Here is a 72,089-nt window from a genome sequence, read left to right as displayed (position 1 = left end):
GTAATTGTTTAATACAAACCATAAAAAAATGCACGGAAGTATGTTTTTTAACACAAACCTACGTTTTTTGTAATGGAACCCCGTTAGTTGTGTTAGCACATCTGAACATATAAACAAATACGTAATCAGTGCCGTTTGTTGCATTGTAAAATGTTAATTACATCCGGATATATTGTAACCTAAAGTTGATGCTTGAAACCTGCCGGCCGCGGTGAGCTAGTGGTTCTAGGCGCTCAGTCCGGAACCGCACGACTGCTAAGGTCGCAGGTTCGAATCCAGCCTCGGGCATGGATGTGTGTGATGTCCTTAGGTTAGTTAGGTTTAAGTAGTTCTAAGTTCTAGGGGACTGATGACCACAGATGTTAAGTCCCATAGTGCTCAGAGCCATTTGAACCATTTTGCTTGAAACCTCCGACGTTCAGTTGCGTGTTGTAACAAACACGGGCCACGGTCGACGAGCAGCATCTGCAGGGACATGTTTACGATGACGACCGTGTTTACGAGTGTGGCTGTAGTGCACTGTTGTGGTTTGGTCTAGCTGTCGCAGTGTCCGCATGTAGCGCTTGCTGCTATTGTTATTCTGCATTCGTCTCCGCACGCAGACTAACTGTAGTACAACGTGTTACCAGACGTCTGTGATAGCGTAGTGTTGTAGGAACTGTGACCATGATGTATTCGAACTCTGGAAAGGCGGAGATGATACTCATATATGGCGAGTGTCGACGAAATGCAGCTGAAGCCTGCAGGGTGTATGCAGAACGGTACCCGGACAGAGAGCATCCAACGTGCCGCACATTGCAAAACATCTACCGCCAACTGTATGCAACAGGTATGGTCGTAGCACGCAAACGGGTCCGTAACAGGCCCGTCACAGGAGAAGCGGGTACAGTTGGTGTGTTAGCTGCTGTTGCCATGAACCCACACATGAGTACACGGGACATTGCGAGAGCCGTTGGACTGAGTCAAAGTAGTGTCATGCGCATACTGCATCGTCACCGCTTTCACCCGTTTCATGTGTCGCTACATCAGCAATTACATAGTGATGACTTTACTCATCGAGTGCAATTCCGTCAGTGGGCATTAACAGAGATTGCGTTGCAGTTCTACCTGTTTACCGATGAAGCGGGTTTCACAAACCACGGGGCAGTGAATCTACGGAACATGCATTACTGGTCCGTGGACAATGCTCGCTGGCTCAGACAGGTAGAGCGACAGCGACCGTGGACTGTAAATGTATGGTGCGGAATCATTGGCGACCACCTCATTGGTCCTCACCTCACTGCAGGGGACCAAACAGCTGCAACATACATCGCGTTTCTGCAAAATGATCTGCCAACGTTGCTCGAAAATGTGCCACTGGAAACGCGTCGACGTATGTGGTATCAGCATGATGGTGCACCTGCACATTCCGCAATTAACACTAGGCTGACCCTTGACAGGATGTTCGACGGGCGTTTCATAGGACGTGGAGGACGCATAAATTGGCCAGCCCGTTCTCCTGATCTTACACCTCTGGACTTCTTTCTGTGGGTACGTTAAAGGAGAATGTGTGCCATGATGTGCCTACAACCCCAGAGCATATGAAACAACGTATTGTGGCAGCCTGCGGCGACATTACACCAGATGTACTGCGGCGTGGACGACATTCATTACGCCAGAGATTGCAATTGTGTGCAGCAAATGATGGCCACCACATTGAACATCTATTGGCCTGAACACACTCTATTCCACTCCGTAATTGAAACGGAAACCACGTGTGTACGTGTACCTCACCCCTCATACATGTGCGTCAGTGAAAAAGACCAATAAAAAGGTGTTAGCATGTGGACGTAATGTGCTGTTCCAGTCTCTTCTGTAGCTAAGGTCCATCACCGTTCCCTTTGGATCCCTACGTAATTCGGTGCTCTTCGATACACACGATCGAACAGCGGAGGAGTGGTGCTCAAGCGTCAACTTTAGGTTACGATATCTTCGGATGTAATTAACATTTTACAATGCAACAAACGGCACTGATTACGTATTTGTTTATATGTTCAGATGTGCTAACAAAACTAACGGGGTTCCATTTTAAAAAAACGTAGGTTTGTGTTAAAAAACATTCTTGCGTGCATTTTTTTATGGTTTGTATTACCCATTACACTATCCCCTCTCCTCACGTTCGATCTGTGGAATCGATCCGTCAGTATTTGATGTGGTTTACGAAATATATCCAGCTTTAATGTTAGGTGACTCACCCTGTATAACGGACTATAAGATGTACCTTAATTTTTAGTCAATTTCTTAAATGAATAATTTTTTTACCATTTTTATTATTGTATTGCAAAGCAGTGCTGAGAAAGATTCTTAGTGTATAAAACCGAACCGACTTTTAATATACCGGAAAATCGTCATCTGATCTTTCTTCTTCTTCCTCTTCATCGTCATCGTTCTCCTCTTCATATATAAGACGGTCTTCACTGCCAGAGACTGTTTCTTATGTCGCACTTCTTGGAAGATTTAACAATAATGTCTTCTCTCACTCTAGACCATGCCTGTTTTATCCACTGGCACACTTGTTTGATTGTAGGTCGCTTTAAACCTCCCTTGGGCGTGAATTCATGTTGGATTTCATCCAATATCCATTTGTTCCACTCCTCTCTCATATACAGTTTAAATGAATTTGTCGTTCTAGAGGACTGATGAGCTCAGATGTTAAGTCCCATAGTGCTTAGAGCCATTTGAGCCATCTGAACCCTGCCACAGAATCTTTCAAATGACTAGTAAACTGTCCTAGCACAAGAAAAGAACACTTCTTCAAAAAAGCATATTTCCTAGTCTCCCACACTCTGTTAATCCATAAATTCCAGTGATTCCCATATTGGTTCCCGAAGCATGTCCGCAACACTTGCGTGTTGTGCGAACCTAGCAGTAACAAATATAGCTGCCCACGTCTGAAGTGCTTCGATGTCTTCCTTCAGTCCGACCTGGTATCGATCCCAAACACTCGAGCAGTACTCGAGAATAGGTCATACCAGTGTTCTACAAGCGGTCTCCTTCACAGGTGAACCACTCTTTCCGGAAATTCCGCCAGTAAACCGAAGCCGACCATTCGCCTTCCCTACCACAGTTCTCACATGCTCGTTCTACCTCACACGGCTTTGCGACGCTACGCCCAGACATTTAAACGACTTGACTGTGCCAAGCAGGACACTAGTAATGCTGTATCCCAACATTACGGGTTTTCTTCTTCCCACTCATCCGCATTAACTTACATTTAGGGCTAGCTGCCATTGATCACACCAACTGGAAATTTTGTCCAAGTCGTCTTCTACCTTCCTACAGTAACTCAACTTCGACACCTTACCGTACACCACAGCATCATCACTAAACGACCGAGGACTGCTGCCCACCCCGTCCGCCAAGTCATTTACGTATCCAGGGAACGGCAGCGCTCCCGTCACACTCCCCTGGGGCACTCCTGACGATAGCCTCGTCTCTGGCGAACACTCGCCGTCGAGGACGATGCAGAGGACTGTGCTATGTGAGAAGCGCTCAAGCCCCTCACATATCTGTGAACCTGTTCTGTGTGTCTATACCTTTCTTAACCCTGCAATAGGCCACCGTGCCAAACGCATTCCGGAAATCTAGAAACATGGAATCTGCCCAGTGCAGGTCATCCGCAGTTCGCAGCATATCATGTGAGAAAAGGGCAAGCTCAGTTTCACACGAGCGATGCTACCCAAAACTGTGCTGATTCGTGAACATAAGCTTCTCAGTCGCAAGAAAATTTGTTATATTCGAACTGACAATATGTTCAAGGATTCATTATGTAGCAAACCGATGTTAGGGATATAGGTCTGTAATTTTGCGGATCCGTTCTTTTACCCTTCTTACATACAGCAGTCACCTTGTGACACCATAACTCTACTGCTCTACTGATTTATTTTGCTTTTGTTTCATTTAATGTTACATCATTGAGTATCTGTAAATGTGTTTGAAACGATAACATAAAATTGTATACTCCTTTCTTTCTTAAAACTTTGATGTCGTGATTTGATTCTACGTAATGTAGTATATCTGTCATTTAAATTCTTTGTCCCATTTGCAGGGAATAAAACTTACTCTATATAATTGTACCCCCCCATGAACCATGGACCTTGCCATTGGTGGGGAGGCTTGCGTGCCTCAGCGATACAGATGACCGTACCGTAGGTACAACCACAACGGAGGGGTATCTGTTGAGAGGCCAGACAAATGTGTGGTTCCTGAAGAGGGGCAGCAGCCTTTTCAGTAGTTGCAAGGGCAACAGTCTGGATGATTGACTGATCTGGCCTTGTAACAATAACCAAAACGGCCTTGCTGTGCTGGTACTGCGAACGGCTGAAAGCAAGGGGAAACTACGCCCGTAATTTTTCCCGAGGGCATGCAGCTTTACTGTATGATTAAATGATGATGGCGTCCTCTTGGGTAAAATATTCCGGAGGTAAAATAGTCCCCCATTCGGATCTCCGGGCGGGGACTACTCAAGAGGATGTCGTTATCACAAGAAACAAAACTGGCGTCCTACAGATTGGAGCGTGGAAAGTCAGATCCCTTAATCGGGCCGGTAGGTTAGAAAATTTAAAAAGGGAAATGGATAGGTTAAAGTTAGATATAGTGGGAATTAGTGAAGTTCGGTGGCAGGAGGAACAAGACTTCTGGTCAGGTGACTACAGGGTTATAAACACAAAGTCAAATAGGGGTAATGCAGGAGTAGGTTTAATAATGAATAGGAAAATAGGAATGCTGGTAAGCTACTACAAACAGCATAGTGAACGCATTATTGTGGCCAAGATAGACACGAAGTCCACGCCTACTACAGTAGTACAAGTTTATATGCCAACTAGCTCTGTAGATGACGAAGAAATTGAAGAAATGTATGATTATGTAAAAGAAATTATTCAGATAGTGTGAAACGTCCCCTTAGAACAATTATACACGACTGTGCTTAAACTGACACACAATATTTTTAGCACAACGCAATCTGACTATCAAAGATCCCTGCAAAAGAATGGCCCTGAGTAACATTAAACTATACCTTTCAGAAATCACTTACCTCACAAAAATCTTCATTACTCGAACTACTGCAATGCAGCGAGCGCCACTACTGCCAGCTAAATAAAAGATTCAAACTACTGAAGGCATTAACTACTGATAGGGATAGTTAGCCAATGAAAGATTTTAATAGAGAACAAACAATGTATTTACCTTAATAGTCATAATATATATAGCAGTTCATGACTAATTACAAAACTCCGCCATCTCTCTCCCCACATCCACCACTGCTGGCGGCTCACCTCCCACTGCCCAACGCTATGCGCTGTTAACATCCAGCTGCCCAACAATACAATGGCAGACAACAATGCAAACTAGCCACAGACTGCACACAGCACAGCCAGTGATTTTCATACAGAGCGCTACGTAACGTTGCCAATAAGAAAACATAAACAGCCTACTTACATAAAGAAAACATAAACAGCCTACTTACAAGTGAAGGGAGACAAAAATTTAATAGTCATGGGTGACTGGAATTCGAGTGTAGGCAAAGGGAGAGAAGGAAACGTAGTAGGTGAATATGGATTGGGGCTAAGAAATGAAAGAGGAAGCCGCCTGGTAGAGTTTTGCACGGAGCACAACTTAATTATAGCGAACACTTGGTTTAAGAATCATGATAGAAGGTTGTATACATGGAAGAACCCTGGAGATACTAAAAGGTATCAGATAGATTATATAATGGTAAGACAGAGATTTAGGAACCAGGTTTTAAATTGTAAGACATTTCCAGGGGCAGATGTGGACACTGACCACAATCTATTGGTTATGACCTGTAGATTAAAGCTGAAGAAACTGCAGAAAGCTGGGAATTTAAGGAGATGGGACCTGGATAAACTGAAAGAACCAGAGGTTGTACAGAGTTTTAGGGAGAGCATAAGGGAACAATTGACAGGAATGGGGGAAAGTAATACAGTAGAAGAAGAATGGGTAGCTTTGAGGGATGAAGTAGTGAAGGCAGCAGAGGATCAAGTTGGTAAAAAGACCAGGGCGCTTAGAAATCCTTGGGTAACAGAAGAAATATTGAATTTAATTGATGAAAGGAGAAAATATAAAAATGCAGTTAATGAAGCAGGCAAAAAGGAATACAAACGTCTCAGAAATTAGATCGACAGGAAGTGCAAAATGGCTAAGCAGGGATGGCTAGAGGACGAATGTAAGGATGTAGAGGCTTATCTCACTAGGAGTAAGATAGATACTGCCTACAGGAAAATTAAAGAGACCTTTGGAGATAAGAGAACCACTTGTATGAACATCAAGAGCTCAGATGGAAACCCAGTTCTAAGCAAAGAAGGGAAAGCAGAAAGGTGGAAGGAGTATATAGAGGGTCTATACAAGGGCGATGTACTTGAGGACAATATTATGGAAATGGAAGAGGATGTAGATGAAGATGAAATGGAAGATACGATACTGCGTGAAGAGTTTGACAGAGCACTGAAAGACCTGAGTCGAAACAAGGCCCCCGGAGTAGACAACATTCCAGTAGAACTACTGACGGCCTTGGGAGAGCCAATCCTGACAAAACTCTACCATCTGGTGAGCATGATGTATGAAGCAGGCGAAATACCCTCAGACTTCAAGAAGAATATAATAATTCCAATCCCAAAGAAAGCAGGTGTTGACACATGTGAAAATTACCGAACAATCAGTTTAATAAGCCACAGCTGCAAAATACTAACACGAATTCTTTACAGACGAATGGAAAAACTAGTAGAAGCCGACCTCGGGGAAGATCAGTTTGGATTCCGTAGAAATACTGGAACACGTGAGGCAATGCTGACCTTACGACTTATCTTAGAAGAAAGATTAAGGAAAGGCAAACTTACGTTTCTAGCATTTGTAGACTTAGAGAAAGCTTTTGACAATGTTGACTGGAATACTCTCTTTCAAATTCTAAAGGTGGCAGGGGTAAAACACAGGGAGCGAAAGGCTATTTACAATTTGTACAGAAACCAGATGGCGGTTATAAGAGTCGAGGGGCATGAGAGGGAAGCAGCGGTTGGGAAGGGAGTGAGACAGGGTTGCAACCTCTCCCCAATGTTATTCAATCTGTATATTGAGCAAGCAGTAAAGGAAACAAAAGAAAAATTCGGAGTAGGTATTAAAATCCATGGAGAAGAAATAAAAACTTTGAGGTTCGCCGATGACATTGTAATTCTGTCAGAGACAGCAAAGGACTTGGAAGAGCAGTTAAACGGAATGGATGGTGTCTTGAAGGGAGGGTATAAGATGAACATCAACAAAAGCAAAACGAGGATTGTGGAATGTAGTCGAATTAAGTCGGGTGATATTGAGGGCATTAGATTAGGAAATGAGACACTTAAAGTAGTAAAGGAGTTTTGCTATTTGGGGAGCAAAATCACTGATGATGGTCGAAGTAGAGCGGATATAAAATGTAGACTGCCAATGGCAAGGAAAGTGTTTCTGAAGAAGAGAAATTTGTTAACATCGAGTATAGATTTAAGTGTCAGGAAGTCATTTCTGAAGGTATTTGTATGGAGTGTAGCCATGTATGGAAGTGAAACATGGGCAATAAATAGTTTGGACAAGAAGAGAATAGAAGCTTTCGAAATGTGGTGCTACAGAAGAATGCTGAAGATTAGATGGGTAGATCACATAACTAATGAGGAAGTATTGAATAGAATTGGGGAGAAGAATAGTTTGTGGCACTACTTGAACAGAAGAAGGGATCGGTTGGTAGGACATGTTCTGAGGCATCAAGGGATCACCAGTTTAGTATTGGAGGGCAGCGTGGAGTGTAAAAATCGTAGAGGGAGACCAAGAGATGAGTACACTAAACAGATTCAGAAGGATGTAGGTTGCAGTAGGTACTGGGAGATGAAGAAGCTTGCACAGGATAAAGTAGCATGGAGAGCTGCATCAAACCAGTCTCGGGACTGAAGACCACAACAACAACAACCTATTGGCGGTTGGCCGCAGCTGTCTACGGCGCGCCACTCTCGAGGCTATTCTCGCTTACAATGCAGAGTTGTCGTCCATGAAGGCATTTACGGTCACACTTTATGTGAACGTTGCATCTTTAAGAGGTTCATCATTTTAAAAGTAGAAAAAGACATTTGCAGATTCAGGTGCAGAGTTAGCTATTTGCTGTATGTGTCATTTTTTCTTGTCTACACTGTTTCATTCATGAAATATTAAATAACTGTTATCAACACAATTTTTAAGAAAGTAAGTAAAGTTGATCTGGTAACTGTTTACCTTGCGATTAAATGACAATAGAGGTGAGAAAAAAATACACTTTTCATTCTAGTACAGCGCGAAATGTTCTTACAATGAAGATAGTTCGCTTCGTAGCCGCGAGGAGGCCAAGTAAATAGACTGAGTTGTTCTCTCCTTCTTTTTTTTAAGCTGGTAGCCGCGATGGATGCTCGACACTGTGCAGTAGTAGCATACGTAGGGTTAAAATACTGAAAAAGAGAAAAATACACCGAAAGTACTGGGTGCATCCAGAGGTGAGTAGTCGTTTGTTGCAAAAAATGGTTCAAATGGCTCTGAGCACTATAGGACTTAACATCTATGGTCATCAGTCCCTTAGAACTTAGAACTACTTAAACCTAACTAACCTAAGGACATCACACAACACTCAGTCATCACGAGGCTGAGAAAATCCCTGACCCCGCCGGTAATCGAACCCGGGCGCAGGAAGTGAGAACGCTACCGTACGACCACGAGATGCGGACGGTTGTTGCAAGGAGCGTTTTACGTTATATTTAACGAGCTACGAGAGGATGAAATGAAAATTTTCAACTATTTCCGAATGTCTTTCTCAAGCTTCGATGAATTACATCACACGCTTTACAGAAGCAAGACACGAACATGAGACTCGCTATACCTTTAATGGAAATGCTGGCTATAACTTTAAGGTAAGTGAATCCTAATGTGTAAGTATCCTGTCTCAGCCAAAAATTATCTCAGCTAAAATTAAAGAAACCCAGTAGTGTGTATCACTAGTTTTAACACTTTCATTTCAATTAACAAAAAAGATAATGATTAGGTCAATAAACGAACAAGTTCAATTCTCTTTTCTTTATTGATATTGAATGAAATGTTACATGTAAATCTGTCTTTTGAGGATAAGAAACATCAATTAACAGTAAATGAAATTAACAGAATGGACATGCAAAAAAGGAAAGTAACTCCTTTTAATTCACTTTTCTGCGAAAACCCTCTACTTAAGAGTCAAAATCAATAAACTCTGGTGAAATAGAAGGCGATTGTTCTCTAGACATCAGAATTCTTTCAGCTCGATACTGTTGGGACTGCATCTGCACTAATTGAGGAGCTGCACGCTGGTTGTACATGTATGTATGTAATGTTTGGAAATGTCCTGGGCTTACTGCCATCGTTGGTTCATGTTGCATAGGTTGCTGACACGCTGCATAACAGCCATGAAATGGTTGCGATTTTGCGTTTCGGATGCGCTGAAGTAGGCGTAAAACTTCCATACGGAATTCTAGTTTTTGATCTAAATCAAACTTACGCAGTGTGAGCAACAAGGAATCAAAAAAGATTTGTCTTCGTCCTCAGCGAACGGAGAACGAATTTGAGGACTATCCAGAAATTTGCATAATTTAGCTTCCAGATCTGTTGTCACTCTTCTCACTTTCGTTTTCTTTTATGGAACTGATGAGCCTACTGAAATCTGCTCAGGTGTTGAGGCGTCAGCTGATGTTACTGGATTGCCGGTGTCGTCTTCTGCCAGGGAAAATTCCAAAGAATGTTCCAAATGCTGAATTTCATCTTCCTGTAGACTTGAAACTGAATCCCTTGTTTCTAAAGCAGGTGCCAAGAACCCCAGCTGGTCAGCGTACACGTATTTTAATATTCTTACTGCTTCTGAACCAGATTTCTTCACTTTCCTTACATATTTCCGATGTTGTTGTTGTTGTCTTCAGTCCTGAGACTGGTTTGATGCAGCTCTCCATGCTACTCTATCCTGTGCAAGCTTCATCTCCCAGTACCTACTGCAACCTACATCCTTCTGAATCTGCTTAGTGTATTCATCTCTTGGTCTCCCCCTACAATTTTTACCCTCCACACTGCCTTCCAATACTAAATTGGTGATCCCTTGATGCCTCAGAACATGTCCTGCCAACCGATCCCTTCTTCTGGTCAAGTTGTGCCACAAACTCCTCTTCTCCCCAATCCTATTCAATACTTCCTCATTAGTTATGTGATCTACCCATCTAATCTTCAGCATTCTTCTGTAGCACCACATTTCAAAAGCTTCTATTCTCTTCTTGTCCAAACTATTTACCGTCCATGTTTCACTTCCATACATGGCTACACTCCATACAAATACTTTCAGAAATGACTTCCTGACACTTAAATCTATACTCGATGTTAACAAATTTCTCTTCTTCAGAAACACTTTCCTTGCCATTGGCAGTCTACATTTTATATCCGCTCTACTTCGACCATCATCAGTGATTTTGCTCCCCAAATAGCAAAACTCCTTTACTACTTTAAGTGTCTCATTTCCTAATCTAATGCCCTCAATATCACCCGACTTAATTCGACTACATTCCACAATCCTCGTTTTGCTTTTGTTGATGTTCATCTTATACCCTCCCTTCAAGACACCATCCATTCCGTTTAACTGCTCTTCCAAGTCCTTTGCTGTCTCTGACAGAATTACAATGTCATCGGCGAACCTCAAAGTTTTTATTTCTTCTCCATGGATTTTAATACCTACTCCGAATTTTTCTTTTGTTTCCTTTACTGCTTGCTCAATATACAGATTGAATAACATTGGGGAGAGGTTGCAACCCTGTCTCACTCCCTTCCCAACCGCTGCTTCCCTCTCATGCCCCTCGACTCTTATAACCGCCATCTGGTTTCTGTACAAATTGTAAATAGCCTTTCGCTCCCTGTGTTTTACCCCTGCCACCTTTAGAATTTGAAAGAGAGTATTCCAGTCAACATTGTCAAAAGCTTTCTCTAAGTCTACAAATGCTAGAAACGTAAGTTTGCCTTTCCTTAATCTTTCTTCTAAGATAAGTCGTAAGGTCAGTATTGCCTCACGTGTTCCAGTATTTCTACGGAATCCAAACTGATCTTCCCCGAGGTCGGCTTCTACTAGTTTTTCCATTCGTCTGTAAAGAATTCGTGTTAGTATTTTGCAGCTGTGGCTTATTAAACTGATTGTTCGGTAATTTTCACATGTGTCAACACCTGCTTTCTTTGGGATTGGAATTATTATATTCTTCTTGAAGTCAGAGGGTATTTCGCCTGTTTCATACATCTTGCTCACCAGATGGTAGAGTTTTGTCAGTACTGGCTCTCCCAAGGCCGTCAGTAGTTCTACTGGAATGTTGTCTACTCCGGGGGCCTTGTTTCGACTCAGGTCTTTCAGTGCTCTGTCAAACTGTTCACGCAGTATCGTATCTCCCATTTCATCTTCATCTACATCCTCTTCCATTTCCATAATATTGTCCTCAAGTACATCACCGTTATATAGACCCTCTATATACTCGTTCCACCTTTCTGCTTTCCCTTCTTTGCTTAGAACTGGGTTTCCATCTGAGCTCTTGATGTTCATACAAGTGGGTCTCTTATCTCCAAAGGTCTCTTTAATTTTCCTGTAGGCAGTATCTATCTTACCCCTAGTGAGATAAGCCTCTACATCCTTACATTTGTCCTTTAGCCATCCCTGTTTAGCCATTCTGCACTTCCTGTCGATCTCATTTTTGAGACGTTTGTATTCCTTTTTGCCTGCTTCATTTACTGCATTTTTATATTTTCTCCTTTCATCAGTTAAATTCAATATTTCTTCTGTTACCCAAGGATTTCTACTAGCCCTCGTCTTTTTACCAACTTGATCCTCTGCTGCCTTCACTACTTCACCCCTCAAAGCTACCCATTCTTCTTCTACTGTATTACTTTCCCCCATTCCTGTCAATTGTTCCCTTATGCTGTCCCTGAAACTCTGTACAACCTCTGGTTCTTTCAGTTTATCCAGGTCCCATCTCCTTAAATTCCCACCTTTTTGCAGTTTCTTCAGTTTTAATCTACAGGTCATAACCAATAGATTGTGGTCAGAGTCCACATCTGCCCCTGGAAATGTCTTACAATTTAAACCTGGTTCCTAAATCTCTGTCTTACCATTATATAATCTATCTGATACCTTTTAGTATCTCCAGGGTTCTTCCATGTATACAACCTTCTACCATGATTCTTAAACCAAGTGTTAGTTATGATTAAGTTGTGCTCTGTGCAAAATTCTACCAGGCGGCTTCCTCTTTCATTTCTTAGCCCCAATCCATATTCACCTACTACGTTTCCTTCTCTCGCTTTTCCTACACTCGAATTCCAGTCGCCCATGACTATTAAATTTTCGTCTCCATTCACATATTTTCGATAATAGTCCCTAATGTTACGCCACTTTTGTTGTGCCTTCTGGCCTACAAAGGAGAAAAAAAGAAACGGAAATTTAACGTAACTTTAAAATCTTTAACATCATTAATTAATGACTAAATATTGAACGTAATTTTTGTACATTTATATCTTTGGTTTTAGATATTTGGCTACTGGTTGTCACTTAGTTGATCTGCACTATACATACAGAATAGGCAAGTCAACAGCCAGTGACATAGTGAGGAAAGTGTGCTGTGCGATTTGGGGCTGCCTGCGTGACAAGTGTCTGCCTCAGCCGACAGAGGAGGAGTAGAAGAATATTGCCAATGGATTCCAAATCCGTGCAAATTTCCCAAATTGCATAGGGGCAATCGATGGTAAACACATTCGGTTGGTCAAACCAAAGACGAGTGGTTCACTGTTTTATAAGGACTTCTTTTCCATTGTTCTTTTAGCAGTGGCAGACTCAGATTATAGATTCGTTTTGGTTGACATTGGTTCGTTTGGAAAAGATTCAGACGGCATAATTTAAAAAACAAAAAATCTACCCTGTCGAAACGTCTGAACGGAAATACATTCTGTATACCAGAGCCCCCTGGCTTACCAAATGCCACTGGGATAGTATGTGTTTGTTGGTAACGAAGCATTTGGACTCTCAGAACACGTACTACGACCATATGATGGTAAAATGTTGACATGTGAGAAGAGAATTTTCAACTACCGTTTGTCACGGGCTCGTAGGTACGTTGAATGTTCCTTCGGCATATTGTCGAACAAATGGCGCGTCTTCCAGCGAGCCATGAATGTGAAACTGGATTATGCTCTTGACATAACAAAAGCATGTTGTGTTCTGCATAATTGTGTGTGCGAGAGAGATGGGCACCGAATTGAAGACACATTTATTGTGAATGGATTTGAGACTGCAATGAACTTCGATGAAAGAAGAAGAAGTGTGTTAGCAATAAGAAACAGAGACGTAATGGCAAATTATTTTGTAAGTGAGGCTGGTAAAGTGCCTTGGCAGGACAGCAAAATCTGAGGTGTTACATAGAGCAGAAAATGAACTTTTTCATGCATTTTCCTTAATACCTACAGTTTTATTAATTTTATTGTTCTAGCTTGTTATTATCAGTAATTTCACCTGTAAATTGACCTGAGACTTAATAAAACTAAGTAATCAGCTATTGTTGACTCTTTCATACACTATCCAGAAACTCGTTTGAGAGCAGTGCTTACTGAACCTGGTTTGTTTAATGTTCTGTTTTTAGTGATTTATCACTCTATCCAATATTGTAATTGTCCAAGGCGATCATGTGGGTTAATTCGTGAGATGCAAAACAATCGATACCATTATTCCCAATTCTTACATATTATTGTCCAAATATGCTGTTCTTTTTTATTGTTATATTTGTGCATTTTTGTTACATTATCAATGTGTAACATGTCAACAATAATAGAAATGCAGGACTTTCTCAACACTTATCATTGTTCAGCAATCTCTAAACAAAAATACTTAACGAGTTCCAGAAATCTAATTCGCTAACTATGCCGCAATTCAGATTGATCTTTAAACCAATTGTATTATTCTAATAGTGGACGAAACACTTACCAACGGATTTTTTCTCTGTGCTCGAATGATCTGCGAAATCATCGAATAATGCACAGCAGATTTCATGCCATGCTGCATCCTTCTTATTTCTGTCATTGTATTCCTCGGTCCTTACATCCCAAATACAAGGCCTTTTTCCCACTTCCATTATCAGAATGTCCATATCTATTTTCTCAATGTCTAGTGGGCACATCGTGGAAGTCACTTTGTAGTCACACGGAACGGAGCACGCAACCGCCTGCTGCAAATGGCCCTCTAATCCGCTCCCACACTGACTACTGTCAGCTGGCCCTTCTCTGGACACCTGCCCGTGTGAAACGCCCATTTGATTCTCGTGACCCACAGCGCTGCGAGTACCGCAGCGGGTTTTCCGCCTCGCTATGGGCGATGCGGCTGGCAAGCGGCAGAATTCCGCAGCCGCAGACGTTCCGCCCCTTGTGGACTGCTGCGTCTGCCTCATGCGCCATAGCGGTGCGGTCATTTACCGCACGTCTGACGTTCCGCAGCTATTCCGCTCGTGTGGCCCCGGCCTTAGCTGTTACCCGGGAAACGGCGTCTCGTCCCCACCGCTGAGCCAAACGTCAAAAGTCGCAACTAATTTTAAACGCACTATCGTCTCACCTGTTATTATGATTACTTCCATTTACGTGGGCAGTAAAACGTTGCGCACACGTGGACGGCGCAGTTGTCCCATCGATTATTAATCTCCACCCGTCCAAACCACGCCCGAGCAAAGCCCAGTACTGCACCATAATCTATAAAAACATAAAAGTCAACAAACATCGTTGCAATCGCCCCATCAATCGTTTAAAGAGTGGTTCATAAAACCAATGATGATAGCAAACATAGTTTATTTTACGAGGCTTACATTCACTTTTGAAACATCAGAAAAAGCACGCCGAAATGTGTTCTTTATTTTAAAGAATCCCAGCAGAAGAACGCAAGTTGTGTGTGGTCAGAGATAAACACGAACAACCGGAAATAGATACCTATTTCTTCACAAATCTACCCACATTTCTAACGTTAAGTTACTCTTCGCGCAATGATACCTACCGATGTGACTGATGATCAACTACCTTTACATAAATCAAACAACGAAACTAAATGAAATAAATCTTCCTAAGAAAATGAATTTTTTGTCGTCTAACCTATTTCTTTGTATTTAACCATTTTAGTACGGAATTTAGGAAAAGAAGCTTGAATAATCTAGTCCCTAGCAGTCTGTGTCTTCCCTAATCTCCGACAACAAACAGTACATCTGTGAAGGAGACCACGTATAATACGCTGCTGCGACCTATTCTTCAGTAACGCTGGAGTGTTCGGGATACACAATAGGTCCGTTTAAACGAAGACATCGAAACAATTCAGAGCACGGCTATTAGGTTTGTTGGGGGTAGATTTGAACAACACGTAAGTTTTATGGAGCTGCTTCAGGAACTCAAATGGCAATACCTGGAGGAAGGTGTCGTTCTTTTCGAGAAATACTATTGAAAAATTTAGAGAACTGGGATTTGAAGCTGGCTGCCGAACGGTTTTACTGCCGCCGACATACATTGCAGTGGGAGGGGGGAAGGAGGGGGGGGGACGAGATGGAGGCAGGAAGGTGATCCAGGAGAAATTAGGGCTCATACGGGGGCATGTAGACAGTTTTTTTCCCACTCTGTGTTTGCGAGTGGAGCAGGAAAGGAAATGACTAGCAGTGCTACTGGGTACCCTTCGCTAATCGCCCTAAGTGGCTTGCGAAGGATCTATTTCTACGTGATTACTCTGCTGTTCACAAAAAAGTGCTTGGCAGAGGGTTCAATTAACAACCTTCAAGTTGTCTCTCAACCGTTCCACTCTCCAACGGCTCGCGGCAAAAACGAGCACTTACATTTTCTCTGCGAGCATGATTCCTCTTATCTTACCGTGATGATCACTTCTCCCTATGTAGGTAGGTGACAACAACATGTTTTCGCGATCGGAGTAGAAAACTGGTGACTGAAATTTCACAAGAAGGTCCCGTCGCAACGGAAAACGCCTTTGTTTTAATTATTGCCACTTCAACTCACGTATCGTGTCTGTGGCTCTATCTCCCCTACTTCGCGACAATACAAAACGGGCTGCCCTTCTTTGAACTTTTTCGATGTCATCCGTCAGTCCCACCTGATGCGGATCCCACACCGCACAGCAGTACTCCAGAATAGGGCGGACAAGCGTGGTGTAAGCAGTCTCTTTAGTAGACCTGTTGATGCTTCTAAGTGTTCTGCCAACGAATCACAGTCTTTGGTATGCTCTACACACAAAATTATCTATGTGATCGTCCAGTTTAGGTTATTTGTACTTGTAATCCCTAAGCATTTAGTTGAATTTACTGCCTTCAGATTTGTATGACTTATCGCCTAGTCGAAATTTAGCGGATATCTTTTAGTACTCATGTCAATAACATCGCACTTTTCTTTATTCAGGGTCAATTGCTGCTTTTCCCACTATACAGATATCTAAATCATTTTGCAAGTCGTTTTGATCATCTGATGACTTTACAAGACAGGTAAATTACAGCATCATCTGCAAACAATCTAAGACGGCTACTCAGATTGTCTCCTATGTCGTTAATATAGATCAGGAACAATAGAGGGCCTATTACACTTCCTTGGGGAGCGCCGGATAATTACTTCTGTTTTACTCGATGACTTTCCGTCTGTTACTACGAACTGTGACCTCTCTGACAGAAAATCACGAATCCAGTCGTACAACTGAGGTGATATTCCGTAGGCAGGCAGTTTGGTTAGAAGGCGCTTGTGAGGAACGGTGTATAAAGCCCGCTAGAAATCCACAAATATGGAACCAGTTTGACATCCCCTGTCTATAACACTCATTACTTCGTGAGTACAAGGAGTTAATTGTGTTTCACAAGACCGATATTTTCTGAATTCGTGCTGACTATGTGTCAATAAATCGTTTCCTTCGAGGTAGTCTCGCGTGACTTATAATCATATGAAATATTTTTCTCTTTCTTTTTACATGAATGTCGTTATTACGCGGTGGGCTTTTCTCAAAATTAATTGCTAATTTGGTTATTAGTTTAATGTTGATTTTTTCTTTGATTTGAATTAAATTGCTTTTTGTAAGACGGTTTGTTCAATGAAAGTTAATCCTTAGCAAAATCATTAATCACGTTAATAATTGTAAGACACACTGATGTTGTAAAACGTTAAATATAAGTTAAAAAATAATATAAACCTTTTTAGGTTCTTGCCTCGGCTTAACGTTTCTACTCAAACATGAGACCTCTAATTATTATTTGCATTTGCCCACACACACGAGAGAGAATAATTTCTTACCATTTTGATTCGTAATGCATTGTAGTCTGAGCCGTGGCTCTGGATCTCGGCTGTTATACTGAAAATAAAAATCTTAAAGCTATGTCGTCCGTTGCAGTGGCTGTCGGCTGTGGAAAAAATTTGTATTGTAATTGAAGCGTGCGAATAATTCGCTTCCGCTGATTTCATTAATTAAAAGTGCCACGTAATGACGGCTGTGGCTGCAATTGTTGCGCTGAAAATAACTTGAATTACTGATATTCAAAGGAAGCGGACATGAGATAGGCCTCACCTCTTACAATTAAAACTGAGTAACAGCGTGAAACCGATATATTATGTGCTTACAAGTACAATAATGCTTACACGCGACAGCACTCGCCACGATGTCCGACTACTCGCATCGAAGACAAAAGAGAGAGTGATAACGGACAAAATATGACAAAACATGGTTCCTTTTCCATCTACGTGGTCCATTATTGTCAGAGTGTATCTTTTTTATTCTTTGCACTCGAAAATGACGCACGGAATTTTATATCGTTATAATAATAATAATACACATGAGGGAACATTACATACTGCTTGAGCGGTTAACGTTCACGTATAATTCAATATTAAACGTTTTTTTGAAATTCCTCTTTCACTTTTTTGTAATATTTCTACTAGGGACAGTACAATGCCCCCCCCCCCCAAAGTTTACGACACAAAATGTACGTATTAGTTCTTTTTTCTCATTAACATTTCCTACTTTACGTCCACAGTGTCCACACACACAGTTTTTACAGGTTTCATTTCACGTGGGTCGCATTTTATCATAATGGCCACCATGTTGTTTCACATTAGATTGATACAACAAATAACACAAATTGAGTTATTTACACCAAAGGATTTCGTATACAATTGTTTACAATGTAGTCATGAACTAAATGAAAATAATATACAATCAAGTTGCCATTCATCATATAATATTTTAAACATTTTCTAGATTGGGTTTTCATCCCAAGGTCGTACTGTCGTTGTGGCTGCTTGTTTTGGCTGTTGCAGCTTATGCAGCGTTCGTTGGCACACGAGTTAGTCTGATATTTATACAGTCCCAGGAGTGTTAACTGTTCGCTCCCCATTCGGCGCGGCTTGAGGAAAACCCTAGGGAAAACGTCGGCGGAGCGACAGACTAACCTGCTTTGGCTGTTGTCAATTAATTATTTATACGATGTCAGTTCAGAATTTTGAATGAGCATATGTTAATGAGTACCTATTTGTGACAGTATGCAAAAGAAATGACATTATGACGACAATAGATACACCGTAAGAGAATTTTTGTACGAGGTTTGTCCGGAAAATACGTATAAAAGATGAATACTGTCTTTATGTTACAGGTTGCAGTCACGGCCAGGTGGGACGACTGCTGTAATCAATCCCATCAACGCTCAGTTCGAGTCAGAGCACTCTGCGTGGAGGTGGGAGTGTGCGGCAGCTTGTTGACAGTTACCCTTTTTCACCTGCCGTCGGCACGGATCTCTCTCTCTGATTGAGGAACAGCGCGTCAACTTCAAGTATCTTGCAAAGCTAGGCTAGAATGGCCGTGAGATTTTTGAAATAGGCTTAGGGAGACAATTCTCTGAAGGAACCGACCGTGAACAAGTGGTTAAAAAGGTTCCGGGATGGCCGAGAAGAAGTGAACGGTGACCCTCGCCCAGGACGCCCGTCGACATCGAGTTCCGATGCAAATGTTGAACGAATTCGGGCTCGTGTTCTTAAAGACCTTAGATTGACAGTCAGAATGATTGCTGACGAGCTGTCAGTCTCCAAAACAATCGTTCACGAAATCCCGACACAAAAACTTGAAATGAAGAAATTGTGTGCGAAAATCGTACCGAAGCTCTCGACGCCAGAATAGAAGGCAAAGAGGGTCGAGTGCTGTGAGGATTGGTTGGAAGCAGAGGAACGAGGGGACTTTCTCAACCGAGTCATCACTGGAGACGAGTCCTGGTTTTACCAATTCGATGTGGAGCTCAAATCTCAAAGCAAGGAATGGAAACTAGCAGGAGAACCGAGAACAAAAAAGTCAAGGTCCAATGTGAGGCCAATGTTGTTTGTTTTCTTTGATTCTAGGGGCATTGTTTACAAGGAATTTGTCCCTCCCAGCCAGAGAGTGAACGGAAATTTTTACGTTGAAGTTCTGATACGTCTCAGACTTCGTGTGGCCCGAGTTCGACCGGAGTTGGCAAAAGGGGGCAGGTGCATCCTTCATCACGACAATGCGCCCGCTCAGACGTCGCTCGTTGTGCGTGAATTTTTGGCCCGAAGCTCAATCACCGTGACAGACCACCCGCCTTATTCACTAGATTTAGCCCCGTGTGACTTCTTCATGTTCCCGAAATGCAGAATGGTGCTTCGGGGGCGGCACTTGGGAGATGTGGAAGCCATCAAGGCGGAAACGACACGGCAACTGAACAGCATCACAACTGAAGACTTTCAGCAATGTTATCAACAGTTGAAACGCCGTTGGCAGAAGTGTATCGCGTCTCAGGGCGAGTATTTTGAAGGAGACCGTGTTGTAATACCTGAATAATTGTAAAGTAAAGTTATTATTTAACTTTTATACGTATTTTCCGGACAAACCTCGTATATGAGACAGTATCACAGTGTCTGCAGCTATTTGTCGCGGTGTTGCTGGTGTTCTACTTCACGGCGTTCAGCTCGTCGCAGCGCCGGTAGGTGTGGTCTGCACTGTGGGTCCCTGCGGCGACGGAGAGGTCAGCGCCCGCTGGGCATAGGCGTGGCTCCCGCCGGCGTGCAACGTCACAGTCAGAGTCAGCTGATCGACCGCGCAGCTGGCGATGCGCGTCTGTCTGCGGCCGGGCGTGACGGGGTGGGACGAGGACCGCCTCCCCCTCCCACCTCAGCCCCCCCCCCCCCCCCCCACTCTTCGTGCTAGTCGACAGGATTCAGCTCAGCTACCCATCACCGGCGTTGTAAATGAAACACACACGCATACAACGTAATATTTCCTTCCCGCTGATGATGTTCGGGCTAGCGGGAGAGGAACGTTTATTAGTGCGGCAGTTGTTGTGAAGCTTTCACGTTTCCGAGCGTCAAGCTAGTAGCATTGTCTTGCAGAACAATATGACATTGATCTTTTTCCTAGAATGCCATTTAGATACGACACAGTTTTCGTTATAGAGGTAAAGGTGGAAAATGGCCCCCACTTTGTTTTTTTTTCATACAACACCTTTTATTTTTAGTATAATCACCTGAAATTAACATAAAGCATTTCTCTAGTATGTCCTGCAAATACTTACGACATGTTTTGGTTTAACTTTTTAATAGTTAAAACAAAATTTTATTTTTCCTGATAGTCTGCATTTTGTTGCGTCAAGAATTTGTGCTGGTAATATGGGCCCCAAGGTAGTTTGAAATAAAAAGAAACAAAAATTTGAAAAAATAATTTTATTTAATTTTTGTGTATAATGAAAGAAAGATTCACTCTGAACATTGTTAATTAGTCTACTGGTGCGATGATTTTCACAGCCTATGCCTAGTCTACTCACAATAGTCACACACATAAGCATCTTTTTACACGTTACAAGTGATCCTCTTTCAGCTGCAGACAATGCGCTGTTGTGGCGTAGCAAGACAGCCACGCCACGGAAGTAGCCGAAAGGCACGCGCTAAGCTCACGCAGATGGGCGTGAGGTCTGAAACAGAATACGTAATGAATGCTATAAAGAAAAGTACGTAGCTTCTGGAATACTTAACTTTAATCCATACTTGTGGTACATCGCTCTTGACGATACAAGTGAGACTCTGTAGATACATGCAATGTTACTAATGGCGCCTTGCTAGGTCGTAGCCATGGACTTAGCTGAAGGCTATTCTAACTATCTGCTCTGCAAATGAGCGAGGCTTCGACAGTGTGCATCGCTAGCTACGTCGTCCGTACAACTGGGGCGAGTGCTCGTCCGTATCTCGAGACCTGCCTTGTGGTGGCGCTCGGTCTGCGATCACAGTGGCGACACGCGGGTCCGACATGTACTAATGGACCGCGGCCGATTTAAAACTACCACCTAGCAAGCGTGGTGTCTGGCGGTGACACCACATTCCTCCCCCGCAAATCGGCGAACGGTCGTGTTATAAGGCTTCCGCCCGCTTTGGGGAGGACCCCATGTTGACGTATGCGATGAGGTGGGGAGCCTAACAACAGGCGAGGCTGTGCCACCCGCACCCGGCCATTCGGTAGCTAGGAAACGCCTGAAAACCTAGTCCAGGGTGCACGTCAACATGCGGTGTATGCGCCAGTAAAGAGACAGGAGGGGCTGAAGGGTCGACCTCCATTGCGTCGGAGCGGGCAAGAGTTCCATGGCGGAGGGCAGCTGGTCACGGGAAGCGATCGGCGGCGCGTGACCCAGGGAGGCGCTTGGCGGTTGCAGCGAAGCGTCCACTGCGGGCGGCGCCGGCGGGAGACCAAGCGGCGGCGGCGGCGGCGGCGGCGGCGGCGGCGGCGACGCGTCGCCATGGGGCAAAATGGAAGGCAGCGTCGGTAACACCTGGGGATGAGGCGAGCCAGTAGATGGGTCCCCAGGGCGCTGACCGGACGGCACCGTCGCTGAAAGCAGACGGGGAGCGGCAGAACCCGTGCGACGACAGAGGCGCAGCTAATTGAGATGCCGACGCACCTCACCAGAGGCCCCCAAAACCAAATACATCGCGCGGCCGAGGCAGCGAAGAATGCGCCCTGCGAGCCAACGCCGTGAACCCCTATAGTTGCGATAGAATACAACGTCGCCTGGAGCAAAAGCAGGAGTCTGCCGCTGCACAGGAACCTGATGCGGCGGATGCAACAAAGACATCAAGGTTCGATGAGGACGACCGTGGAGCAATTCAGCCGGCGAGCGACCATCTCGGGGCTGCGAGCGATACGATGACAAAAAGAGCACATATTCGTAATCGCAGCATCGATTCCGAACCAAGTACAGTGCTGACGAGCAAGTTGTTTCGTTCGCACCATACCCCAATGTCCTTGGTGGAGAAGCCGTAAAACAGAGGACTGTAACGAACGTGGTACCACGACTCTGGACTGACCATTATCAGAACGCAACAACAAAACACCACGTCGTAGAAAAAGACTCTCCTTGTGAGCAAAAAAATGATTCCTGAGCAAAGTCAAGCGTGTCTTGTCTATCCAAAATGTCTATCACTTGTTGAAGGGAGGGATTGACGAGTTTCAAAATCTGTGCCCGTATGCGAACATCAGAAACGTTCTGTGCTATTGCATCACGTACCATAGTATCTGAATAAGGGAGTCCACATTCACACTCAAAAGCACAATCCCTTGTAAGGCCTTGCAATGTTGCAACCCACTCCCGATTAGGTTGACCGGCCGTACGTTTTGTACGAAAGAACGTATACCTTTTAGCTACTACATTAACTGTTTCCTTGAAATAGGCATCTAAAGCAGACAAAATCTCGTCGTAGGACAGAGTTGCTACGTCGCGTCGGGGAAATAATTTCACTGTCACACGGTACGTTTGCACCCCTACACACGACAATAAATGAGGCTGCCGCTCGTTACCTTGAATTCTGTAGGCGGCGAGATGAAATCCAAACTGGCGTGACCACTCCGTCCATGTTTCCTTAGCTGGTTCATAGGGACGAAATGGGGGTGCAACTGCATGCTGTGGCTGCGGTAGCGATGAAGTGGCGGCGGCCGCATCGTTTTGCAGTGCACGTTGACCCTGGACGAGCTGTCCAAGGGCATCCAATAACGCCTGCGTCTGCTGATTCTGCAAGCGATAAAATTCGGACAGTACATCTGGCGAAGCCATGACACAAGTAAATATAAGCAGTTAGAAAGAACAAGACCCTTTTTGGACTCGTCGCCAACTGTTGTGTGGCGTAGCAAGACAGCCACGCCACGGAAGTAGCCGAAAGGCACGCGCTAAGCTCATGCAGATGGGCGTGACGTCTGAAACAGGATACGTAATGAATGTTATAAAGAAAAGTACGTAGCTTCTGGAATAATTAACTTTAATCCATACTTGTGGTACATCGCTCTTGACGATACAAGTGAGACTCTGTAGATACATGCAATGTTACTAATGGCGCCTTGCTAGGTCGTAGCCATGGACTTAGCTGAAGGCTATTCTAACTATCTGCTCCGGAAATGAGCGAGGCTTCGACAGTGTGCATCGCTAGCTACGTCGTCCGTACAACTGAGGCGAGTGCTAGTCCGTATCTCGAGACCTGCCTTGTGGTGGCGCTCGGTCTGCGATCACACAGTGGCGACACGCGGGTCCGACATGTACTAATAGACCGCGGCCGATTTAAAACTACCACCTAGCAAGTGTGGTGTCTGGCGGTGACACCACATGCGCCAACATGCCTTTTTCCCCTCAGACCGATGACACGAGAAATTTTTCTTTGAACGACGCTAAGATCTGACTCGTCTGCCGGCTGGGGTGGTCGAGCGGTTCTAGGCGCTACAGTCTGGAACCGCGCGACAGCTACTGTCGCAGGTTCGAATCCTGCCTCGGGCATGGATGTGTGTTATGTCCTTAGGTTAGTGAGGTTTAAGTAGTTCTAAGTTCTAGGGGACTGATGACCTCAGCAGTTAAGTCCAATAGTGCTCAGAGCCATTTTTTGACTCGTCTACATTAAAAACTCTGTCTGCAGGATATTTGTAGTTACTGAACGCAGCTTCAAGTAAACTGAAGAAATTGTCGACAGCTTGTTTATTAGACTCATTAGCACGTGAAATCGAAGTTGCGGATGGCTTCAAAATAGACAGAATATTTTTGTGCCTTGACATAAAATGGTCAAACCAACTTCGACCAGAAACTTCGCCCTTTACAAATGGATTTCTTGGGCAAAGCTGGTAGGCCATGCGCCTGACGTCATTTTTGGTAAGGCTGTAGAATTTGGATTCCATAATGAGAAGATATTTAACCAGTTCGTCCTCAAGTCCCTGTGGTAAAACCGGTGGACAGACCAGTTTAATGTTAACTATTTCTTCGACCGGTTTATCGATTCGTGAAAGCCTTTGGAGCGTAGAACGAGGGACAGAGTACACTTTAACCGCTTTTTTCAACCCCACTTTTTTCTCTTTAACAGCTACAATAGCATTTGACATATTTGCTTTGTCCCACGATTGCCGTATCGATTTTTTTGGTGGTACAAGATGTCTTCGAGGCATCTGAAACATAAAGAGTAGCAATATTTGTAAATCCATAAAATCTGATTGATTTTACGGGGCCCATATTACCAGCAGCAAAAGGGGCCCATATATCCACCCTCGACATCTTGGGAAAAACGATTTTGCCTACGGTTAGTTTGGTTCGCAACCGACGTTAATTAATGTGAAACGGCATCCCAACAACTAGCCAGATACGTACCTTACCTTAGTTTTAGTAATAACATGTTGGAAATTTGAGTTTTATTCAAATAAACACTAACCTTTCAAAGTTTTGATGACAGTGAAAAAATTTACAGCACAACTACTCACAAACCATGACAGCTACTACGTCTGCGCACTCTACAGTGAAGTTTGGAAACTAATTTTAGTAGTTCACGTGCTCTCCACTAGAATTCGTGGCCTGTACTTCCAAATATGTAGGGGGCCCATAATACCAGCAGGGGCCCTTTTTTCCACCTTTGCCTCTACCTCACTTTTGGTTTTGTTAAGATCATTTAATGTTTCCACTGCACTAGCAGGCACTTCTAGGCGCCCACATACGAGTTCAGCACAAAACATTCGTTACTTCTGCAGTTGTTTTTATATGGATGTTATATGGCAAGCTGGATAGAGGGATTGCAGAGGATCAGTTCGGATTTAGAAGAGGAAAAGGAACAAGAGATGCTATTGGCCTGTTGAGAACTATAGGGGAAAGATATATGGAAAAGGGTAGAGAAATCTTTGCTGTTTATATAGATTTAGAAAAGGCTTGTGACAGAGTTCAGTGGAAGAAGCTGATGGATATTTTGAAGAGGAAAGGAGTAGATTGGAAAGAGAGACGACTGATACAGCTTGCCGATGACCACAAACATATGTGAAAACAGTGAAGGGACGTCAGTTCTGACGAAAGACAGGCCGCAGAGGCGAGACTGTACAACAGTAACTTGTAGCAGCAAGGCGGTTATTGTCTTAGCGTTAACAATCTACAGAGGATGTCCAGGACTTGTTTACGTTTCAAGCGTGGGGGAAGCAGCGTCGCAGGTAGCGACGAAACCTTCTTGGGTAGCACGTCTGCAGTCGGCCGGTCCAGAAAGACGCGATGGAGAGTTCGCTCCGAATCTTGATTTGTTACTCAAATCTAACGCGGCAAAAACGGTGAAAGCCTTTGTCACAACAATATCGCCAGCTTTAACGGAATGTTTGGCACAGTGCTGTTTTCGTGGTGTTTTATAAATTCACGTTTTTATAATTGTACGTTTATGTATTGCTGAATAATTGAAAACCCTTAAACTAAGGATAAATGTAGTTACGATGGAGAGTTGACCAAATATTTAGCTTTTGGGAGTGAACGATTATGGAAATTATTGTCACTCATATCAGACACTACCAATTTGTAGTGACGAATGCGATTTGGTTTCCATGTCCATATAGTGCATACGAGTTTTAGCCTCTGTTTCACAACAATAAACCATTATCATGGCATGTGAACAAACCGGTTGTCAACGCTCACATAATGGTGACGTGATAATTAAGAAGCCAGAAGATGACGAGTTTTTATAACTCGTCCATGACAACTGCGAAAATAATGAACTGTTTTTATTTGCGGACAGATGGTTTAATAGAGCACACAACTGTTTGCTGTAGGAAGGTGGAAGTGTTATACAAACACGACGCCACAAGTGGCTAGTGGAAGTCAGTATCGTTTTTGAATAATGAAAACGGTACGTAATGTCAGTTGGGAAGAAGATAACTTTTGTGAGTTAGTCTGTGATGCCATAACTCTAAATGAGGCTTTATGTAGCCTAATCACAGATACGTGTGCCTCACGGACGTAATTTACCATTTGCTAAATGAGATTTTCACTCTCCAGCAGAGTGTGCGCTGATATGAAACTTCCTGTCATATTAAAACTGTGTGCCGGACCGAGACTCGAACTCGGGATCTTTGCCTTTCGCGGGCAAGTGCTCTACCATCTGAGCTACCCAAGAATGACTCACGCCCCGTCCTCACAGCTTTACTTCTGCCAGTACCTCGTCTCCTACCTTCCAAAATTCACAGAAACTCTCCTGCGAACCCTGCGTAACTAGTACTCCTGAAAGAAAGGATACTGTGGAGACATGGCTTAGCCACAGCCTGGGGGATGTTTCCAGAATGAGATTTTCACTCTGCAGCGGAGTGTGCGCTGATATGAAACTTCCTGGCAAAATAAAACTGTGTGCCGGACCGAGACTCGAACACGGGACCTTTGTCTTTCGCGGGCAACTGCTCTACCAACTGAGCTAAGCCATGTGTCCGCAACAGCTTTTCTTTCAGGAGTGCTAGTTCTGCAAGGTAGGCAGGAGAGCTTCTTTGAAGTTTGGAAGGTAGGAGGCGAGGTACCAGCAGAATTGAAGCCGTGAGGCCTACAGTCTGCGTTCGGCAGGGCAGCAGTGCGCACCGCGCTCGGCTGTCCACGCCGCTGCGCGCGCGGAGTGTTTTGTTTACTTCCTCGTCACCGCGCTTCTCAGTCGAACAAGCTCTAATGGCCAACTCTCACAGGAAGAACACTCTGAAGTTCACCTTCTCAAATGAATACGCACGACCCAAAGCACTGGCCGTCGAACGCTTCCTACGCGAAGACGTGAAGATCCCCCGTGACGAACTCATCGGCATACACCTATCGATCATTAGCAGCGTCGTTTATGTTAAGATGACTCGCGACGCTGCCTGCAACGAGATTATTCAAAGGACGCGTCACGGACTAAAATTTCGGCACTCCGACGGAAACGTCGGGCCTGTGGATGTCGACCATGCAGGACTTGGCCTTCGGACGATCCGTGTATTCGAACTGCCTTTCGAGGTGAATGAAGATGAAGTCATCGCGGCGCTAAGCCCGTTCGGAAAAGTCCAGAGCCACGTAGCCTAGACATGGGCGCAGTTTACGGCGTATCCGGTGCTTAATCGTGTGAGACAAGTGCGAATCGATCTCAAACGGCACGTTCCATCGTACATTTCTATCGGCGGCTGCCGTGCGGTGGTCATTTACGACGGACAACCTCGAACATGTTCCGGTTGTGGCAAAGAAGGCCACGTCCGTAATGAATGCCTGCAACGCCGCATCACACAACTAAGGCCCGACGATATGAACACCGACAGAACCACGACCACCCTTCCAGTCACCTATGCGGCGACACTGCACGTCCAGCCCTCACAAGGCGCCGTTCATGAGCGTCTCTCTGGTCCGATACACCCGGAGGCGTCCCAGCACCTTGACACCGGCGATGCCGCCCGTGAACATGTCCAACAGCCGGACACACCCACGATAGAAGATCACAAGGATACCAATGAGAGTGTTCTGGAGAATGAAGACCGCATCATAGCACCCGCGGCTTTTGTACCGGAACGACGTGAATCTCTTCCTTCCTCAGACACCGAAACTCATTGCCGAAAGCAGAAGTCGCCCAAACGACGAAAAAAACGCCGCAAGGCATCAGAATCGACCATTGAGCTCCCTCCACTGGACGAAGAGATGGCACACCACTCTGACGGAGAACAAGATAACACTTTCTCCTCCGCCACGGAGGCGCGTCATCCGCAAGACGGTGAACCGTCCAACAGATATCGTGCGCAAGTCCCGCTCCCAGAACCCATGGAACATATCACGCCTGTTGTCACCGACGCCATTGAGCCGACTCGGCCAGCGCTGCCACCTCTCGCCGATGTCAAAGCTGTCGGACATTTTTCATGGGCGGATGACACGGATTTCCCACCTCCATCTGTTCCGGAAATGAGATCTGTTTCTTCGTTAGACCAACACTAAAATGGGGGAAGTTTCTACGGCGACTCCTGCGACTTCTATGGACTTCCAGCATCCACCACAAGAATCTTCACCAGCTACGAACCTACCGGCAGCACGGATCTCCCACCAGGCGTACCGAATAGCTACTATCAATACTAATAACATCGGCTCCCACGCTAAACTTCAACTGCTCCGTGACACGCTAAGAGCAGCGGACTTCGACATCGCCCTGTTACAAGGAGGACAGCGACTTGGACTGGGTGTTATGGATATGAGACGTACGCCGGCCCTGCAGCTATGGAACACACAGGCGCAGCCATCCTCCTCCGAGAAGGAATTGCAGTTTCCGATGTCGCATACCTCCCAACAGCGCGAGGGGTGGCCATAACAGTAGAAGGACTCAAAATCATAAATCTCTACGCCCCATCGGGCACTGATAAACGGAGGGATCGCTCCCAGTTCTACGCAGAAGATATAACGCCTTTATTCCTCGGCCGATACGATCATCTCATCGTAGGTGGAGATTTCAACTGTGTTCTCGAGCGCACAGACCAATACCCCCATTTCACCACATGTCCCGAACTTCGCTTCCTCGTCCGCCGCCTTCGTCTCCCCGACACTTGGCGAGTGGTACACGGCGACCGCCCGGGGTATACACACATCACGAGCCACTCCGCCAGCCGCCTTGATAGAATATGCATCTCTGACGCTCTAAAATCAGTTCTCCTCGACGCGGAACGTTGGCCGTCTGCCTTCTCGGATCATGACATCTACATCTGTACCATGAACCTACATCGACAATGTATATGGCGCAGTGCAGGACCTTGGAAACTCAATGTCACGCTACTGCAGGACCCTGAATGTCGACAACAGGTCACCGCCACGTGGCACACCTGTGTTCAACGCATTATGCGTTACGAGACCACACTGCAGTGGTGGTTGCTGTGTGCCAAACCGTCCATCCGACGCACATTGACACACTGTGGCAGAGCCAAAGCCAGGTGGAATCACCACACAACTGATTTCTACTATAGCGCTCTTCGTGAACTCATGGATCATCCTCCATCCCCGGATCGTCTCAAAGAAGCTCAACGCATCAAGGCAAAGATTTTATCCTTGACCAGATGCCGTCTAGAGGGAGCCATTTTACGAGCACGCAGCCAAGATAGGATTAACGGTGAATGACCTTCTATGCATCATATTGTTCAAAATGTTCGTCGACGCCTACAGGCTTTAGTGACAACTTTAGACTTACCTGATGGACGACGGCTGACTTCGCAAGCTACCACTGCGGATACATTCACAACGCACTATAGACATTTCTATCGAGAAGTACCTGCCAGTGCAGAGGCCATTGCTGAGGTTGCCCAGGAGACACTTGGTATTCTAAACGCAGCAGCTGCAACCCTCCTGACTGCTGAAGTGACCACCGACGACGTCCAAGGTGCTGTGGCCAAGGGGTCTCTGAATCGATCTCCCGGCCCGGAAGGTTTACCCCTCAAATTTTACAGAACCTTCCAAGATCTGATGATGCCACGATGCAGGGACATGTACTGGGAACTTTTGTCCGGCGCGGCAAACCCGTCAACAATGTTCATGGAAGGCTTACTTGTACCAGTCCCGAAACCCCCAGGAGGAACACGACTCGACAGTTATCGGCCGATCACGTTACTCAATTCCGACTTCAAGATTTTCACACGCCTTCTAGCAGTGCGACTCAAACGTGTCTTACGAGACATTGTTTCCCACGAACAAACATCCTTAGGCGGCGATCGTAATATACAGACAGCCCTCAGTGAATATCGAGATGTGATCGCTGTGGCGACACACTCGCGACTGCCAGGCGCTTTAATGTCCATCGACTTCAAACAAGCGTTTGAGCACGTCAATCATGCATTCCTCAACGCAGTGATGGACCAAATGGCGATTCCCCCGACGTTCACGCAAGTGATTATGCGGCTCCTTCGCGGAGCTACGTCCAGACTTCTCGTCAACGGCAGACTTACAGAACCTTTACGGATTGAACGCCCAGTACGGCAGGGTTGCCCTTTGTCGACGGTGCTTTATGCCATTGCGATGGAACCACTCATTTGCGGATTACGGCGACGTTTGACAGGTATTCCACTCCGGGATCGTATGTTCCGCTGCCAAGCTTACGCGGACGACTTGGCCCTCGTCGTACGTTCAGCGGCCGACGTACAAGCTGCGATGCAGTGGATTACCCGTTACAGTGCAGGGGCAGGGAGCGCTATGAACGTGGCAAAATCATGCGCCATGAAGATCGGCCGCGGCCTTCCCGCAGACAGCGTAGTCCCATTTCAGCTGGTGGACACTCTTCGGTGTCTCGGATTGGTGTACACGCGAGACATTCGCCGCACCTCGGTGATCAATTTTCGGGTGCTGCTGCAACGCATCTGGGCCAACATACAAAATCACATACTACGCCCGCTGAATATGTGCCAGAGAGTCACCTTGGTCAATACCCATCTGGCAGCCCGGATACCCCATATAGCGCAGATTCTGCCCATCACTGCGACAATGGCGGCCAGATTACAGGCGGCTTTCGGCTATTTCATTTGTTCTGGACACATCTTCAAAGTCCAGTATGAAGCTCTCACCTTACCGAAGCGGGATGGTCGCCTCGATCTGGTTGATGTGAGAGACAGGACTACGGCACTTTACACCAATACTATGCTCCGGTTATGGAAAAGCCAAAATGCTAGTTTTACTGGAATGTTGACCACCGAGCTCGCACCTGTTTCGAGACGCCCACCGACGTCTTTGGCACACATCCCACCTCCGATGTCACATATCGGCCGTTTCTTTTTGGAGTACAGCTACATATGCACCGAGCTCCCCAGGACCAGGAAGACGACCACCCGCGACATCTACCGCCTTCTCCGAAAGTCTCCACCCCGCAACCCCGTCGAAACACACCTCCAGGTTTCACGGCCTACAGTTTGGAAAACGATCCACCAACCATATCACACCACTAACACCACCTCTACGTGGTACCTTCTCGTCAACGGCAAGTATACTACAAGACAGAAACTGGATCGCATCGCACTGGTGGACTCACCCCTGTGCCTCAAGTGCAATGTCGAAGATACAGATTTACATCGTTTTGAGTGTGCGCCAGCAGCAGCTGTCTGGACCCTCGCACAGAAGATTGTGGCTTTCTACCTCCGAGTACCACCACATCACGTTTCTCCTACCATGATGATATATCCCGACACGACATACTTTCCATCGGCTAAGTGGCACGCCATCACATGGATCAGTGGCATGGCTGTCAACTACCTCTTCCGGGACGACATCGTCGATCCGGCGGACTTTTGGACGCGCCTCCAAGTACATCACCACACCCTTCGCCGACATCGACACTATCGGGCCACTTTCGCGAACTATTTACAGAGTATTTTCACCAACCTGCCTCAAAGCTGGAATCTCAACGAACTGTGCCAGCCAAGACTGGACGATTCCACGTTCCCCTTCAATGGTCAATGATAGAATGCATTTTGTTCTGATAGCGCGCCAAAGTGGATCATGGCGCGGAAAGTATTCCTATTTTATTTCACTTCTCTTTTCTATCCCTCTTCTAAGTTTTTTTTTCTCCTTACACATGTTTATCCTTTTCACACATAGCTCTCTATCTGCATCCTATTTGTTTTCTTTCTCCTGTGCTCCCAAAAATAAAGAAAAAAGAGGTTGGTGCTGATGGTCAGACTGTATACTCAGTTATGTTAACAAAAAAAAATAAAAAGAATAAAAAAAGAAGGCCGTTGCAGACATATAGCTACCTTTTATGTTTTACGTTTTCAAAGGATATTGTGTTATTTTATGAAGAACGTCATCTTTTATTTTCATACACAAGAGGTTTTTATTTGTTTTTCTTAAAAAAACAAAAGGAAGGAGAGTCCTTGGTTCAAATTTTTCCTCGAGTGAACAGTTTATTTTCGCGGGCTATATTTGCTGGATTCATATTGCCCACGTAATACTTTCATGCTCCATTAAAAAGCAATAAATAAAAAAATAAAAAAGTGTTCAGCTGCCAAGTGAAAGGTTTTGAGTTCAAACCTTGTTCAATGCTTAATATTTTCTTTATTTAAAAATAATATCGAAGTGTCTTACTTCACGATTTTTATTCGTTTCAATGTAATTTTTTGAAATTTCTAGTGGCAACTGAAATCAACCATACGGAAAGTATACGCTATGGACTTTTACCTCTGCAAACTCTTCAAAATTTCGTGCAGTAGTTTACTACATCTAATGCTGCACAATAACTGCGTTGCATATCGAAACAAAATTAAGTCATTTACGGGGGGAAGGTATCAGTCAAGAAGATGTGTAAAAATCAAATTTTTGGGCTGAATAGTTTTTATGAAATCGAATGATAAAGTGTGTCAAAGCAGTCGGAACACCATGTGTCAGCACAGGCGAGCAGTGCAATGCTGACAAAATCGCGCACATCGCGGAATGCGGGGAGCACGTCTCGGTAGCAGCGAAAGGCTTGATGCGGCCGTAGTGGCTTTACTTCTTAAACTGCGCGCTCCCCCCTAAACGTAAGTTTGCGAACTGTACTATACTATGGCGCTGCTTCTCTTGGCGCGTACAACTGGCAACGCAGCAATCTGCCGCGTCTGGGCGGGCATGCGCGAACAAGAATTGAACTATAATGCATCAGCATACTCTTAAAGGAACCTAATTCATATAGAGTCTGGACCAGAAGACTTGCTTTTATTAAGTGATTTGAGTTGCTTCACTACTCCAAGGATATTTACTCCTACCTTACTGACGTTGGCATATGTTCTCGATTCGAATTCTGGAATATTTACTTCGTCTTCTTTTGTGAAGGCATTTCGGAAGACTGTGTTTAGTAACTCTGCTTTGGCAGCTCTGTCTTCGATAGTATCTTCATTGCTATAGCGCAGAGAAGGCATTGATTGTTTCTTGCCGCTGACATACTTCACATACGAGGAGAATACTGTAACTGTCTGATGTATTTGGTTTCAAACATTATGAGGGCACGGACAGAGGCGAGCTCCGTCTGCCTGCGTATCTGTACGGTCAGTGGTATGAAGCTTGGTGTGCGTCCACAGTTCCACGCACCCCAACGAGGAGCGGATGACGCAGTCGAGCACTGTAAGCTGAAGCTCTGCTGGCGTTTGTCGTCGCGGCCGGCGCTGCGCAGCGACACGGCACAGTGGAACCGCTCGCACGGGCTTCTTCCTCTTTATCGCCTTTTCAGGGAATTAATTGTTGACCTGGATGCGGTCCTCCTCCTGTCACGTGCAGTCTGTAAGAGGCTTCGACGGATCGTTTTTATCTGTCACCATCTAACGAACGCAATTTGTAGAAACGGAAGGTGAACGGTTGGACACATTGCCACGACGTAAAACAGGTTCTCACACAGGCTTCAAATTTCACATCCATACAAAGCAAATATTGCTGTCAACTTTTTTATTACTTGTTTTCAAGCGATGGTTATTGACAACGCATCCCCTAATTCTAGATATACGATTAAGGTGTCGCCTTGACTCGAGAGGGTTTTTTCTAGCCCTTATACATCTTCAGAACCATGGAATTTACTTAGTTCCAGCTCTTACCGCTTCACATATTCCGCTCAACGCGTGTCATGCACGTGAGCATAATAAAACAGCATCAGTGAGTTATTTGGCCTGGACAACAACGTTTTGACGGTACTTTTTTTTTACGATTCCTCAAGAAATCGCCTTCTTCTCAGGAGTGTAGGGTAACATCAGCAGGGAGGCAGCTGTGACAGAAGACCATCCATGAACGTGCGGAGAGCGAAAGAGCACAGTTCGGATGCGTTACAGTGGTACAACTGGCCAGCGACTAGGAGCGTGATTCACATGTGCGAACGGACACGCACCTCGCAACTGGAGGGAAAGGCGAGGTTCTGCTGTGGGCATATATTAAAAATTAAGCCGCTGCTCCAAGTTGGTATTCACCCTCGTTTCGGTGATGAACACTTGCTACTACATTCTTTCCCGTTTACGTTTATTTCAGAAAACCGCCATTACTGGCCGGATAGCTAAAACTGCCGACATTCCGAGATGCCAGCAGCAACAATCAGTCGTTGACGCAGCGACAAAGCTCTGTCGATTGGAGGAGACGGAAAACCGACATAAAAATAAATTCACCTACTAAGTTACTGCAGTCTGCAACTGTGATTAACGTCTAATTGTGCTCACAAGCATTACAGTGTAATTACGCGGTTCTGATGCTGGTTTCGTGATTCTGTATGTCGCACTCTGACTATCCAGTGACGCTGTGCAATATAGGCGGACGACCGAGCTGGAGACATTCAGTGACATGTATGTAGCGTACGTTGTTGTGGTCTTCAGTCCTGAGACTGGTTTGATGCAGCTCTCCATGCTACTCTATCCTGTGCAAGCTTTTTCATCTCCCAGTACCTACTGCAGCCTACATCCTTCTGAATCTGCTTAGTGTATTCATCTCTTGGTCTCCCTCTTCGATTTTTACCCTCCACGCTGCCCTCCAATATTAAACTGGTGATCCATCGATGTCTCAGAACACGTAATACCAACCGATCCCTTCTTCCAGTCAAGTTGTGACACAAGCTCCTCTTCTCCCCAATTCTATTCAATACCTCCTCATTAGTTATGTGATCTACCCATCTAATCTTCAGCATTCTTCTGTAGCACCGCATTTCGAAAGCTTCTATTCTCTCCTTGTCTAAACTATTTATCGTCCACATTTCACTTCCATATAGGGCTACACTTCATACAAATACTTTCAGAAACGAGTTCCTGACATTTAAATCTACACCCTATGTTAACAAATTTTTCTTCTTCAGAAACGCTTTTCTTGCCATTGCTAGTCTACATTTTATATCCTCTATACTTCGACCATCATCAGTTATTTTGCTCCCCAAATAGCAAAACTCCTTTACTACTTTAAGTGTCTCATTTCCTAATCTAATTCCCTCAGCATCCCCCGACTTAATTCGACTACATTCCATTGTCCTCGTTTTGCTTATGTTGATGTTCATCTTATATCCTCCTTTCAAGACACCATCCATTCCATTCAACTGCTCTTCCAAGTCCTTTGCCGTCTCTGACAGAATTACAATGTCATCGGCGAACCTCAAAGCTTTTATTTCTTCTCCATGGATTTTAATACCTACTCCGAATTTTTCTTTTGTTTCCTTCACTGCTTGCTCAATATACAGATTGAATAACATCAGGGAGAGGCTACAACCCTGTCGCACTCCCTTCCCAACCACTGCTTCCCTTTCATACCCTTCGACTTTTATAACTGTCATCTGGTTTCTGTACAAATTGTAAATAGCCTTTCGCTCCCTGTATTTGACCCTTGCCACCTTCAGAATTTGAAAGAGAGTATTCCAATCAACATTGTCAAAAGCTCTCTCTAAGTCTACAAATGCTAGAACCGTAGGTTTGCCTTTCCTTAATCTTTCTTCTAAGGTAAGTCGTAAGGTCAGTATTGCCTCACGTGTTCCAATATTTCTACGGAATCCAAACTGATCTTCTCCTAGGTCGGCTTCTACCAGTTTTTCCATTCGTCTGTAAAGAATTCGCGTTAGTATTTTGCAGCTGTGACTTATTAAACTGATAGTTCGGTAATTTTCACATCTGTCAACACCTGCTTTGTTTGGGATTGGAGTTATTATATTCTTCTTGAAGTTTGAGGGTATTTCACCTGTCTCATACATTTTGCTCACCAGATGGCAGAGTTTTGTCAGGACTGGCTCTCCCAAGGCTGTCAGTAGTTCTAATGGGATGTTGTCTACTCCAGGGGCCTTGTTTCGACTCAGGTCTTTCAGTGCTCTGTCAAACTCTTCACGCCGTATCAGCGTACGTAAAAAATAAAAAGCGCGAGCAGTGCTGATTCAGCGAAGTTTGCCATCCAGCAGCGCTATACAGGGTGCATAAAAACAATTTCACCAATAGTGTGGTGTGGAAAGGTAGCTAGAGGAACGTAATTAAAATCTGACATACCGAGTCTTTACGTGATGACTGGGTGTTGTGTGCTATCCTTAGGTTAGTTAGGTTTAAGTAGTTCTAAGTTCTAGGGGACTGATGACGTCAGAAGTTAAGTCGCATTGTGCTCAGAGCCATACCGAGTCTTTACTCAAAATGAAAATTCACAGAAAATCTGAGCCTAAACACAGTCTTTGGACTAACCAGTGTAGGATGATAATATGAAAAACTCAAAGCATCACATAGACGTGTGTAATACTTAGCCGACGTTCGAGACAATATTTCTTTAGACATGGAGAGAGTCTCATGTCCATGTTTTCTGTTTCAAGATGTCTTAAAAAAGTCAAAGTAAATGAAAAGTGAGCCACCACTTAATTAACATAAATGTGTCGTAGCAAATGTTCAAAGTGACCACCGGTTTCATGCCGGCATAATGCTGTAAATATTCAACAACGACATCTAGTTCCTATACGCAGATTACTTTTTTTAATGCTGCCCTACACCTTCTGTCAGACCGTTTTTCGCATGTTGTATATGCCAGACGTGACAAAATGAAGTTCGAATATTCAGAGGTGCATAGAAAGTGCTCGAAACGGCCAAATGACGGAATGAGTTGGTAGCGATTTATGACTTTGAAATTCTGTAGGCGATAATTACGTGAAAGAAAATGCGATACGTTTAACCGAGGCGCTACGATGTAAGATGTAAAATACGTTTCTTGATTACAAAAAACCCTCGACTGAAATGGTAAATGTATAAATGTCGTGACAATAACGTCTGTCACGTTATTATGGGGCAACATATTAGACCATACAGCATAGGTATTCATGAAACGAGAGAGAATGCAGCCCTGGTCAGTTCACAGAGCACTGAAAATGAAACTCAACTTTTAACGGCGTTGTCGCTTTGCTCCTATCATCGTGAGTAAAGACGAAGTATTTTTATAGCTTCTGTGATGTGGAAGTGATGACTCAGAGGCCGATGAATACTGTGATATCAACTGCTCTCTGTATCTCCATATATACCTGCGACACGGTAGCCTATGGAACAAAGTAGCCCTCATTTCTTCTCCTGACCAGAGGCGAACTATATTCTACTTATTTGCGATTTTCGCTATAGTAAAATGTGGTGAGTTTTGCCTCTAGTCCTCCATCAAGGTGGGCAAACAGTATCTGATACCTGCTGTGAGTTTCCATGTGTGTACTGAGCAGTCAAGGTGGACAGTGCGACAGAGACGAGGATTACACGGGACACAATATTCAGGTGACGAAAATTTCGGAAACTGTGACTATGCGGGACACAACATTCAGATGACGAAAATTTCGGAAACTGTTTTTGTCTAATCATGTTCTGAACAAACGTCGACGTCGCGAGGTTGACATGTTTTACGCCCATTGTCTCTGCAATGCAGCTGTCCTTGACAAAGTGAACTTAACCAGTCTTTTCAGGAAACAGTGGGGAATATGCATTCCTTACGGACGGCAGTGAAATCGTGATGTGGTGGAGTGTGAGGAGGAGACTGCACGTAGAGGGATGTTCAGAAGTTTCGTGCGCGGCCACTGAGGCGTTCATAGCTGCTTTATTAAGCGACCAGGATTACGCTCTTTGTGGAAAGCATGTTACACCAAAAAAAAAAAAATGGACGTTTAGGGATGGCGACAAAACATCTCAAAGAGTAAAGACACACTCACACCGCTGTGCACGGGGTTAGGGGAGATCATGTCACCGCCCACTGTGTGTTGAAGTCGTGGATCCTAAGTGAGAGGCTGGCTGCGGCTATAAGCACATTTCCAGGATCAATTTAGCAGTGTTTGCAGAACTGCAATTGGCAGATCAGTTTGCAAAGATGGCCCTAAGTGCTATTGATATGTGTCAAGTGTAATTTTGCTTTATGAATTTTTGGTATCTGAATCGATTGTGAGCGAGCAGCGATGTTGTAAGCTGTATCGCAGAAGTTAAGTGAGTATCTTTGAGCTGCGTGAGGGCCCAGTGGAAGCAATGTTTAGCTTTGGTAGTGAGTAGAGTCGAAGTGCAGCTGTGTTAAGAGTTAGGCTGATAATGTAAAACAGTGTTATTTAGGAAGCTATTGCAATATTATAATTCAAATTTAATGTCTCAATTTATCATTTTGTTCAATCATCATGATTAAGATCAGGAAGGAGTAGCCGACCGCGACAGACGCAGCAACAGATAAGTAAACCGCTTTTGTGAGATTTACGAGTTCCTAACCCGGAGAGAATTTTATTATATCATCTGTGTGCTTTAATAGTTTAGTTTCTTGAGTTTCTGTGTGTAAATTTAAAATCTAATAGCCACAGTTCTCGCGTTTTCGTTTGCGTCAGAAAGTAAACCGATTTTGTGACATATTACAAGTTCCAAATCAGGGGCAAATTATTTAATTTCACCTGACTGCTTCGGTAGTTAGGTTCTTGAATATCTGCGTATTACTAGACACAGCTCGTGCGTTTTCCTCAGGGTCTAAGAGGTGCGCAGCACGTGCCGATAGTCCATTTATCTGCAAAGTTCAGTTTTCCACGGCCTTTAGTATGGACAGGGACTGCGATTGTTGTGTGCGGATGCGAGCTGAGTAGGTGACACTTTGCTCTCAGCTTCAGGCTGTGATGGCTCCGGTTACACAGTTTGACTGAAGCTGCAGTGGATGGGCACCACTGTTGTGGGCCGGCCGTGGGGATCCAACCGACGTCCAGCACGCCTGAGTCCTCCGATGGGTCCTCACCGGTGGCCAACCCAGTTACTGCTGGCGCTGAGGCTGGGCCATCACCTGTGGTCGAGCAGGAGGTCGCCCCGGGGCGAAGCAGGCGGCGAAAGACTTCCCAGGTGGCTGCACGTAAGGCCTCTCCGGTTTGTCTGACAAACGGGTTCCAGGTGCTGTCGCCTGTCCTGTTTCAGAGCAAAACCACTCAGCCTGCAAGATCCGGGAAATTGCAGAGGGTGGGATTATTGGTAGTTGGGAGCTCCAACGTTAGGCGCGTTATGGGGCCCCTTAGGGACTTGGCTGGCAAGGAGAGTAATAAAACCAATGTGCACTCAGTGTGCATACCGGGTGGAGTCATTCCAGACCTGGAAAGTGTCCTCCCGGATGCCGTGAAGAGCACATAGGGTGCAGCCAACTGCAGGTGGTTGCTCACGTCGGTACCAATGATGTGTGTCCATTTGGATCAGAAGAGATTCTCTCTGGCTTCGAGCAGCTAACGGAAGTGGTAAAGGCTGCCAGTCTTGCTTGCAAGGTGAGAGCAGAACTGACCATTTGCAGCATAGTCGACAGGATCGATTGCGGACCTCTGGTACAGAGCCGAGTGGAGGGTCTGAATAAGAGGCTTAGACGGTTCTGCGACCGTGTAGGCTGCAGATTCCTCGACTTGCGCCAAAGGGTGTTTGGGTTTCGGGTTCCACTGAATAGGTCAGGTGTCCACTATATGCAGGAGGCGGCTACACGGGTAGCAGGGGCTGTGTGGCGTGGACTGGGCGGTTTTATAGGTTACAGGGTCTCGGGAAAACACAAGAAGGGCTTCAGTCACAAAGGGTGCAGGCTGAACACCGTTGGTATAACAGTTGTAAATTGTCGTAGCTGTGTTGGGAAAGTAACAGAGCTCCAAGCACTAATAGAAAGCACTCATGCTCAAATCGTTGTTGGCACTGAAAGCTGGCTAAAGCCGAATATAAGTTCAGCCGAAATTTTTGCGAAGAACCTAACGGTGTTCCGAAAAGATAGGCTACACACAGTTGGCGGTGGCGTGTTTGTTGCTGTCAGAAGTAGTATAATTTGTCGCGAAATTGAAGTAGATACTTCCTGTGAGTTAGTATGGGCAGAGGTCATTGTTGGCAACCGGATTAAAATAATAATTGGATCCTTTTACCGACCCCCCCAGTTCAGATGATACAGTTGCTGAAAGGTTCAAAGAAAACTTGAGTTTCATTTCAAACACGTACCAGACTCATACGATAGTAGTTGGTGGTGACTTTAATTTACCCTCGATATGTAGGTGAAAATATATGTTTAATTGCGGAGGTACGTATAAAATATCATCCGAAATCGTGCTAAGCGCATTTTCTGAAAATTATGTCGAGAAGTTAGTTCAAGAGCCCACGCGAATAGTAAACGGTTGTGAAAACACACTTGACCTCTTAGCAACAAATAATCCTGAGTTAATAACCAGCATCAGAATCGGTATAGGGATTAGTGAACAAAGGATTGTCGTAGCGAGATTGAATATTGTAATCCCCAAATCCTCGAAAAATAAGCGAAAAATATACCTATTCAAAAAAGCAGATAAAAATTCACTTGACACCTTCCTGAGAGACAATCTCCACTAATTCCAAATTAATAATATAAGTGTAAACCAGACGCAGCTTAAATTCAAAGAAATAGTATCGGCACCAATTGAGAGGTTTAGACCAAATAAATTAACAAACGACGGAGCTGATCCTCCTCGGTACACAAAACGGGTCAGAACACTGTTGCAGAAACGACGAAACAAACAAGCCAAATTTAAACAGACGCAAAATCCCCAAGATTGGCGATCCTTTACAGAAGCTCGAAATTTAGTGCGGAGTCCAATGCGAGACGTCTGTAACAGTTTCCAGAACGGAACTTTGTCTCGAAACCTGGCAGAAAATCGAAAGAGATTCTGGTCGTATGTGAAGTATGTTAATGGCAAGAAACAATCAATGTGTGCTCTGCGTAAACAATGGTGATACTATCGAAGACAGTGCTGCCAAAGCAGATTTACTAAACACAGCCTTCCGAAATGCCTTCACAAAAGACGACGAAGAAAATATTCCAAAATTCGAATCGAGAACAGCTGCCAACATGAGTAACGTAGAAGTAAATATCCTCGGAATAGTGAAGCAACTCAAATCACTTAATAAAAGCAAGTCTTCTGCTCCAGACGGTATACCAGTTAGGATACTTTGGGAGTATGCTGATGCATTAGCTCCATATTTAACAATCATATAGAACCGTTCGCTCGACGAAAGATCCGTATCGAAAGACTGGAAAGTTGCACAGGTTACACCAATATTCAAGAAAGGTATTAGGGGTAATCCACAAAATTACTGGCCCATATCGTTAACGTCGATATGCAGCAGGATTTTGGAACACATATTGTGTTCGAACATTATGAATTACCCCGAAGAAAACGGTCTATTGACACACAGTCAACATGAGTTTAGAAAACATCGTTTCTGTGAAACACAACTAGCTCTTTATTCACATGAAGTGTTGAGCGCTATTGACAAGGGATTTCAGATCGATTCCGCATTTCAGGATTTCCGGAGCACTGTACCACACAAGCGGCTCGTAGTGAAATTGCGTGCTTATGGAATATCGTCTCAGCTATGTGATTCGATACGTGATTTCCTGTGAGAGAGGTCACAGTTAGTAGTAATTGACGGAAAGTCATCGAGTAAAACAAAAGTGATTTCAGGCTTTCCCCAAGGTAGTGTTATAGGCCCTTTGCTGTTCCTTATGTATATAAACGATTTGGGAGACAATCTGAGCAGCCGTCTTCGGTTGTTTGCAGATGACGCTGTCGTTTATCGACTAATAAAGTCATCAGAAGATCAAAACTGACTGCAAAACGATTTAGAAAAAAATATCTGAATGGTGCGAAACGTGGCAGTTGACCCTAAATAACGAAAAGTGTGAGATCATCCACATGAGTGCTAAAAGGAACTCGTTAAACTTCTTATGCTTATCCATTACGGATATTTTAGAACCGTGACTGTATATTGAATGTAAATAAGGTATAAGAACTGCAACCCGTCACTTTTTTGAATAATAATGCTTTATTCCATGAACCGGTTTTCGAACCTTTTCAGGTTCATCTTCAGATGGTTTCGGGAGCATCCGGGGAGTTACATCAGTGCTGGTAGTAGAATAATGCTGGGTGCTGGTTTGCGACAGTTGTAAAGCGCATGCTGGATGCTGGAAAAGTGTCACTGTCAAAGTGTGAATTAATATAGTTTATGTGAAAGTGTTCTGGACATCAAAATGGAGGCAGACAGATTGACACTAACCGAAAAAAGCCGCCTATACTGTCGCAAACCAGCACCCAGCATTATGCTACTACCAGTAATGATGTAACTTCCCGGATCCTCCCGAAACCATTTGAAGATGAACCTGAAAAGGTTTGAAAACCGGTTCATGGAATAAAGCATTATTACTCAAAAAAGTGACTGTTTGCAGTTCTTATAACTTATTTACATTCGTTAAACTTCGGTTACACGATAAATCAATCTAATCTAAAGGCCGTAAATTCAACTAAATACCTGCGTATTACAATGACGAACAATTTAAATTGGAAAGAACACATAGAAAATGTTGTGGGGAAGGCTAACCAAAGGCTGCGTTTTATTGGCAGGACACTTAGAAAATGTAACAAACCTACTAAGGAGACTACGCTTGTCCGTCCTCTTTTACAATACTGCTGCGCGGTGTGGGATCCTTACCAGACAGGACTGACGGAGTACATCGGAAAAGTTCAAAGAAAGGCAGCACGTTTTGTGTTATCGGGAAATACGGGAGAGAGTGTCACAGAAATGATACAGGACTTAGGGATGGAAATCATTAAAAGAAAGGCGTTTTTCGTTGCGACGGAATCCCCAATCACCAACTTTCTCCTCCAAATGCGAAAATATTTTGTTGACATCGACCTACGTAGGGCGGAACGATCACCACGATAAAATAAGGGAGTTGTTCATACATGCAACGCGCTATACGAGATTGGAATAATAGAGAATTGTGGAGGGGGTTCAATGAACCCTCTGCCAGGCACTTAAATGTAATTTGCAGAGTATCCATGCAGATGTAGATGAAACTCATTTCTGAAGGAATGTCAAGTAAATACAAGAATGGTGTTACCTTTTTTTCACAACTGCTGCGCCACCGAACTAACTTGGTTATTGTACTCTTAGTTGTAAGATTTGAGAGATAGGAGAGTGTATTGTTTGGATGTTGAGAAGTTCATTAAATTGAAAATCTGCCTTGAGCACTTGTTCTTAATACACGAAAGAAGATAGTGTTGTCATTTTTGCGCATATTTCATTTCTTAACAACCTTTCTCTTACAATTCTTTTTAATGGATGATCCAACCAAGTATGTTCGATAACCTGTTCGATTTCCAATTAACAGAGAGCTGATTGCACCTCTCGAGTGTCTCTGTGCAGATACAGTAATTTGCAGCTTTAGCACAGCGGCGCGCAAGGCAGAGCGGTACTGCAATGGGTTGTCGAGATTTGCGCAGAACAGAGGCAAGGAGAAAACATTATGATGTTTTTGTTTATTGAATCAGGGCCAACATGTGCTTTTCAGAGACAGTTTTTGCGATCAAATTTTGCAAAGCCAGTTACTCAAGGTTTCATGTCCAAGTCAATTATTCAGGCAGTTTATACTGTTCAAAATTCCTGGAGTCAGTTTGCTAAATCTTGCAGTATGAAAAGACTTCCCTTTTCATTATGACAATTAATCATTATGACGGTGCAGCTTTGCTTTCACAATACGACCGTTGACTTATTATCACAGACTTACAATGACAAATAGTGCACTTCAGTCGATGTATTTATTTATTCAGATAACTTTCACTTAGCGATGTCCTTGTACAGTATGGGCGACGTCAGAAATTGTATACTGCTCTATCTTACTTTAATTATCATTGTACTTTACTACAACGGATTTTTGCGAATACTGTATTTTGCCCTTGGGCTTTGATATTATTGTTCTTGATTTTGTCTTTTAGATCTGTGATTTTGTGACTTTTTGTCTATTTGTTTTTTCTTATTTCTCTGCTATTATAACGCACAGTACGTTTGTCAGCAAATCAAGCACTATGATGAATTCGCAAAAATCTGATTTGCAAAATGCAACCGACAGCAACAGTACCATTGTCGCTCATTCTGTTGCTACTAATGCTATCCATAGCCCACCCGGCTAGCCGCGCGGTCTGGCGCGCTGCTTCCCGAGCGGGAAGGCGTGCCGGTCCCCAGCACCAATCCACTCGCCGGATTAGTGTCGAGGTTCGGTGTGGTGGCCAGCCTGTGGATGGTTTTTAAGGCGGTTTTCCATCCGCCTCGGCGAATGCGGGCTGGTTCCCCTTATTCCGCCTCAGTTACACTACGTCGGCGATTGCTGTGCAAACACAGCCTCTACGAAAGCGTACACCATAATTACTCTACGATAGAAACATTTGGTGTACACGTGTCTGGTATGAGACGTTCCCGGAGGAGGGGGGGGGGGCAGGGGTTCACTGGGGGCCGAACCGCAGAATAACCCTGGATTCGGTGTGGGGCGGCGGTGGGGTGGGTGGACTGCTGTGGCCCGTTGTGAACTGCTGAGGGCTACGGCGGGACGAAGCCTCTCCGTCGTTTCCAGGTCCCCGGTTTAATACACAGTACACAGTACTAACCATATTTCTGACATAATAATGCGAGATGGTGTGTCTTTGCAACAGGATAGTCAAGTCACGAACATTGTGGACGCTCTTCGTACTGACAAGACTCAGCATTCAGATAACAAAGTTTGTGGAGATTCTGATATTTTATTTTCTGAGAATACTAATATCACACATATAACTACGGAAGATTCACTACCTTTGCGAAAATCCGACACCCAGCCTTTTCGGAGTTTTTCCGACACTACTGTTACGCAACAGCTTCATTTGACTACACTCAGTATGAATTTCCTGCCACAACCTCAGTTCGATTGTTTGTTTCAGTTCTTAGGTGAAATGCAAAAACAGAATAATCAACGTTTTGATGAACAATTCACTCGTTTTGACGAACTTAAAAATAGCAGTAACGAACTTAAAGAAGACAACAAGAGACAAAATGTTTTGAGGAACAATCCGCTCGTTTTGCTGACGAGCTCAGAGAAAGCAACAACAAAGAAACGTTTTGAGGACCTTAAAAACAGCAACGAGTCCCTTACAATGCAATTTCAAGAACTTAATGATAAATGCACTAAAAATCATGAATCTCTTACAGAAAGTTTTGATGCACGGGCTACTCATTTGGAATTCGAATATCGTAAAAGAATCCTTACATGCGCTCCGTGACTGTCAAAAGGCACTCTTGACGACTTAAAAGACAGCCACATAACTTTAACAGACCGTATAAATGATATAACAACAGAGGACATCAATGTCACATCTCGTTTAAGCGAGCTAACTACACCTTATGACAACCTTAACTACCGTGTGTCAGACAGGGAAGTAGCCGTTGATGAACAACTTAATACCATTGCTAAAACTCAGCGGCGAGACAAAGTCTTACTTTTCGCCAAAATTAGAAAGTTGGTATCCAGTGAAATTGTTGTTACTCTGCAAAAGAAAACGCGTAGTCATGCTGTAAAGTTATAATCACTTAAAGATAATACTGCAAAAATTCACGACCAGTACGACAATCTGAAAGCTGAATGTGATGAACTCGACGACACAGTAGCACGATTAAGATTAAATCATGGCAGTCACTGTGAAAGTACACTACCGGCGCACTTCGCTGACACTGAAGAATTTCAATCACTTGAAAACTTTCGACAGGAGCAGATGCAAATCAATCGTCAAATCAAACAGGTACTCAATAAACGTAATGCTCGCTTGTCTGACAATAAGCTCGGTGGCATTTCTCAGGACTGCTCATATAACTTTGCCACACATTGTATCGATCAGGATAGAGAACATTCTACTGGTCAGAGAAAGAGACTTTTAAGACTCACATGACAAGTGTCGCACTTTTTTCAGTCCACAACATTCTTTTGATAATTTTAGAAACGATGGATTTGACTACAAGCATTTTTTATCTGTCAGAAAATTCAAAGTATTTCGTAATGGTCCTAATTGTTTGCATCCCTTTGAATGAATTCTGCAATTTATCTTTCCTTTACCTCCAAATTGGCCTGTTTCTCATAAATTAGAATTTATTTGTAGCTTCTAGGAAGGGAAACCGTCAACGAGAATGCGACCTATTGCACTCCAGTGTTTTTCAGTTGAAGAATTTCGAAGCGCTTTCCTCGCAGCGTACTGGTCTGAGACGACACAGCCTGCTGTAAAAGACAAATCGACGCCGATTTTTTGAAACGTTAACACCGAACTTTGAATGCATGGTACAAGAAAACCAGCATTTACTTGAGCCATTCAGCCCGTCAGGTTTGATGCACCTCTGTATTTCGGAGCTTCCAGGAAATTTTAAATGTCCGTTAAGAGCACTTCAACAGTCATCTAACATACATGCTTTTCGTGACGCTTTACAATCACTTCAGGTTGATCAGTCATTTTCACAGAAAAATAATTATAATAAGTTTTCTAACAACAACCGCAATTTTCACTACAGACACATCGGTGGTCATTCTGGTACGTTTTTCAGTCACAAAAATAGTGACTACTTTGCAAATGAAAGACGTAACAGAAATTTTGACAACAGCAACCAGAATTTCAATGGTAAACAGCAACGACATTTTCAGCAGAACCGAAGTCGTCCTAATAACTATCAACAGCAAAAATCACAATTTTCAACAGTCTACTCAGCAACATGTTAATTCCGCTGTCAGAACAGCAATCGTTGTCGCAAAACGATTCTAGTAATAATTTTATTCACACGAACACTTTCCGTAATTACAGACAACAGCCATACCAGCAAACCTCTTGTGGCAATCACCAGCATTTTCAGGGTCACAGTGGAAATAAGCACGGAAGTAGAAATTTTAATCATAATTTCAGGACTAAAAGGCATTTTAATAACAATCAGTCTTTATGCTTAAATGAACCAGACTCACATTTTCATAGGCATGAAGGTAATCGAAGTCCTCCACAACCCCAGCGCACTGTTCACAGAACGTTGCAGACGCTACGCAACAATGACTGTCGGGTCAGGCGTCAGATGACGCCGACGACCCGCCAACGCGGGTCACGTCGCATTCTGCGAACACTGTAGAGCATGATGATGCGCTTAGTAGATGATACCAGGGATTTACTGTTATGTGAAACTGAACTGCCTCTGAAGCATCTTTATCATCCTGTTATCACCACTGAAGTAGGCAAACACGCATTAAAGCAGTTCTGGATTCTGTTTCTCCCGATACTGTCATGAGTGACGCAGCATTCGACCGCTGCAATTCTGGTGATTCTTGTCCGATGTTGCCTCCCAACAAAATCGAAATAAATAGTGCTGCACCTGGTAAAAGCGTTGAAGTCAAATCTCAAAACTCATTTACAATTTTCTACTCAAGGTCACACGATATTCGCCAACTTCTTTATCGTTCCACTATTAACCACTCAAGTCATTCTAAACATCGATTTCTTAAACCAACATAAAGCAGTGCTGAATTTTAAATGGCTCTGAGCACTATGGGACTTAACTTGTGAGGTCATCAGTCCCCTAGAACTTAGAACTACTTAAACCTAACTAACCTAAGGACATCACACACATCCATGCCCGAGGCAGGATTCGAACATGCGACCGTAGTGCTGGATTTTAACAAGTTTCGTATTACGTTACAAAACGACAACAATGTATCTTAACATTTTCATCAGAGCCTATCTAGCGAGGGACATAATATCAACTGCCAGCATTTCCTTTCTTCAAATAGAAACGTCGACTGGTACACCACACAATTTCATTCTGCTGACCCGCACTGTGAGCACACCATTGCCGGCACTCTGGTTGACATTTTCGACACGATTCAGGACAAAGTTGATAACTGTGAAGCTACCTCTGATTTCCATAACCAACAATTACAGAAAATCTTACAAACTCATGCCCACGTTTTTGGTAATGTACCTGACACTATTCGTGGTTTTCTCTATGAATTTTAAGTTGAGCCACACAATACTTTTGTTGGACGACACTACTCCATTTCTTTTGTTTATCGTCAGAAAGGTAAAGAAGAAATTAATGCCATGCTTCAACAAGGTATTACTGAGCCGGCAGCCAGGCTATTATAACAGTCCGCTTCATATTGTGCGAGAGAAAGATGGTTCACTGAGGCTCGTTCTCGATTCGAGACAAATTAACAAAATTATTAATACGGAAATCGATAGATCGCAAACCTTGGAAGAGATTCTTCAGAAATGTAATGGCGTCCCAGTTTTCTCCTCCCTTGATTTAAAAATCTAGTTTCTGGCAGATTGAAATGCACCCTAATTGCCACAAACATACGGCCTTTCTCTGTTTTGGAATATCCTATCAATTCTGTAAACTTCCTTTTGGATTAAACATTTCGTCTGCAGCATTCATCAGAGGTTTAAATTCTATTTTACGAGACCATTTGAAAAATAAGATTATCACTTATGTTGATGATATTCTCATATCCGAAAAGACCTGGGATGAGAACAATGATACCTTGAATTCTTTATTACAAGTCTTTTTCGACTCAGCAAATCTAAATTCGGCAAGTCTAACATAAAATTTTTAGACCACGTCATATGTGTGTCTGCCATTGAACCCGAGCCGAATGAGTTGCAAGCTGTCTGTCACATCATCACACCCACTTCCAAACGTCGAGTCAGATGTTTTCTCGGTTCGGTCATTTTTTTCCGGCTTTTTGTGCGCTATAAGGCTCTCGATACCGCACGTTTGTGCCAACTTGACGGCAAAAACTCCAGCTGGTTCTGGGACGACCGAGCTCAACAAGAATTTGTCAATTTAAAACAAGCTTTATTGAACGCTCCTCTACTTTCTCATCCCGATTTTTCACATGACTTCTGTTTGGCCACTGACAGTTCTAAAACGGCCATTGGTGTCTATGTGTTTCAAGAGATCGAAGAAGACGGCATTGTTGTGAAGAAAAGCATTGGCTTCGCTAGCCGCGTTCTGTCTCCAGCTGAACATAACTATTCTATAACAGAACTTGAATGTTTAGGAGTCGTGAGGGCCTTTTCCAAATTCCGTCACTTCTTATTTGTTAGAGATACCAACATTTATACTGATCACAGACCGTTGCAATTTTATGTCACCAAAACTTTCTCACGATCGTTTACTTCGTTGGGCTATGTTTTTACAAGAGCTTCGCTGTACGATCATGTACATTCCCGGTGTTGAAAATATTGTCGCTGATGCATTATCTCGCCCACTTGGTGTTACTCCGTCTGGTTCTTCAACAGAATTTCGTCACGCCAATTTCAGTGTGTTATACATTGAAGCCACCTGAAGGCATTGATGAAAGAGGAAGCCGCCTTGTAAAATTTTGCACAGAACATAACTTAATCATAGCTAACACTTGGTTCAAGAATCATAAAAGAAGGTTGTATACCTGGAAGAATCCTGGAGATACTAAAAGGTATCAGATAGATTATATAACGGTAACACAGAGATTTAGGAACCAGGTTTTAAATTGTAAGACATTTCCTGGGGCAGATGTGGATTCTGACCACAATCTATTGGTTATGAACTGCAGATTGAAACTGAAGAAACTGCAAAAAGGTGGGAATTGAAGGGGATGGGACCTGGATAAACTGAAAGAACCAGAGGGTTGTAGAGAGTTTCAGGGAGAGCATAAGGGAACAATTGACAGGAATGGGGGAAAGAAATACACTAGAAGAAGAATGGGTAGCTCTGAGGGATGAAGTAGTGAAGGCAGCAGACGATCAAGTAGGTAAAAAGACGAGGGCTAATAGAAATCCTTGGGTAACAGAAGAAATATTGAATTTAATTGATGAAAGGCGAAAATATAGAAATGCAGTAAATGAAGCAGGCAAAAAGGAATACAAACGTCGCAAAAATGAGATCGAAAGGAAGTGCAAAATGGCTAAGCAGGGATGGCTAGGTGACAAATGTAAGGATGTAGAGGCTTGTCTCACTAGGGGTAAGATAGATACTGCCTACAGGAAAATTAAAGAGACCTTTGGAGAGAAGAGAACCACTTGTATGAATATCAAGAGCTCAGATGGCAACCCAGTTCTAAGCAAAGAAGGGAAGGCAGAAAGGTGGAAGGAGTATATAGAGGGTTTATACAAGGGCGATGTACTTGAGGACAATATTATGGAAATGGAAGAGGATGTAGATGAAGACGAAATGGGAGATAAGATACTGCGTGAAGAGTTTGACAGAGCAGTGAAAGACCTGAGTCGAAACAAGGCCCCGAGAGTAGACAACAGTCCATTAAAACTACTGACAGCCTTGGGACAGCCAGTCATGACAAAACTCTACCATCTAGTGAGCACGATGTATGAGACAGGCGAAATACCCTCAGACTTCAAGAAGAATATAATAATTCCAATCCCAAAGAAAGCAGGTGTTGAGAGATGTGAAAATTACCGAACTATCAGTTTAATAAGTCACAGCTGCAAAATACTAACGCGAATTCTTTACAGACGAATGGAAAAACTGATAGAAGCCGACCTCGGGGAAGATCAGTTTGGATTCCGTAGAAATGTTGGAATACGTGAGGCAATACTGACCTTACGACTTATCTTAGAAGAAAGATTAAGAAAAGGCAAACCTACGTTTCTAACATTTGTAGACTTAGAGAAAGCTTTAGACAATGTTAACTGGAATACTCTCTTTCAAATTCTGAAGGTGGCAGGGGTCAAATACAGGGAGCGAAAGGCTATTTACAATTTGTACAGAAACCAGATGGCAGTTATAAGAGTCGAGGGGCATGAAAGGGAAGCAGTGGTTGGGAAAGGAGTGAGACAGGGTTGTAGCCTCTCCCCGATGTTATTCAATCTGTATATTGAGCAAGCAGTAAAGGAAACAAAAGAAAAATTCGGAGTAGGTATTAAAATTCGTGGAGAAGAAGTAAAAACTTTGAGGTTCGCTGATGACATTGTAATTCTGTCAGAGACAGCAAAGAACTTGGAAGAGCAGTTGAACGGAATGGACAGTGTCTTGAAAGGAGGATATAAGATGAACATCAACAAAAGCAAAACGAGGATAATGGAATGTAGTCGAATTAAGTCGGGTGATGCTGAGGGAATTAGATTAGGAAATGAGACACTTAAAGTAGTAAAGGAGTTTTGCTATTTAGGGAGTAAAATAACTGATGATGGTCGAAGTAGAGAGGATATAAAATGTAGACTGGCAATGGCAAGGAAATCGTTTCTGAGGAAGAGAAATTTGTTAACATCGAGTATAGATTTAAGTGTCAGGAAGTCGTATCTGAAAGTTTTTATATGGAGTGTAGCCATGTATGGAAGTGAAATATGGACGATAACTAGTTTGGACAAGGAGAGAATAGAAGCTTTCGAAATGTGGTGCTACAGAAGAATGCCGAAGATTAGTTGCGTAGATCACATAACTAATGAGGAGGTATTGAATAGGATTGGGGAGAAGAGAAGTTTGTGGCACAACTTGACCGGAAGAAGGGATCGGTTGGTAGGACATGTTCTGAGGCATCAAGGGATCACCAATTTAGTATTGGAGGGCAACGTAGAGGGTAAAAATCGTAGAGGGAGACCAAGAGATGAATACACTAAGCAGATTCAGAAGGATGTAGGTTGCAGTAGGTACTGGGAGATGAAGAAGCTTGCGCAGGATAGAGTAGTATGGAGAGCTGCATCAAACCAGTCTCGGGACTGAAGACCACAACAACATACATTGAACAGGTAGCTTTCGAAAACTTTATTTCTTCGGCGATAACTGACATTGCTAAAGAGCAAGACAAGGATCCGATCTCGAAAGACATCAACCGGCAATGGCGCGACAAAACCAAACCTTCTATCAAACTCTACTATCTCGTTCGGAACAACATCTAGTTTAAACGGTTAACACCTGACAGTACAACCTGGCTTGTCTGCATTCCCAGGCATCTAGTTAATATAATTATATGGTACATACATCTCATTTACGCTCATTATGGAGCCCGCAAAAGTTTTTACATTCTTCGTCAAACGTCTTATTTCTTTAATATGGAGAAACTCATTCGTCGTGTTCTTATGAAGTGCAAATTATGCCAGGAAGCCTAGACAACAACATATTCCTTTCATGTTCAGTTGTATCCCATCATTCCTGTGATACTACTTCATCTAGCAGCCGTTGACTTATACGGTGCTATTGTTACCAGCAGACAAGGCTCCTCTTATATTTTCGTAGCTGTAGAACTCATGCCGAAATTTGTGTCACGCCTTTGCGTAAAGAATTTTTTAACTGAAGTTGGTCACGCTGACAAGGTCATTTCAGGCAAGGGTCCGCAATTTAGGTCAAGTTACTGGACCCGCACTCTCTCAAGCAGGAAAATCAAACCGATTTACATTTCCCACTATCATGCTTCTTCAAATCCAGCTGTACGCATTATGAAAGAGATAAGTGAACTATGCAGATTGTACTGACACAAGAAACACAAAGATTGGGACAAATACATTTACACATTTCAAGATGTTATCAACTCTATTCCCAACTATTCTACCTTACTTTCTCTGTACCTTGTACTGAAAAACAAACTGCCACCTGACAGAAACAAAGAACTTGTACCGTTACCTAAGTCACGTTGCTTACCACACGACGAAACTGAGGAAACAGCTTTTCGCAATATCAAACGAGCTGCAGACTCGTAGATGGTCTCATAAAGGAAAACGCTTGTTTAGAAAATTCTTTCTTGTCAATGATGGACCATACAGAATTCCTCATATCTGTCATCCGAATGCTTTGGAAGTGGGAAGTCTGAGAACCAGACGTAGAATGGGTGTACACCATATTATGAATGTCAAAGAATTTCACGAACAGGACACATTCACACAGCTTTATAGACAACGTATCTACACCGAGAATTTTTTTACTGTGGGATTTTGATGACCACAGCATACTTTATTTATTGTTTTATAATGTTCGATTTTCCCTGATTTTGTAACTTGCACAGAATTCCATGAATAGAACACACATACACAGCTTTACAGACAACACACACTGTGATCTGGGTTACTACCGGACAGCCTATTTGTCTTTTCATATCTTATAACTTGGGATTTGCTCTTATATTTGCATTTACTTTGCTGTTTCCTATGTTCCAAAGCCGGCTTTCATGTGAGGCATTCTCCGCTTGCAGGTAAATTACAATAATCGACCGAGTAAATGGCAGCACTCATAGGATGTTCAATGACGTGCTGATAGAAGACTGGAGATCACCCCTATTGCCGTATTTCATGTACAATGCTCAGATATATTTGAAGTAGCAGAATGTAAAGTTTCAGATAGTTGCCAGATGTAATTACATATCAGATGAAAGTAAGAGGTACTCATGTTCCCTACTTCTCAAAGCCAGTTTTCGAGTAGTGCATCTTCCACTTGCAGGTAAAATGCAGTCATCGGCAGAGTAAACCAAAAGACGTCGGTTAACATGCCGATAAAGAACAGGAGAATAGCCCTACTACTTCATTTCGTATGGGAATCTGTAGACAACATTTCAAGCAGCATAATGTAATGTTTAAAATGTTAATAGGTTGTAATTACTTTTCAAATGAAAAAAGACATGATCATTTCCTTACATTTCAAAGCCATGAGCTTCCCTTTAAAGGAAACATCCAGTCGATGGCAGGGTGAATGGTAGCAACCAAAACACCCTCGCTAACCTGCTTTGATGAAGTAGAGGAGAAGAACCGTGTTATTACATTCCAAATAGGAATCTGTAGATAGCCTTTGACGTAGCAGAATGTATTATTAAAAATCGTCAACCAGATGTTACTACTTATCCAATGATAGACAGAAGTAGTCATTTGTCTACATTTAAAAGCCTCCTCTGAAGCAGGGCATGTTCCCATTGAAAATAAAACGTAGTCGACAGCAGAGTAAATGGCGGCACCCATAAGAGGCTCATTAACCCAATGATACATTTCATATAGGAATCTGTAGACAGCATTCGAAGTTGCAGAATATAATATCGAAATCGTTAGTCAAATGTAATTACTTACGAATGAAAGAAGGAAGTTCTCATTGACTGCATCTCAATGCCAGTTTTCCAGTAGCTCATCTTTATTTGGAGTTAAAGCCCAGCAGGTGGCAGAGTAAATGGTGGCAGCCAGAATACACAGCTTAACCTGCCGAGAAAGAGCAGGAGAACAAACCTCTCACTGAACAGGTCTACTGGGAGTCTGTTATTTGCACTTCTGGATTTTGTACGTACTACGTGTGACTCGGACGCTAAGAGACACTTCTGAATCTCTTATTATTCGCTCGCAGTCTTTGCTCAGAGCAACTGTGGCGCTGGAAGGTGTGCTCGTTTTTGTCATCGCTGCTGGGGAGCGAGGGCGCAGGAGTTCCAGCGTTAAGAGGGTAGTTGTGTGTTAGACGGCGAGCAGGGGACTCTGGGCAGTGTAGACGTAAAGTTAAGTGCACTTGTGTTTACGTAAAGTGAGTTGTGTCTGAATGTTGTGAAACAGTGGAGAAAGATTCGATCAATGATGTAGAATGAAGTGAGATGCAAGGATATTAGAAGAGAGTATGAAGGGAATGAAGGTAACATTTTTTTTTATTTTGTGGCACTGCAATCGTGCGTAGCTACATTCATTGTTCGATTAGACAGCCATATCAAGGAAATTGAGATTTTTCATTAAAGAGGGTTTAATTTTCACTGCAAGGGATTTTTCATGTCTATTAATTATTTTTCTAACATTTGTGAGAGTGTGTGGTTCATGGTGTGGGTTCGTGTAGTCATGTCCTAGTTCATGAACCACGGGCAACGTATGAGTGGCCAAGTAAGTGGTCCCGACAGTCGGGATACCAGTTACTTTGGAATAAGGCTGGGCATCTCAGACATATTCTGAGTCGTGGTCACCTTTGTGCTCAGACGGCAAAGACTGCCAAATCCACCGGTTAGTCCCTCAGCCGTTAGGGGTAAAACTCAATGGGACTCAGGGCAAGTAAGGCTAGCAACCTGCTTCCCTGGTACTTTAAATGTGATGCTGGCAACAATCAGAGCAAAATGCCTGGGACCTTTGGAGGTGACGGAGTCCCACCTCTAACTGACAAACCAGGGACTCCTAAGATACGACTTGGCAAACAAATGGTAATGAGATGGGGAGCTATTAATATCAATGGGGGCTACTCTGGGAAGAAGGTAGAGATGGCAGAGGCTGCAAGTAAGATGGGGCTGGACGTTTTAGCTGTTAGTGACATTCGGGTAAGGGGTGAGAAAGAAGAGGAAGTGGGAGAATACAAGGTCTATCCGTCAGGAGTCAAAGAAGGAATAGCACAATTGGGTGTAGGGCTTTACATCAGGAAAGAAATGGAACCCAGCGTAGTTGCAGTAAGGTATGTAAACGAACGACTGATGTGGATAGATTTGACAGTGTCTAGCAAGAAAATTAGGATTGTGTCAGTATATTCGCATTGTGAAGGGATAGATCAAGACAAGATGGATAGTTTTTATGAGGCACTCAGTGATGTAGTTGCTAGAGTAAAGGACAAGGACAGTGTTCTGCTCATGGGTGATTTTAATGCCAGGATTGGAAATCGAACAGAATGGTATGAAAAGGTTATGGGTAAATTTGGAGAGGATATGGAGGCCAACACGAACGGGAAACAACTCTGGGATTTCTGTGCCAGTATGGGCTTAGTAATCACAAACTCCTTTTTTAAACATAAGAACATTCACTGGTATACTTGGGAAGGCAGGGGAACCAAATCTGTCATTGACTATATAATAACAGATCAGGAATTCAGGAAGGCTGTGAGGGACACACGTGTATTCAGGGGATTCTTTGATGACACTGATCATTATTTAATCTGCAGTGAAATTGGGATTGTGAGGCCGAAAGTGCAGGAGGTTAGATCCATATGTAGGAGGATAAGAGTGGAGAAATTTCAGGATAAGGAAATCAGGCACAAGTACATAACAGCGATCTCAGAAAGGTACCAGTTAGTTGAATGTAGTTCATTACAGTCATTGGAAAAGGAATGGACAAGGTACAGGGACACAGTACTAGAAGCGGCTAAAGAATGTCTTGGAACAGTAGCGTGTAAAAGTAGGATGAAGCAAACAGCTTGGTGGAATGACACAGTCAAGGCAGCCTGTAAAAGGAAAAATAAGGCGTATCAAAAATGGCTACATACTAGAACTCAGGTAGACAGAGAAAGTTATGTTGAAGAAAGAAACAAAGCCAAACAGATAATTGCAGCATCCAAGAAGAAATCTTGGGAAGACTTTGGAAACAGGTTGGAGACTATGGGTCAAGTTGCTGCAAAACCATCCTGGAGTGTAATTAGCAGTCTTCGAAAGGGAGGTACGAAGGAAATGACAAGTATTTTGGACAGGTCAGGAAAACTGTTGGTGAATCCTGTGGATGCCTTGGGCAGATGGAGGGAATATTTTGAAGAGTTGCTCAATGTAGGTGAAAATACGATCAGCAGTGTTTCAGATTTCGAGGTCGAATGGGATAGGAATGATGATGGAAATAGGATCACATTTGAGGAAGTGGAGAAAATGGTCAATAGATTGCAGTGCAATAAAGCGGCTGGGGTGGATGAAATTAAGTCGGAACTCATCAAATACAGTGGAATGTCAGGTCTTAAATGGCTACACAGGATAATTGAAATAGCCTGGGAGTCGGGACAGGTTCCATCAGACTGGACAAAAGCAGTAATCACACCAATCTTTAAACATGGAAACAGAAAAGATTGTAACAATTACAGAGGTATCTCTTTAATCAGCGTTGTGGGTAAAATCTTCTCAGGTATTGTTGAAAGGAAAGTGCGAGTATTAGTTGAGGACCAACTGGATGAAACTCAGTGTGGGTTTAGGCCTCTTAGAGGTTGTCAGGACCAGATCTTTAGCTTACAGCAAACAACGGAGAAGTGTTATGAGTGGAACAGGGAATTGTATCTATGCTTTATAGATCTAGAAAAGGCATATGACCGGGTTCCTAGGAGGAAGTTATTGTCTATTCTACGAGATTATGGAATAGGAGGCAAACGTTTGCAAGCAATTAAAGGTCTTTACATGGATAGTCAGGCAGCAGTTAGAGTTGACGGTAAATTGAGGTCATAGTTCAGAGTAGTTTCAGGGGTAAGACAAGGCTGCAACCTGTCTCCACTGTTGTTCATATTATTTATGGATCATATGTTGAAAACAATAGACTGGCTGGGTAAGATCAAGATATGTGAACACAAAATAAGCAGTCTTGCACATGCGGATGACTTAGTTGTTATGGCAGATTCGATTGAAAGTTTGCAAAGTAATATTTCAGAGCTAGATCAGAAATGTAAGGACTATGGTATGAAGATTAGCATCTCCAAAAACGAAAGTAATGTCAGTGGGAAAGAAATATAAACGGATTAAGTGCCAAATAGGAGGAACAAAGTTAGAACAGGTGAACGGTTTCAAGTGCTTAGGATGCATATTCTCGCAGGATGGCAACATAGTGAAAGAACTGGAAGCGAGGTGTAGCAAAGCGAATGCAGTGAGCGCTCAGCTACGATCTACTCTCTTCTGTGAGAAGGAAGTCAGTACCAAGACTAAGTTATCTGTGCACCGTTCAATCTTTCGACCAACTTTGTTGTATGGGAGCGAAAGCTGGGTGGATTCAGGTTACCTTATCAACAAGATTGAGGTTATGGATATAAAAGTAGCTAGGATGATTGCAGGTACTAGTAGATGGGAACAATGGCAGGAGGGTGTCCACAATGAGGAAATCAAAGAAAAACTGGGAATGAACAACATAGATGTAGCAGTCAGGGCGAACAGGCTTAGATGGTGGGGTCATGTTACACGCATGGGAGAAGCAAGGTTACCCAAGAGACTCATGGGTTCAGCAGTAGAGGGTAGGAGGAGTCGGGGCAGACCAAGGAGAAGGTACCTGGATTCGGTTAAGAATGATTTTAAAGTAATAGGTTTAACATCAGAAGAGGCACCACTGTTAGCACTGAATAGGGGATCATGGAGGAATTTTATAAGGGGGCTATGCTCCAGACTGAACGCTGAAAGGCATAATCAGTCTTAAATGATGATGATGATGATGTTGTGAGAGTGAGCGTTTCATATCAATGTTGCCCTTTGTCGATGTTAATGCGCGTTGTAACACGAATTTCAGACAACTAGTAATATATCAGATAATGTAAAAAATGTTTGTTAAATGCATATTTCACCTAAGAGCATGGTGCACATCCTCGGTCCAAGTCATTCTTATTTAAAGGAGTGCCTCACCCAGTTATGTCTATAAAATAGTTTACTTGCTGTCTGGAGCATTGGCAGTAAGCTCTCAGCAACTGTAGTCAGGAATTTGCAACTGGCGCACGGACAGCAGCAAGCACTGCGTTTCCAAGCAGTTACATTACGAGGTGAGACATTTTAATTTCACGATCTGTTTGCTACGAAATTTTCTGGTTTAGTTATTACCAGCCATTCTTATCTGAGACTTACGTTAATCATTTGAGTATCTTTAATGAATGTGCACCTTGTTATTATTCCTGTGTGCCAGTTTTGCGACCTTGGTTGGCCCACTTTGCATTTTTAGTATAAGCATGTTTCACTGTGGACCTTTATGTGGGCAGTTCAGTTTTATTAAGCTTTATGATCTTTTTTCTTTTAATGATGTTGTGTTATGTGGCCGTATAACTTTGGGTTGGAAGTGTATAGTGTTACCAGTCTTTGAGATGTGGTTAAACAAGATGGATTGTTTGTTTGATTATTCACGTTGCCCACTATCTATGCTTTCGGTTGCAGACGCAAAATATGATTCTTATTCATGTTTATGTAATTCAATTAAAGTGAAGATTTGCATATAGCATCAGTAAGAGGACAAATGTCCGAATTGAAGTTAATATAATAAAGTCTGTTTAGAGTCAAACTAAAATTCTAAAACAATCACAAGCTTGTCCATCACCAGTGATCCCGGGCTTCCTGTTTCCTTTAAATAGCAGCGGTGAGATTGTAATTTTGATTATCCAAAGAACTGAGAAGTACATCGGTTCATGCATAATTTGTTATTTTTTGGCGCTTAAGCTCGCATTGCGTTTGTTTTCGTGGTTAATGTTTTGGCTAGCAGTAATATCTTTGGTAGTCGATAATCTCTTCGCATTTTCCTGAACAATATTTTCTACTTCTTCACATTAGCTTCGGTTTTGTGTCCAGACGTTTCCCTCACTATTAGGCTCATTACTACGCCCTAAATCAGCACCGGTGGGGGGCAGAATCAGAGCTGGAACAGCCTTTCGAACGGATGTTCAACAGTTCTTTTCAAATTTCTTTCATAATCCAAAGCAGACAACAGCGTTTTCAACTGAAAATGAATCTCGACGTGTACAAGCATTTAACAACTTTTCGTTTCACCGATTTTAGGACGCGATGGAAGCCATTCTTTTCCACATCAAAAGACTTACTCTAAAAACTCCTCACTAACCGATAATTACGGTGTAACTCTGTAAACAATCGTCAGTCACTAATAAAATGGCTGTGAGCACTATGGGACTTAACATCTGTGGTCATCAGTCCCCTAGAACTACTTAAACCTAACTAACCTAAGGACATCACACACATCCATGCCCGAGGCAGGATTCGAACCTGCGACCGTAGCGGTCGCGCGGTTAAAGAACGTAGCGCCTAGAACCGCTCGGACACACCGGCCGCCTTGTTCTGTGTGTGGTATCTTCCTTGTTTCTCCCCTGTGAACCGAGGTATTAAATTCCCTTGCACATTGCTTCCACCTTGCAGTTGTGCCTCGAGAATGGCAGGGTGTGCTCTTGTCGAAATATCGGCTGTGGGCGACGACGTCACCAGGCAGCAAACCCGTAAGTTATTTCAACATTCAATTCGCCGGGAAAAGTTAAGGTCTCACACGCCTGGGACAGATTAAAAAGGGTTGTTTGTGGATGACTTGACTCACCAACCACTCTGAGGGACCTACGTCGAATCGCCGTTGAGGAGTGGGACAGTCTGAACCTACAGTGCCTTGAAGAACTTGTGGATAGTATGCCACGACGAATACAGGCATGCATCAATGAAAGAGGACGTGCTTCCAGGTATTAGAGGTACCGGTGTGTACAGCAATCTGGACAACCACCTCTGAAGGTCTCGATGTATGGTGGTACAACATGCAATATGTGATTTTCATGAGCAGTAAAAAGGGCGGAAATGATGTTTATGTTGATCTGTATTCCAATTTTCTGTACAGGCTCCGGAACTCTCGGAACCGAGGTGGTGTAAACGTTTTTTGAGTTGTGTATGTGTACTGGTTCGCAATATTAATGCTTCTAGACTCTAGGTGCATACAATCATTTGTGGCTATCCATGTCTGCCAGCTTATTCGCCTTTCTCGTCATTTGAACCAATTTACTGCCGCATGTTGGATGGGTCAGTGGTAAGCTACTTGATGGGCTTACTGGGAGGGTAATTCCCACACGACCGCCGCTGCAGGTAAGGTTCTGAACGTCCTGCCACAAGGAATCACCTTACAGGAGAGTCAGCAAGCAGCAGCAGGGAGTGGCCAGTGATGTGCCTTCCAGTCGGCTCCTTATTCCGACAGGCTGAATGGGCTGTGTGCTAGATGTTATCGTGGAGAAGTTCAGAGCTCGCGAAATCGGCAAGTCGGCTGTCAGTTCTCTTGGGATGGATGTGCTAAGTCGTGGGTCCCACTGAGGCGCAGTTTGTGTTTGACATGATTACTACATCGGTGTTCTGGAGGGAGTGATCCTCCTTGATTAACGGAGTTACGACAAAGTATTAGAAAGTGTGTTCCCGTGTGCTGGGCGTCTATTGCCTCTGACATACTTCCCTGTGATTTGGGAAATCTGGAAATTTGTAATAAGTTCCTATGGGACTAAACTGCTGAGGTCATCGGTCCCTCGGCTTACACACTACTTAATCTAATTTACGTTAAGGACAACAAACACTCCCATGTCCGGGGGAGGACTCGAACCTCTGACGGGGGAACCCGCGCGAATTGTGGCAAGGAGCGTTAGACCGTGCGGCTACCCCGCGCGGCCCTGTTGTTCCCTGTGTGAATGTTCTGGACCGCTCTGAAGTCCATCGTAAAAATGTATTTACACTGACCCAAGTTCTCCAAAATTTCTTTTGCATTCAATGTTGGATGTGCACCAGTGATACTCCTTGTGTTGAGGTATCTATAGTCACAGCACAGTCTGTATATTCTTGTACCATTCGACAACATTTTTGGGAACAATTGAAACATCTACACCTCTTCAACAGTACACTCAGACAATAATTGCAATTATTGCTCATGGAGGAATTCTTCCGTTATTGGCTGTAGGTGTCCTGGAAGCCTGTATGGTTTCCTGTGGCACGAGTGTTATTGTCGATGAGCTCAGAGGAAACGTGGACATTTTAGGTAGCTGCTTAGGTAGCTGGTTAGGTAAAAAGAGACGGACGTGGCTAGGGTGAATTCACATGTACAAACTGAACTTTTCCCGTGCAGATCTGAGAGTGATGTTTTCTAAGTCAACCGTTTCCCTGTTCGCTTTGAATTGTATATTGCATACAGCCAATCCAAGGTCATTTATTCAACTTAGATGGTTATCTCCCCAGTCCTGCGGTCTCATCTTGGAACCTTACTCGATAGCAGTAACGCTACCACACTGAAACGCCAAGGGCAAAAAAAACGCATTTCCGAGGTAGCGAGGAACTGGGGATTTTCCCGTACGACGATTTCACAAGTGTACTGTGAATATGAGGAATCCGCTAAAACATCAAATCACCGACATCGCAGCGGCCGGAAAAAGATCCTGCAAGAACGGGACCAACGACGACTGAAGAGAATCGTTCAACGTGACAGAAGTGCAACCGTTCCGCAAATTGCTGCAGATTTCAGTGCTGGTCCATCAACAAGTTTCAGTGTGTGAACCATTCAACGAAACATAATCGATATGGGCTCTCTGAGCCGAACGCCCGCCCCTGTACCCCTGATGACTGCACAACACAGAGCTTTACGCCTCGCCTGGGCGTCAGCACCGACATTGGGCTGCTGATGACTGGAAACATTTTGTCTGGTACGACGAGTCTCGTTTCATATTGTATCGAGCGGTTGAAGATGAATCAGTACCGAGACAACTTCATGAATCCATGGAACCTGCACGTCAGCAGGGGACTGTTCAAGCTGGTGGAGGCTCTGTAATGGAGTGCAGTGATGTGGGACCCCTGATACATCTAGATACGACTCTGACAGCTGACACGTATGCAACTATCCTGGCTGATCACCTGAATCCATCCATGTCCATTGTGCATTCCGACGGACTTTGGTAAATCCTGCAGGACAATGTGACACCCCACACGTCCAGAATTGCTACAGAGTGGCTCCAGAAACACTTTTCTGAGTTTAAACACTTTCGCTGGCCAGCAAACTCCCGAGATATGAACATTATTGAGCAGATGTGGGATGTAACGTGCTGTTCACAAGAGATCTCCACTCCTCGTACTCTCACGGATTTATGGACAGCCCTGAATGATTCATGGCGTCAGTTCCCTCCAGCACTACTTCAGACATTAGTCGAGTCCATGCCACGTCGCGTTGCGGCAGTTCTGCGTGCTCGCGGGGGCGCTACACGATATTAGGCACGTATACAGGCTTCTTTGGCTCCTCAGTGTACTAACAGTGGTGGTAAATACCGGTGCTGGACTTAGATTGGTGAAGCTTAACTATGCCTCGCTAATCAAAGCGAAGATGGCGACGTCAAATTTAGAGCGATTTTACTAGTGTAGGAAATTTATCCGGGTCCGCCAGTAAACCGCTTGCAACTAAACACGCGGAGTAGAGCGTCACGTGATGTGTTTAACGCGGGGAAAAAAAAGTGGCTCTGAGCACTATGGGACTTAACATCTGAGGCCATCAGTCCCCTAGAACTTAGAACTACTTAAACCTAACTAACCTAAGGACATCACACACATCCATGCCCGAGGCAGGATTCGAACGTGTGACCGTAGCGGTCTCGCGGTTCTAGACTGGAGCGCCTAGAACCGCTCGGCCACGCCGGCCGGCTGACGCGGGGCAAACCGCGATTTTGTTTTCGCGACGCTGCGGGGGTTCCGAAGAAACGACGGAAGGAGTTCATCACTTTGCTTCGATTCTGCGCGCGTGCACGTGTGTGTGTGTGTGTGTGTGTGTGTGTGTGTGTGTGTGTGTGTGTGTGTGTGTGTTTGAGAGTGAGTGGGTGTGTATGTGATCAAATAGGTACGCAGGCAGGTAAGCTGAGCTGCACGTCACACCTACCTCGTGTCATACGAAGATGGCGAGAGATGCTGCAATCTCTAGTTGCTCTATATCCAAAATAGCAATCCTTCCTCCACGAAATTCACCGTTAAGGTTCGCTGTAATTTGACACTTTCTGAAAAAATGACTCTATGTAATATCGCCTATGGCAGTGACGCTCAGTAGGAGTGTATATTAAATTCACACAGGGATCGGTTCCATTTGCACTGTTCGCTCACTCTGTTTTTATTCGAACGAATTGGCCATCATCTGTTGATTACAAATCACACTAAATTCGAGGTACTACGCCCTTACAGTTTAACTCTTGCCAGATATATGTTCTTTCACATTAACTTCAGACACATTTTTTTCCCTTCCACTACATTAGTTGTAAAAATACACTTTTAAACAACATCGTTTCTTCTTTACAAGTGCTGCACAGTGTATACATCAATTTTTAACGTTTTGTTTAATACCTTACTGTATTTCTCAATCAGTATGTCAACATCCTGTACAACAACTGCTCTTATTCCTGTGTCCTGTGGAATTGTCCTTTAACGCTATGCGTTCACTTCAAACATCATGTCACAACGACCCCTGTTTGTAACTGTTTCATACTATAACATTTTGTGCTCCTCTGACCAATCAGAACACTAATCAGCGCTACGAATGCCATTACATGTTCTTCCACACAGTTCAGTTGTCTCCATCTTCCTGCTCCTCTGGTTTTACAATGATATTAATTTTTATTGGCACAGTACTGAACATGCACATAATACACACATACCGGTACAATTTTTATTTAAGACTTGCATATTTCCTAAAAAATAAATACTGTTATGGAACAATGTCGATAAGTAAATAAATTCTCAAAACAAATTTCGTATCAAGCTGAAGTTTAATATGGTACAACGGAATAATTTTCAGATATACGAAACGTTGCCAAAGGTGAAAGTCATGTAAAATTGTCATTAAAAAATTCCTAGTACTAGTCGAAGACAGAATTTTGGATTGAGCGATCTAGTGTGAGACATAAGACGAAGCACAGTTCTGCAGTTATTTGCAAAATAAGAAGGGTAACGTAGACATCTTTTTAAAACTTTGTAGGAATCAATGGAAAGGGCAAATATTCCTGTAAAGACATTGCAAAACGGTTCAAATGGCTCTGTGCACTGTGGGACTTAACATCTCAGGTCATCAGTCCCCTAGACTTAGAACTACTTAAACGTAAGGACATCACACACATCCATGCCCGAGGCAGGATTCGAACCTGCGACCGTAGCAGCGGCGAGGTTCCGGACTGGAGCGCCTAGAACCGCTCGGCCACCGCGGCCGGCCAAAGACATTGCAAGATTATATTCTGTTCCCTTCACTATCCAGTGGTTGAAATATTTTTTCATATGCAAGAAATTCTCGCATTATTTTCGTTTTTATCATATGCTATGGGTAACAAAATGTTTTTGTGAAAATTTCGGAGACCAAGTTAACATGTTATCACAGGGTGGGTTGTAAGAAATAGAGCAAGAACATTCTTATTATCTTCTAGCAAATTACATTTTAATAGTAGTTACTTAATGTCAATTCATAAAATTAACTAGACAAACACAGACATGTAGAAATAGGCATTTATAATTAATTAAGAACAAATGAGAAAAATACGACACTGGTTGTGCGTTAGCAGTCGGAGTTATCTTATCAGCTAGATTCAATCATTAAGACTGGTCAGTGGCTTTCGTGCTGTCCACAGTCAAGATAGCCCTTTGGAAACAATAGCCATGTAACTTACAACGAGGATTGCGCAAGGAGAGACCGTTCATTTCTCCTCCTTTCCAGGTTTCTCTCAGCTGTTGAACAGAGCTCCTGTCCTGGGCGGATGATATCCGGATTCCACCACGACAGCACTCTGTTCCTGAGCAGAGGCAGCGTCGTTCCATTACAAATGAAGAAAACGAACTGCAGTGGTCCCTGCAGCATCGTGACTATGTGTACGTAGTACACAAACTGCGCTATGCCTTGTGCCTGGTGGAACCCAATTCTAATAATTATACCTATCCCGCTCAAAATAACACCCTTAACTGACATAAAAACATATTGTTTCTTAGAGGCAAATTTATCGTTACTAAAAATTTTGAGTTGCCGCATGGAGTTCCGAGCACGTAAGTACATGTATCCCACCGACCCAAGACAAACCAAATTGAAAGTTATCGATAGAGAAATCCCCGCAAGGAATATTATCCGACTGTGCATCAGGTAATATTTGCTCGTCTTTTCGAAAGCAATAGTTGCTGTGCATACCACAGTCCAGGGTATCAGTGCGTACAGCGCTTGACCACGGAATACCCTTCTGGCTTCAGCAGGTGGCAGGTCGTCAGGGAGCCTAAGATGACGGACACACGCGTACATTTGGTAGCAGAATAAGTTTAGCCAGATACATCTTAGAAGAGTGAGGGCACTATCAATGTGGACCACCGTAGATAGGTCGGGGACACCTGTCACACGATAAATGACCTCAGAACACAAGATCTGCGTTATACCCGTGATCTGAATGGACAAGAATATCTTTCCTGGGACATTACGTAACTGGGGCAGGTACATGTATACAAGAGTGGTCAAAAAGCGGAAAATAATATTTATGGCTATAAATGACATTTCTAAAGGTTTTAAGCTGTCGATTTTGAAATCTTTGTATTTCAAGGTGGCACTGTTCAAGCTGTCTTTGTACTTAAGAGCCCTTTCTGTTGGCCTCACATACCCTTTGTAGAACTCTCTTTCCCACGTTAAATTGTACGTCGTGAAGTGCGATCCGTTTGTGTAGAAACTGACGCCGCATAAATCGAAAGACTTATGGAAAGAAAAATCGCCACACATCAGCAACAGGACTGCTCTGGAAACAGAGCAGATGGCATCTGTAGCGTTCGACTGCAGGCAGGACTGATCGCCAGGGCTGTCGAAATAGCAGCGAGCATCATGTACGGATTGTAGCATACTAAACGGGACGTCCTGACAAACGCCGTGCGAGTTGACTGTCATCCAGGCCAGCAGGCAGAGGTTGACGTTCGTCCTCTGCGTGTAGGCCAGGTAGCTGGTGACGGGTACGTGGGGCGACCTCTGCACCATGTCGTCCCACATCTGCACGCGGCACCGCTCGCGCAGGTTTTTGGTCTCCGGTGGCAGGTCTTCCAGCGGACACGTGGGGTGGTCGAGGGCGTTCGCCAACAGCTGCACGCAGTCAGTGTCCACGGAGACCATGGCGTTGCTTCTGTCCTCCCTCTGCCACTCCTCATCTGCAAAAGAATCACTGCGAGTTGAGTGGTGCTCACACACCAAACGTATGCAGAAGCAGATGTACACATCTGACCCCAGAGGCTCCTCTGGATGATAAGACCAGGTGTATTTTAACTACATCATCGATGATAAGTAATGTCAACAAAATTTTTTGTATTCGGAAAGATATATACCAGAGTTGAATCGAGAGAAGAGTACGCAATTCGTTTTCATCTACAGAGTATCCAGGAAGTCCCCAACACCCACAGTAATTCATCATTTCCTTGTGCCTTTGTCCCACGTCAACGCAGGGTCGGCGTCGTTACTATGGATTTGCCATTGTTAGTGCAGAGGGCATCCAGATCCCCTTCCTATCCCCCCCCCCATAACCTCCCCCCCCCCCTCCCCCCAAGATAGAATTAGTGTATCCCATCTGTCTGCGTCTAGTGAAAGCCATGGAATAGTGTGAACGTGTTCAGATGTCTGTGAGTCGTGTAATGGAGACGGGACGTGGGGACCGCCCGGTATTCACCTAGTGGGATGTGGAAAACCGCCTAAAAACCACATCCAGGCTGGCTGGCACACCGACGCTCGTCGGTAATCCACCAGGCGCATTCGATTTGGGGCCGGCGCGCCTACCCTAGTCCAGGAAGCAGCGCATTAGTGTTCTCGGTTAACATGGTGGGTGACTTTGTGCAATCATTGAGGACATACATTCGTTTGCTTGGTATCCCTCCTTTGAAACTGACGAAAAGCGTTGGTGTAGTTACTATACTCTTTTGTTTCACTACAGCACCATTTCAGTTGTGAATTCGTGTTGAAACAGTTACACTGTAGAGGTGCGTTTAGTGGCGCGTGTATGGATGCACGAAGGTCCACAGAGAGGGCAAACAACGAAAAACATTATGAGAGTATTTGCCATGGTGCAACTCGTAAAGCAGCTCTGCTTGTTTCAGCGCAATAAGCTGGTTTTGTATCGAAGACTGGTAGCGTGCTGGACGTAAAAAATACAAATGAAAGCGTGTTCCCTGAACCGGCCGAGCAGTCTGGAATGAAATCCTTTCGCAAAAGAGTTGCTCAGTTCAAACACTGTGGTCACCAACATATGACCACATTAAAAAATATTTGAAAATGAAAGGATTTAGGCCGAAGTTAATGAATAAAGAATCTGACTGCTGCTTGGAGCGACGAGTTGCCACCTGCCGTGTCTCGCCCAAGAGTGTTAACAACAAGTATTATTTTTTATAGTCTCTAGCCGCATTTTGGAGTCTGAAGTGAAGCCTAATCTCAGGCTCTACTGTAGAGATTTTGGGCAATTTCCACTAACAGAGAGACAGGTTCACGAGATAGGTTTTTGTATATCATCTGAAAATTTTTAGTGCAAACTTCCTGAGCTTTGATAAATTAAACCCCTTGCCTGAGTGAAAACAATGCTATTACAATGGCACGTTTATCTGTCTGTATGTGAACGCTAATCTCAGTAACTCCTGCAGGTGTGCGTGTGTGTGTCTCGAGCTTACAGTCGGTCAACAGCGAGATTATCAGCACCCTTACTCAGATTAAAAGAAACGAATGTGGATAAAACTAAGAAAATGATATCACTCAGTGAGGAGGAAACCTTTAAAGTGACGCTCATCCTCTCTCTCTCACCTCACTCACGTTTACCATACAAGCGCTCTATCTCGCACCCGTTAAGACAACGGATAAAGGGTGAAAGGTGCTATACCTGGGATTAAAACGGAAATAAAAGACAGATGAGCTAAAAAAAGAGGCGCTAAGAAATCTGATTGGCTGACCACATACGAAAAACATAGGTCAGCTGGGCACACAATTAATACGTTAAAATCATCTCCCTAAAGTAACATAGTGGACAAATTACAAAACCTTAAGACTCTCATCACATTCGTTTGAACGTCTTTATCTGGAAGCAGATCTATCAGCAAATCAGTCGCTGCCCACTGGTCGGAGAATAAAACACAGTCTGATAAAATCTGGCACACTATGATCTGTATGCCACAAGTACTACACAATGGACTGAGTCCTCACCGGAGCAAGAAGCCACGTGTCACAGGGCTGTGGCCTGTGTGAAGGCGACTGGGGAGCCGCTCATCCTCCCACCGACCCAAAAGCAAGGAGACAGCAGGCAGGTGGATGGCACACCGCGCTAACCCAGCAGCACGGCACGCCTCCCTGCTTGCTAGACCTGCCCTTTCGTTTCCACCAATATCCACATGCCCTGGTACTCAGCAGACAGACTTCTCCTTTCCCTGCCGTTGTAGTTGGAGGAGGACGTCCTGGATATTGTGCACTACTTTAGCTACTGGGTACAAACGTTGTAGAGAGTGAAGAACACTCAGGGAATCAGAGCAGACAAGGAATTTAGCACTTTAAGCACATTTCGTCTGCTACAGTGCCTGCAAGGTCGCATGTCAATCTGCATCAAAGACAAAAAACTTGCAAGGCAGTCAGACATTGAGTATACAATCAGAGAAAGCAATAGTGCAACCTACAGAGTCCCCCTGTTTCGACCCATCCATAAAGACAGTTCTAAAGGTTTGGTGACCATTAAAAAAGTCCTTTAATAATGTATGAAAATATGTGTTGGAGTGCTACATCTGCTATACTACACTAAATCAAAGTTGCTCTGGACCGCTACAGTAATCCGGGTAGCAGACTGTTAAAACGCTGGATTTGGTGTTGCACTTGCTCCACACCAAGTGACTCCAGCACATGCCCTACCTAGTGTCCAGATGTCCATGTTGCTGATGGAGAAAAGGCATTCCAGAGGTGGAGGAGCAATGGAATCGTACGCATGTGAAGTTGGAGCTACAAGAAACTTACATGCCTGATTCACCATGAGGATATGTCGCTAGATGGTGAGTGGCGGTTTCCCAACCTGAGCACAGAGACTGGGTATGGGGCTGGTTCTGTAAGCGCATCTGGCCATCCTAATATCCTTATGCGTCAATAATCTTGAGGTAAAAAGACCTCGCTGACCTGTACACTGTGCATCCATAGTCTAGCCACGGACACACAAGAGCCCTATAAAACTGGAGCGGACACACCCTGTCTGATCCACTAGACCTTTGGTTGAGGCACTTTACAATATTCAGTGCCTTCTGGGTTCTGGCTTTCAGGTCTCACAGGTGTGGAAACCACGAAAATTTGGAGTTAAAACTGAGGCCTAGAAACCTGATTTAGTCTTAAAAATGTGGACTAATATCCCTCATATGCAAGTCAGGTAAATTAAAATTACAATGAGAATAATTAAAATTCTTATCTGCAGAAAACTGAAACCCTGTCTTTGCAGCCCACCTCCCTAACTTCCGCACTCTAAGTGCAACTGGTGGGTCGCCGTAGCACCTCTGGAGGAAGAATATGAAACAGCAAAATTGTCCACAGTTAAGAAGCGCTGTACAGGACTCCTTTCTGTATATGTGATACTGTTTATGGCTATGGCAAAGAGGTTAAAACTCAAAACATTACTCTAGGAACACTATTCCCTTGCTCAAAACATTCCAACAGCGTGTTACTAATTCAAGACCTAAAAAAGAGCTTACGCATGAGAGACCATATGAAGATGCTGAGAAGACCATGAAAGCCCCATTCGTGGAGTTGCACGAGAATACTGTGTCTCCACATAGCGTTGTACACCTTACCGATATCAGAGAATATGTTGAGACAGTGCTGTCTACCTAGAAAGGCCTGCTGAATAGCCACCTCTAGTAGAGTCAGGTTGTCAAGGTGGATCGAAACCTCCAGAATCCACACTGAGAGTGGCTAAGCAGTTGCCTGGTCTCTGCCAGACCAAACGACGGTTAACCATTCGCTCCAGGGTCTTTCCTTCACAGCTTCTGAAAACTGGCATCAGGAGTAGTCGGTGCAAAATGCTCTGCCAGGGTCTGAGTGATGTGTTTGGAGACACTTCTGTTTCAGCACTGCTGTTATTGGTAAACGAATGTGTTTACAGAAGCCCTCATAATGGGTTCCAGTACTTTTCTGGAAGAAGTGGAATGGTTGATGTAGTCCAGAAACGCTTGATATGCCGTTTTCTTGCTCTCCTTAATGACGTGCCAAGTCTTGGCTCTCGTGATCAGAAAGGCTGTGAGGTTATCTACTGCTGGGATGTACTTAAATCGTTGAAGACCTAACTGTACGCCTGTCCTGGATTGCTGAGCGGCACTCACCAGCCCAACAAGCAACAGGACTTTGGGACTGATAAGTCAGTGACGTGTTGGATCTATCGTGTGATGAGGTCCACCCATTCGTTGACACTGTTGCAGTCATCAGTAATGACCTGTGTCCAATTTCCAGTTAGTATTGGCTTGCAATTGTTGTGTTGATGAAGTTACTCAGCTTTAACCAAGTATTTAAAATTGATGAGTGTAACAATGTCTTTTGTGTTTGTGAGGACAGGCATGTTTTTCAGTAACTGTTAGGATCCACTTTACCACTTTTTTGCTTGTGCTTGGGTTCATTGTACTTTCGTAGGAAAGAAGTATAGGCAGCGTTTCTCCACTAAAGCTGGCTACTTTTTCTTTAAAACAAATGTTTCGCATTTCTATGTCTAATTAGGCTGGCGACCGTATTCTATTTCATTTCAGTAAGTTTGAGTAGTTAAAACATTATCTAAATTGGATCTGACCCTTTCTGTGTTTTTATGTAACTTTAATTTCAACTCCGATAAGCAAAATCCTCTAGGCATTTCACGGTTAAATTCTGTAAAAACTCTCACAGAAGGTAACATTATACTACATCTAAATACCAAATTTGGTTATAAATATTATATCTGTATACTAAATGGTGCAGTATAGTGTTATATGTGGCTTTTCCCATGACAGGACTATTTGTTCTATTGCGACATAGTGTGTAGTAAACGAGACTTGGTAAATAGGTAGCACATGTGTACGAATTTAGTGTCATACACTCCCACACGTGCACCAAAGTTAATGTAAGCTGTAAATGTCTTGCTAAATAAATAGGTCTCAACTTCCTGAATCTACTCTGTAAACTTGGCCAATTTTTAATCAGTTATGGTATATGGAATTAGCATTGTTTTCTCAGTTTGGCCATATCGATTCAAATGTCCATTGGAGGCCCCCATGATATCGATAAATGAATCACACTCCATATTCTGAATAAATCTATACCTATAGCTGGGTGTACTTCTGGGCAAACATTGTAACTCTGTACTAAAAATAGGGCAAACAGGCAGAAAACGTATAAATGTGATGAATAAAGTTATTACCATAGCTAACAGGCAATTTGGCTTCTCTTTAAAACAGAGTATACCACCCATCTATATTAGCATCAATTACAGGACATCCTGTGAGACTTTGGGCTCATAGGTTGGAGCTAGTTAAGGCACCCTCATTAGTGAGGAGAGTTCAATGAGGAGTGCTGCCAAAATTAATGGGCGTCTATTTAACTACCACATATGATGCTTTGTCAGTAATTCT

The sequence above is a fragment of the Schistocerca serialis genome, unplaced genomic scaffold (assembly GCF_023864345.2).
Source record: "Schistocerca serialis cubense isolate TAMUIC-IGC-003099 unplaced genomic scaffold, iqSchSeri2.2 HiC_scaffold_1343, whole genome shotgun sequence".
In the NCBI taxonomy this organism is placed as follows: domain Eukaryota; kingdom Metazoa; phylum Arthropoda; class Insecta; order Orthoptera; family Acrididae; genus Schistocerca; species Schistocerca serialis.
This window is presented reverse-complemented; position numbering follows the sequence as displayed.